A 69,996-nucleotide genomic window follows, 5' to 3' on the forward strand; every position below is an offset into this window, starting at 1 on the left:
TATAGTCTAGTGAGAGAGGCAGACATTAATGACATCCACACTGACACACGAGATGTAAAATTATAACCGAGTCACGTGCTAGGAGGAGAGGTACAAAGTACACTGGCAGCTCCAATAGGGGTTTTCCCTCACTAGGGAGTCTGCCTTTTCCAAAGGTGCCTGCTGAGCTGCAATCTGAAGGATGAATAGGTGTGTTTAATTAAGAATATGCAGGGCTTCCGTGGTGGCACAGTAGTTGAGAATCTGCCTGCTGATGCAGGGGACACGGATTCGTGCCCCGGTCCGGGAAGATCTCACATGCTGCAGAGCGGCTGGGCCCGTGAGCCATGGCTGCTGAGCCTGTGCGTCCGGAGCCTGTGCTCCGCAACGGGAGAGGCCACAACAGTGAGAGGCCTGCGTACCACACACACACACACAAAAGATTATGCAGAGTATGACCTGCTTAATAAGGATGCACAAACCATATACACAGGGTGGGCAGGTAGCTCCCTCACTGTATGAGCTTCCACTTTGGGGAAATGAAAACCCCAGGGGTGTTTTGATTGAAGGCACGGTTTCAATACACTCACACAAAGAATTTGTGACAAGATGTATTACAGATTCCAGAAACAGAGGAGGGAGGTGTGCATTGAGCTGGTGGCGGGGGGTGGTGGGGGTGGGGGTGGGCAGTCCTCTGTCCTGGGTCACAAGCCAGCAGGAGACAGAGTAAGCACCTTTTACTTATAAGGTGGTTGGGGAGCACCACTAACTTTTCGAGGCTCAACTTTAAGTGCTTATTTCAAAAGGTGTCCCGGGAAATGCAAAGCAGGACCTTGTGGCTGGAATCCTAAACTCAGGTCCTTATCTAAATGTCCAGACTCTGGGTATGAGCAGAGTTATACTGTAAAATGCCTAGGCAGCAACTCAAAAGAGCTGCCTCTTCACAGGAAGTGATGCAAATGTGAAGTTCATGCTGCTTGACGTGCCATGAATAAGTCCTTTGTCTCTGACCTAGGGTTCTTGTGTCTTCTGCCAGAATCCATGAGAGTCTGTCTATCTCATTAGCTTGCAAGTAGTATAAAATCTCAGGCCCTTCATAGTTATTAACAGGCTAGTAGATGACATATACAAAGGCACTATGGTGGGAGAGAGTAGAGCAAATATAAGAAAGAAGGCATGAATGGATGAGTTATAGGGAGTGAAGGGGGCATGGCGTGAGATGAAGCTGGGAGGTGATGTGCCGTGGGACCCTTGGCCAATCCTGCTGGGGCAGGCCCAGGGGGTGTCTTGGCTGTTTGCTATGACAATGCCACCTTCATGCAGAACATGTGGAACTAATAAACTGGGTTTGGGGGAGCACAGGACAAGGCTTGGGCTCATCTGTGCCTATGAAGTAATTTTTAACAAAGGACGAGAGTGAACTTAGGTGTTTTCTTAACATCCTGCACCCTGTTATGAAAATTTTTACATGCCTACTACTTTGTAACACTTCGATTAGAGATCAGAGGAAGTCCACTTCTCAGTGCCCTCCCTAAACAAACAAGGGAAAGTTCTCATGGACTATCATTGCTGCCAATCATCTAGGGTACAAAAGAAGGCTAGTCGCCTTAAGAGGGTGAAGCCATGACCCTTTAGTATTCGTGAGTATGACTCTGGACAAACTGCTTTCTGACCATTTCTCTTAATAAAGAGATGTTTCGGGCTTCCCTGGTGGCGCAGTGGTTGAGAGTCCGCCTGCTGATGCAGGGGACGCGGGTTCGTGCCCTGGTCCGGGAAGATCCCACATGCAGCGGAGCAGCTGGGCCCGTGAGCCATGGCCGCTGGGCCTGCGCGTCCGGAGCCTGTGCTCCGCAACGGGAGAGGTAACAACAGTGAGAGGCCTGCTTACCGCAAATAAATAAATAAATAAATAAAGAGATGTTTCAGTTTATAGGGAGAGGACGGAAGAGAAGGGGGACAGAGGCAGAGACCTCACCAAGAGAGGGCTGTGAAATCAGTGTGGCTAACATTGAATTATTACCTGATATGATTGTAAAGATAAAGGTATCTGTTCAGAAGCCCTCTGTCACATTCTGGCAATTGGAGTTCTGAACTTTTCACTCCCTGCCTATTAATTAATTTATAGCCTGCAAAGAATGGAGTTGTCCAGGATCTTTGGTCAAAAAAATGTATCCACAAACAGGGAACAAATCATGCAGAGCCTTGTTAAGAAGTTTCATTCTTATCTGAAGAGTGATATGAAATCACTGAGGGATCTAGAAAGGGGTGGCATCATTACACTTAGGTTTCAAAAGAGAGGAGGTGAGAGTGTGGAGATTATTGATCTTCTGAGATTATCTGCTCCTGGGGGAAATCAAGAGTTCCCTGAATTTTTACTCCTTGGTACTTCGCTGCAGCCCCAGACTTGCCAGATTCATTCATACTCATTTTAATGGGCATTTCAAAAAGGAAGCAAAACAGCACCAGGTCTCAGAGCACTCTCAGCAATTTCCCACTCCTCTCCAGCTTTTCTTTTAAATAATCAGCACAGGCCAGCTGTGGGAAATAGCTTGGAGAGGGGGAGAGTGGGTCAGGCAGGGTGCTGCTGGGCTCAGGGAGAGAATAAATAACAGCCTTTTTTGGGGTACTGCTGGTTACAGACCTCAATTGTGACCAGTTTCAACCTGGCCAAGGGCCTGGACAGAGGGCTGAAGAGGCAAAAGTAGAGGCTGCCAGAAAAGCCCGGAAACTGCTGGCTTTTGGAGAAAAGTGAGTGGGAGGCTGAGTTACTGGCCACAGGAGCCCCCAGATCATCTGCCTGATGGCTTTTCTGCTGGCAGGTGCCTCAGGAAGACCTGGCCCAAGTTTTCAGAACTCTCCAGGGTTTCTCAACCCACCTCAGGTGGCCTGCAGTGCCCCTCCCCCGCCACTCTCCAGCCTGCTAGCTCCTTCACTGACACACAGCTCAGTGACTGTACATGGGATGGTTTGGGGTGCGGGGGAGTGGAGTGGGACAGGAATAAGAGGAAGTTGGAGGCCCAGGGAAGCATCCTGTCTAGGCAGCTGGGCACCAGGAGCCTGAGGGCAAAGGAGGAGGCCACGCCGTGCCCCCCTCTCTGCTGCAGCCAGGATGGGTCTGAGGGTGGCTCAGACAGGTCTCTGGGTTGGCCACAGAGCCGCTCCACAGAGGGGCTGGCCTCCTACCTGCTGTGGGAGGGGTAGCAGAGTCAGGGGGGAGAGAGAGGAGGAGGCTGGTGTGAGGAGGCCCTTGATTTCTTTATGGTGGGGCAGGGGCAGGGAGCAGGAGGTACGTGCAGGGGGTCTCACCCTGGATTTCTCTTCAGGTTTTGTGGTCCTGGTGCTTCTCCAGAGCTGTAAGTAACCCCTTTTAAGTCATGGGAGGTGGGGGTGTGGCGAGGGCTGTGTGGAAGGGACCTTGCCACTAATGTAGCGCTTTTCCAGTTTCTTCTGTGATTCAAATGGTTCAGAAATATTAGCATTTGTTAAACCAAGGTGATGAGTATATAGGTGTTTATTATACTATTCTCTACTTTTCTGTATATTTAAAATTTTTGAAAATTAAAAACTTTCAAAGGCTCAGGTTCAATGAAGTCTTCAACTAATCTCTTACTGGGAAGCACTAACAGGAGACCAGTAGCAGCATGGATGAGTGATGCCCACTGTTATTCCTCCACCGTCAAGAGAGCAGAAAAGGCCTACTTTGCAGCAGGAAAAATTAGAATGAGTGGGGAGGAGGAACTTCCTGGTCCATTGGGATATTGTGCTCCAGCTGGGGGGATGGACTGAAGGGGCCTGGGGACTGCCATTCTGGATGGGTTACAAGTTAGGGGCACTCCCACAGGAAGGCAGAGAAGAGATGGGCCAGAGCCTCTCAGATCAAGGACTCCACTGAAGGTCCTGCAAGACCCTCGCCTGAAGGCCAGGGTCTTCTGATATGGCTGTCTGGGGCTGGGTCCGTCTTCTCCTTCAAAGTGGCTGCCTCCAGGAAGCCTTCTTTACTTGTACCAAGTCCCATTTCATCTTTATTCATCAGCACCCCCTCACCCCATACAGTGTTCTGTTCTTAGTCTGCAGTATATTTATGTACTATATTTGATATTTTCTGAGCATTTTAAAAATAGACCTTATTTTCATCAGACAGAGAACTCCCCTGAGCCAGCCCTTTTCATTTAGAATTCTAACTTTACTCACAATTCTGTCCATCAACCCTGCCCCCCAAAACCCCATTAGTGCTCAGCTCAGGGCTCAGCCAGAGGGTCCCTGGCTCAGTCTTGGCCTTCTCCTCAGGTGCTGCATGCAAGCTGATCTGCTACTTCACCAGCTGGTCCCGGTACCGGGAGGGTGATGGGAGCTGCTTCCCAGATGCCATCGACCCCTTCCTCTGTACCCACATCATCTATAGCTTTGCCAACATAAGCAACAATGAGATTGACACCTGGGAATGGAATGATGTGATGCTCTAGGACACACTGAACACACTCAAGAACAGGTTGGGTCACTGGCTGGCCAGGGAGGGAGGAAGATGGAGGGTTAGCAGGACTGGTCTCAGGGCAGAGTACTCCTGCTCAAGAGGATGGGCGAGGTCCCCAGTACTCACCTCTGGGTGGAGAATTGGAGGGCCTTGGCTTAAGTGGGAAGAACTGATGAGGGCAGGTGTCAGGGTGTAGAAGAAGACTGCAGAAGAAGGCACAGCTGAGCTCCCCTGGGAAAGGGAACCCTCTCCATCCTCGGAGGGTACCTCTCCACAGAGAGAGTGCTTATGACTCTATTTTGCCATATCCTGGCTTCCCCACTGGAGGGAACAAATGTGGGCAACATACCTCAGAGTAACCGCCACAAATGCTTAGAAAGTCTTAGAACACTGAATCTCAGGGTTGGAAGGACCTCAGAGGCCTGATTCAGCCTCTCACCCAAAGCTAGAAGCCTGATACAGCCTCCTAAACATGGGGCCACTCCATGTCACAACATCTTCACTCAACCCCTGCCCTCCTGCCTCTCTGTGCCCCACAGGAATCCCAACCTGAAGACCCTTCTGTCTGTTGGAGGATGGAACTTTGGTTCTCAAAGGTAGGGTGACTCATCCCACAGAGGTTGATGGAGTAGGAGGAGGCATAGGTTTCTCCTCATCCACTGGGTGGGCGTCACAGGGACCCCAGACTGGTCAGGCACAGGGGCCTGAATGGTTGTCAGGAGCCTGCCTCATGTACAACCATGAAATCAGAGCGCAGAGAGGGAAAGGAACTTGCCAAGAGTCACACAGCAAGGTGACAGTCAATATTCTGATTCCTTGCCAATGCTCTTTTTACTACTTCTCAGACATGAAAACAAAGAAATTTGGGGCGGCGAGGGATACTATCCTAAGGGCTGGAAGGAGAGAGATGGAATGAATGGGAAATTTGGGAGTGGAGACCCTGTGAGGACATCCTGGAGTGGGTAGACTTGGAGGAGGCTTTAAAAAGGGGGCAAAGATGGCCAAAACAGCTCTCATTTACTGAGCTGTTACTATGTGTCAGGCATCCTGTCCACCATTATCACATGTAATCCTCATAATAACACTGTGAGATGTTATATTTATGCCCATTTTACAGATGAGGAAACTGAGGCTCAGGTTATAACCTGCTCAAAGTGGCTTGGCTAGTAGGTGATAGAGCCAGGGATATCTGGCTCCAAAGCACATGGTCTTTCTAAGATAACTGGAGGTGGGTCCTGTCCCTCCTAGAGCTGTGTGGGTTCAAACTCCCAGCTCCACATGCCCCAGAGACCCTTCCAGAGGGCCAAGGCACCCGGCATATTGGTACTGAGCCCTCCACTGGGGTGATTTCGGTTCTAGATTTTCCAAAATAGCCTCCAACACCTGGAGTCTCAGAACTTTCATCAAGTCAGTGCCACCATTTCTGTGGACCCATGGCTCTGATGGACTGGACCTAGCCTGGCTCTACCTTGGGCGGAGAGACAAGCAGCATCTCACCACTCTGGTCAAGGTGCTGGTTGGGTCAGGGAAAAGGGCAGGGAGGTAGGGGAGCATCAGGTAGTGGGGAAGGCAGAAGCTGTCTTCAGAGATATTCTCCTGAGGCAGGCAAAGGGGGACCGAGGCCTCTTTGCTGCAGGGTCCCAAGATCTGGACCAGGGATAAGACAAACAAGCCTGTGTCCTGAGATCTTACACAGCAAGGAAGACATCTTTTGACAACAGTGGAAGGTCGGGTGGGGTTCTAAGAGGCAGAGGTCACTAAGCGGAGCACGCATTCCTCATTGCCTCTATTCATTCTCAAACTGACACTACCCACTCCCCAGCATGCACTGCATCAGAGGTACTCAATTATCCCAGGGGCAGAGAGTGATCATTTAAACACATTGTTCACGGTACAATATAAATCACTTTAATTTTGTGTTCTCATTTATAAGCTTGAACAAAGCACAGACCAACAGGCAAAGATCTTCTGGCATCATCTGTGGACCAAGTGGAATCACTCTCTATTTTCATGGTCCCTCCAGGACGGAGAATAATTGAGTGTTGATGAGTATGCATGGGGGATGGGGATGAGATTGGTCCAAACAGTTTTTTAGGAAAAGGATGGGTGAGTCTGAGGATGAGACCACTTTATCGTTCCCACTGAGCTCCAGTCAGGTTGGAGATTACAGCAGACAGCGAAGGCCAATGACATGCTCAGAGATCTTTCGCCTCCAGGTTTGCTGTCACTCACCTGTCTCCTCTCCCAACCAGGAAATGAAGGCTGAGTTTGCAAGAGAAGCCCAGGCAGGAGCAGAGCAACTCCTGCTCAGCGCAGCAGTGTCTGCTGGGAAGATTGCCATTGACAGAGGCTATGACATCTCCCAGATATCCCGGTGAATCTCCTTCCTGATGCACTCTGCCCTAGCACTCCATGTACAGTCAGAAGACTGGGCTTCTAGTGCCAGTTTCTCCAAAGATGTGTGACCTTGAGCAAGTCACTTCCCCTCTGTGGGCCTCAGCCTCCCCATCTGTCAAATGGGCCACAACAACCCCTATCCTTCCTTTTCATTTGGGGTATTTTGCTGCTCAGTGGAGAAAGTCGTTATGAATGTATGTATCTGTGGAAAAGGAAGTAGGGAAAGTTATACAAACCAGCCAGTCACTAGTCTCTGGAGGGGAAAGGCAGCAGTAATGATACCTTTCATTTCTAGGCTGCTGGGGAGTCCTCAAGGTGCTGTCCCATGCAGGTGAGCCCCTCCCTTTCCTGTTCACCCTGCCCCTCCTCCCCGCCCTGCCTCCTCATGCGTGAGGATAAGCAGTCCCCAGCCAAGCAGGCTGATCTCTCTGGGGAACAAAGGCATGGGTCTTAGGAAACCCAAGAGTAAGAGACAAAGGCTCTTCGCTCTGACCTCAGAATCTTCTTTAGGGTCTTAGCGAGTGTAGACTTGGTGCTTTAATTGATCACTTAGAGGGTGGGAATGAGGTGGCTCTCAACCATTCGCCCCAAACACGTGAAGCTCATGTTCATGCAATCCACCTGCAGACCCCCCCCACTTTGCATGTGGAAACCTTACTCCCCACCAGGAGGAATCACAGGTTCAGGCCATCCTTTGGTCCTGCTCTCTCCCGACAAGGCTAGCTGTTGATGCCACTTGTAATCTGCTTTCTCAAAGATGAATATGGCTGGAGTGGAGGGGGTGACATGTGTTGGAGGCCAGCTCCCAATTATGTGCTGGGGGCAGATTGGAAGAACCCCATTCTTGCCTTGAATGCTCCTGTGGGACCCTGAGCCCACTTCCCAGTATGGCACAAGGGAGGGGGTCCAGCAGTCTAGACAGCGGATCACTGGGTTCTACTGGGTTTTGGGTTAATCGCTTTTCTCTTGGCTGCCTGTTTCTCCAGCTCACATCCTGCTAGGGTGGTGCGCTTTTTCAATTTTTCGCCTTGCCCTGCATCCACTCTTCCACAGACGCCTGGACTTCATCAGCCTTTTGACCTACGACTTTCATGGAGCGTGGCACCAGACCATAGCACATCACAGCCCCCTATTCCGAGGCCAGGAAGATACAAGTTGACAGATTCAGCAATGCTGTGAGTGTCCCAAAGGAGGAAGGGCTGAGAGGGGACCACAGACATGCCACTTGCCAGAGCTCAGACACCAACCTCTCCACTCCTCAGTAATCCTGCAAGGGAGGGGTTATAGGGCCCACTTCACAGATGAGGAAACCCAGGCCCAATGTTTATGCATTCTCCACAGCTCTGGTAACTGGAGAGGTGATACTTCCATAAAGAATCAGGACATCTCCTGATAAGCCTATAGGGTGGACCTAGTGAAGGCAGAGGGCAGATTGAAGAGAGCAGAGAGGGCTGGGGGCTGAGAGGGCAAGAGTCTAGTCTAGACCTGCCATTGTTGGCTGTGTAAAGTGGGCCAATCACCAGATTTCTGCAACTATCGAACAGTAATAATCCCTTCCTATACCTAAGAGGATTTTTTTCAGGACTGAAATTACACAATGCTTTTTAGACTGACCTTATAGGTTCCCAGAAGGAAGGGAATTCCAGATGCATCTAGACCTGGAACTCCACCTTTCAAGGCAGCAGTGAGAACTGCACAACCTTTCCCCTCCTAGACCACCAGCATCTAACGGCTCAAACTGTCCTGCCCTACCCACCCACAGGACTACGCTGTGAGCTATGTGTTGAGGCTGGGGGCCCAGGCCAATAAGCTGGTGATGGGTATCCCCACTTTTGGGAGGAGCTTCACCCTGGCCTCTTCCAAGACAGATGTGGGAACCCCCACCTCAGGGCCAGGAATACCAGGCCAGTTCACCAAGGAGAAAGGGACCCTCGCCTACTATGAGGTATGAGCTGGGGAGAAGGTAAGATTTCCCAGGGCAACCGCAGCCCCGGGGAAGGTGAGCCTCCCACCCCACCCCCACTTTACTCCTTTGGAAATTAAAAAAATATGTTCCAGCCGACCTAGCACTCTGGAGAAGAGGGGGGAGGACGGCAGGCACATCCTGTCTGCACCCCACTCTGGCCACCAAGTTGGGGCCTTCTTTCTAGCCAAGGAAAAAGCAATGGCCAAGAGGTAGGTTCTTTTGTTTCGGCCCATCCTCTGCTGCTCTGTGCTGCCTCGGGCGGGTCCTCAGTGTCAAAGCACCATTTCCCACATCCCTGTTTAAGATGCAGGAAGCTAATCAGAGCCCCCATAATGCCCTCAGGTTACAGCAGCTACAGAATCCTGGGATCTTTGCATCTGTTTTAAGTAAAGTAGTGTGAAGCCTGCAGTCCCTAGGGGAAGATGTAGCCTGCAGGAAGAAGCAAGGGGCTGAAAGATTTGGGCAGTGGCGTCCCCCTGGTGACCTGCAAAGTCTCAGCACAGCTCCCCACACCACCCCTGCCCTGTTCTCTGCTCAGATCTGTGGCTTCCTCCGCGAAGCCACAGTCCATAGACTCCGTGGTCAGCAGGTCCCCTATGCCACTAAGGGCAACCAGTGGTTGGGGTATGACGACCAGGAGAGCGTCAAAAACAAGATACGTACCTAAGGCCACACCCCAAATTGAAGAGGGGAAGGGAAGCCCCCTGCACTGAGGGTGGGGCTTGGCTACAGTGGTGTTTGGGGTCTCAGGCGTCTGCTTTTCTCGCCCATGGGGAGGTGTCCAGATAGCATGCCCCCATAGGCACCCTGGCCCAGGGAACCCAGCCCTGCCTGCTCTGGGTCTCCCTGCCAGGTGCGGTACCTGAAGAACAGGCAGCTGGCTGGTGCCATGGTGTGGGCCCTGGACTTGGATGACTTTCCGGGCGCCTTCTGCGGACAGAATCTGCACTTCCACCTCACCAGTGCCATCAAGGATGAGCTTGCTGAGGCGTAGCCTTCGGTTCTTGGGCACACAGTGGGGCAGAGATCTCTTGGCTCTGACTGGCTAGGAGCCTGATCACCAGCCCTGCTGGGTTCCCTGTTGAGCTTCATTCTCCCTTCCTTGGGCTCATGCGGAGGGCCACAGCTCTGCCATCTGAGCTCAGCTCCGGTGGGCAGGCAGGCAGGGGTGGGGCTGTGGGACCAACACAGTGTAAGACACGGGGTCAGCACATAACTGCTGATTAAGGAGAATGCTCAACGACTCCAAGCCCCACACAAGGAGATTTCTTCAACTCCCTTACCCCCAGGCCTCCATGCCTAAGGACACCATTTTGGCAGGCTCTACCACTGCAGAGTGAAATATCTTACAAGAAGCAGCAACCACACTAATTATATCCTCTGCAAAGCCCAACCTGAAACTTTTACTCAGGAACATAATCATGACCCCATTCCACTTCCCTTTCCTGATTCTGCAGCTGCTCAGTAAAGCACTGGGGCTCACCTGTTATTAGCGCTGCTTCAGTCTATCTTTGCGGTCCCACTGGACCCACGGGGCTCACCTCCCCCATCTCTTCTGGATTCCTCTCCCTCAGGCTTGGTAGTCCTGAGCTGCAGAAAATGAGACCACCCTGTCCTCTGCCGGGCCTCAAGAAGTCCCCAAAAGAGGCAAGCATCACCAGAGCCATCAGTCATGGACTTAACCCAAGAGGGCTGATGGGTTTCCAGATCTTAAAGTCATTGTCGTCCAGACTTCTCGATACAGTTCCTTGTTGAAAGAAGCCTTTTCTGTTTCCAGGGGCTAGCAGGCACTAGGAAGGAAACCCTTTAACACCAACCCTTCATCTCCTCTCACCTCGCGGAGGTGTAGGAGCCAACACAGGGTCAGGTTAGAGAGAGCCCTGACCCTGGACTCTCAGGGCTAGAAGGAGACATCTATGTTATCTCACATACCCTCCCTCCGTCCCAGGCCTAGAGCCTCTACAGGGCTTGAGAGCTAGCCTTCCAACCTCCTCCCACACTCTCAGTGACCAGTTGCTCATTACCTTAGAGGAACCCTTTCCATTGCTGGGCTGAAATCAGTCAGATGTCCTAGGGCTGTAACCCAGCCCTCTGTCTCTCCCCTCTCAGGACATAGCCCTCAGCCCATGCAGAGATCAAGACTCCTCAGCTCAGCCTGGGACATGAGGTGGGGGCCAGATGGGACGGGCTGGGTCAGACGGGATGAGCTCACATCAGCCAGCCTTCCAGCCTTTATGAAGTAGAGATGTTCTCAGCAGTTTCTGTGAACTCCTAGAGCCCCGAACATGCCTCGTATCCAAAGAGAGTTCAGCTGCATGCTCCAAAACCAGAGTATTTATTTGCGGATTCCCTGATGTTTGGATTATCTGTGACTTGGCCTAGTGGTTTGTGACACTGGTTTGAGGTGTGGGGAAGAAAATACCTATCGGCTTCCCTGAAATCTGAACCAGCTGGAGCGGGGCAGATGCAGCTGATTCCAAGGTCACCACCAAGCTAAAGGAAAAGAGAGTGAGAACTTGGCCAGAGCTTCAGGGGGCAGCTGGCATTTCACTGCTGGCCAGTGGGCCAAGCATTCCTTAATCCCTGCCCACTACCTACCCTACCACACAGGGGTCTTTGAAAAGCCAGGGGCTGTGAGTCCTCCAGGGCAGTCAACCCCCACCCTACCTCCCCTGGCCACCCTTCCCCCATCCTGAGACAGTCTCTGGAGCGCTGACTCAGGGTCCTGCAGAGTTAGTCACATTCACTTATAGCTGCAGAGTCAGAGGCCAGGGATAGGGATCTGGTCTCCAGTCCTGGAGGACCGCCCAGCAGGACACTGAGTCACCCGGCAGAGGGCACGGGCACCCGAGCAGGGCAGGATCTGGAGGCTCCCCAGGCCCTCTGCCGCCTCCCCACAACAAGGACAGCCACTGGTGAGAGGTGGCCATACTCCTGTGCCTCCAAGCCCCGGGGCAGGGGGAGAGCATGCACACCACTGAGGGCCCTAAATAAATTACAAGTGTATTAGTTTTAAATTATGGGATATATCATACAAGCTAAAGAGTGCATAAAATGTATTTGTTTAATTTAAAGAGTTACTATATAGTGAAAGCCTGTGTAATCACCACCCAGGACAGGAAATGAGACCTCATTAGTGCCCCTGAAACTAATTAGTGCCCCTGAAACTCCAGTCATATACATCCCTGTTCCTGCCCAGAGGCAGGCACTCTCCTGACCTTCCCTGTCTTCATTTGTGGTCTCACCCCCTAGAGATGCCCCTTGAAGAAGAGAGCTGGTATTGCTTGCATTGACTATGAAAGGGGTCTCATCGCTCTCTGTGCCTGGCTCCTTTTGCTCCCCGTTATGTCTGTTAGATCAACCATGTAGCTGAAGTTTGCTCATTTTATTCCATTTTTGGTTTATAGGGGCACATACATGTCACAGTTGTTTATGCATTCCCCTGTTGAGGGAGAGCTGTGTTCTCCAGATGTGGTGTTACAAACAATGCGGCTGTGAATGTTTGCATGCATGTCTCCTGGGGCACAGATGTGAGAGTTTCTGGGGGTGTGACCGCTGGGTAATAGATTTTGCACATTTTCAATCTGACTAGATACTGTCTCACTTTTTCCAAAGAGATTGCACCCATCTACGCTCCCACCAGCAATGAGAGTTCTTGTTACTTCCCCTCCTCCCTGACACATGTTATTTTCAGCCTTATTAAATCATTCCCAATCTTACTGTTTTATTGGATGAATGACTCAATGACTAGAAATTTGGTTGTACCTGCCTCATTTCCCTGTGGCATGCAGATGTCCTGCTTCGAAGAGTACAAGTCTCAGAGTGCTGTCCTCCTCCAAGGTCTCTTCCAGACCTGTCTTATGACTTGCTTTTACCCCCAAGGGCTAGGGGACTGTCAGAGTGCTCTCTGTAACAGATGGGGAAACTGAGGTCCAGAGCAGGGATTGGAGGAGCTGGGTAACCAGGCGCCGTAGACTCCCTTCCTGGGGTCCCATTGCTAGAAGACCTTCCTCCAATCAGGCTCACCTTGGGCAACTCAATTCCCTCCCTCTCTAGGCCCTCAACCTCATACAGCACAAGTGAGAATTCCCAGGGAATGTGAGGACCAGGGGAGTGGGGAACCCCAGGGACAAAGCTGGGAGTGCTCCCAAGAGAAGGCTGTTTCAGGCTGTCTGGACCCCAGCACCCAAGCTGAGAAGCCCTGGGCACAATTGGTCCCCCAGAGGCCAAACACACAGAGCCTGATCTGGGTTCATTCTCCAGATGGAAGCTCTTGTTCCCATTCGCCCTGACCCTTGGCACAGGCTCCTGGCAAGGTCCCATCTCACCGATCTGTACCCTCCCCCCATCTGGGCACCAGAACCCTGTCTGCTGAGATCCAATCGGGGTGATGGACGAGGTCGTACACTCCTGCAGCGACCCTTGCAGTCCTCCGCCAGAGCTATTCCTGGCTTCAGCGCCTCCCCACTCACCCTCCCAGTCCCCCTGCCTGACCTGACCCCACAGCTGGGAATCATTTGCTTGGGGGTGGGGCAGCCCCCTGACTATATAAGCCTGGACCTAGGTGTCCCAGGCACCCTGGAAGCCCAGACCCTCCAGTGCTGCTCCCTGCGTTCTCCAGCCTGACCCTCCAGCAACCTTGGCAATGAGAGGAAAAGCCACCTGGGAAGCCCTTGCGTGTGGTCCGGAGGAGACTGCCTCTGAGTCTGCAAATGTGCCCACCACAGAGCCCTCTGGAGAAGTGGCAGCACCGAAGTCCACCGGGGAAGAGCAGTCTCCCAAGCCACAGGAGCCTGCCCCTCAGGCGCCTGCCCCCGCAGCCTCTAAACCCACACCTCCAAGTGAAGGTGACAAGAGGCGGGGCACGTGGAGGAGGGAGGCAGCCTTGGCGGAGAATGGTGCGGGGAGAGCTTTTGGCTACGAACCTCTTTATCTCCCCCTGCTTCCCCCTCAGATGTCCCCAGTGCCCCGCTGTTGCTGGCTGTGGAGGACGTGAGTGACAGCGCGGTGACCGTGAGCTGGGAACCCCCGGAGAGGCTAGGGAAGCTGGGGCTCCAGGGCTATGTTCTGGAACTCCGCCGAGAGGGAGGTGAGCTATGGGCTAAGCCCTGCATACACCCAGGGGAGGTGGGCTTAGAGGGCAGCAGGGACAAGCCCCCAGACTCTGCAGTTGGGTCAGTCCAAGGGGAGATACAGAAGGAGGGAGAGGAAGCAGTCCGCTCAAGCCACTCACACACAGCTTCTTGCTCCACCAACGCACCTCTGAAAGCAGGAGGATGTCCAAACGGCCTTAGGAGGCCCCCTGTCCTCCAGCTCCAGGAAGCCTCTGAGTAACAGAGCTAAAAGGGTAGGTGACACTGGGGCACTCCTCTGTGAGAATGAAGGCGGTGCTAAGTCTCAGAGGACCCTGCTTGGGGAGGGCAAGCAGGAGATGGAGAGCAAACGAAGCTGAGGGGGAGGGTAAGCTATAAGAGACAGTGAGGAGAAATAGGGGACGGGCGGCTCTGGCCAAATTCTTCATGCCACCATCCTGTTTATCCACCTCCGTGGCAGGCAAGTTCAGCCTGGCCTCTGCCTTTGCCCCTACCTTGCTGTGTGATTTGGCAAATGTGTCCAACCCTCTCTGGGCTCCGGCAAACCCATCTCCGGCCATCACTCAAGGGTTCTAACATCAGGTGTCTTTGATGCCATTTGACAACAAGAAGTCAGGGAGGCAAAGGGAAAATAAGTCCCAGAAAGTGAGGTCAGCTTCCTCAGATCATCAGCGAGAAGAGAAGCCCCACTGAGAAGGGTGCCCACAGCCATGGAGCCAGGGTCTTGCACTCTCTTCATTTCTCTCAGCCTCGGAGTGGGTGCCTGTGAATTCCCGGCCCATGATGGTGACCCAGCAGACCATGCGGAACCTGGCTCTAGGTGACAAGTTCTTCGTACGTGTGACTGCAGTGAGCTCTGCGGGGGCTGGCCCACCAGCTGTGCTGGACCAGCCTGTCCACATCCAAAGGATCATTGGTAAATCCTGCTCCCCAGCCCTTCCCAGGCACCTTATCTAATGGATGGAGAAACTGAGGCCAATGGGTAGAGCAAACCGGGCAGTCATTTCCCCCCATCCCACACTCATGTGCACAAGCCACCTGCTATCGCCATTTTGCCTTAAGAAAGTCCCAGGTTCCTCAGCAGCAAGGGGCCTCTAGAGGTCAAAGAGGCCATTTCCCTGAGTGGCCCAGCCCCCAAGCTTCCTGACCTCCAGAAGTGAGAGCTCAAGCTCCCCAGGTCACCTCCCTCAGAGTCCCAATGCTTAGAGTCATTACATTCTTCCTACCTAATCTTAATTCCTTCAGCGGCCATGGAAGTTCATTTTCTGCTCATTTCATATGGCCTGGGTTCCAGATTCTCCCAAACGTTTTGGAACAGAGAGGAGTCTTTGCTTGCCTCTTGCTGCACCACGTCCCTAGTGGGAAGAAGATTAACGCCCTGCAAAAGGCCGGTGAAGGTTTCTCCATCCCCAGAGGCCAGTGCTGCACTGGGAACTTGGGAGGCCAGCTGCTATACCCTTGCTAAGATTTCTATTTGTAGGGTGCATTAGCCTCAGGGCCTCCCAGGACTGATCAGGTTTCAGTCTGTTAATGGCAGTGAGTCATTTGGTCTGATCCAAGGTCTCTGGGGACAGCCCAGAGCCTCAGGGTGACAAGAGACATAGGCCAGCAGGTGGCCTGAGGCCTTCTCCACCTTTCTTCTTGTTCCCCCCTCCTCATCTTGACCCCATAATTCTGGACAAGGCCTCCAGACAGAGGGGGTTTCACGGCCACAGAAGGGGGTCAAGTTTGGATTCAAGGAAATACTTTTCAACTCTAAGGCCCAAGAGATGTGGGAACCAGGGGATTGGGAGTGTAGAACTGTAGACTGTCATGGCTTGTCCATCCAAGCCAAGCAGGTCCAAAGGCACCCAGGACTCCCTTGAGGTCACCTAGCCTATCAGTGGCAGTCCCAGAACCTGACTCCCACACAGGACAGTTCATGTCTTACCAGGCAGCAGGGAGTCTTTTTCTGGTGGTTTTCAAAACCAGAGGACTTTCCCCTCCTTTGAGTCTGGGTGAGACATGGTCCCACCTGGCAGCTCAATATGGACTCATCGATTCTAGCCTGGGAGTGCCAGGAAGCCCTCCTTGTTGGGGAGTGGGGTTGGTGGGTATCCTGGACCTTTCCTGAGGGCCCAGGGATTTCAGACTCTGAGAGTCTGCAGGGGCTAGGGTCCTCTACTTCAAGGCCTAACACTGAAGGAGTCAGCTAGACTCAGCACCCTCTACTCTATTAAAATTCTTCTGGCAGGAGAGAAGGGGATTTCCTGGAGAGAAGAGGGGAGGAGGCTGTGAATAAACAGGGAGCAGCCAGCCAGGCCCCCCTCGTGGGCAGGGCAGGGTGGGGACCCTGTCCAGAATCCTCAGCTGCTCAGCTGTCCCTCCTCAGCCACCTGGAGCTGCCAAGCATGCCTGGCCCCCTGCAGCTGCCCCTGGAACATTCCACGCCTGATGCTCCCAGGGCCAAGTGCCTGCACAGCTAATCCTCAGAGACACCGTGTTCCTTCTGTCTCCTCTCTCTCTGCCCTACGTGCCGCTGACCAACTGCTGCCACCTGTTTGCCACCGAGGAGCCTCAGCCTCCACCACCCCTACTCCCGCCCAGGGGGACAGTGGCAGGGGCTGTTGCAGCTTCCCTTGGAAGGCCCAACAGCTTCAGTGGTTGCACCTGATTAGGTGATAGTCAGGAAAGTGGTTCTCTACCGTAGCATGGGACTGAAGTAAAGTGTCAGGAAGGACTTCCCCACCGCAGACTGAAAGGTCGTGGCAGGAGTAAGAGAGAAGGAAGGGGTAGGTCTGCTCTGGCTTCATTTAAAAAGGGAAAGATCCCAATCCTCCCATACGGCTTGGAGACAGAGCGGTGGACAAATGGGTCTCACAGGGGCTTCTCTGAAGGCCTGAGCTGTTCAAAGCAGAAGGGCAGAGAGCCTGGGAAGACAGTGCTGCCGCCCTTCGAGGGAATGCAGGCCCACAGGCGCAGCACATGCTGCCCACCAGGGGGAGCCAGTGAGCCAGCTGGGGCCCATCTGGAGCTCAGAAATACCAGAGCTGCAGGGCAAATCCCAGTCTGGCAGGGTCAGGGCACCAAGGGAGTGCCCGGGATGCCTACCAGTTCACACCGTGGAGGCCCTGCCCTCCGGGAACCTCTTGGCTCTCAAGTCCCCAAGGGCCTCAGGGGATTTGGGTCCCTGGATCTGGGGAGTGAGCTTTGCCCTGTCCACAAGAAGGCAGCCTCAGAGCACACCCAGGAGACCTCCTACCCAGCCAGCAGCCTTCTCCAGTTGTGCCCTGCCTGCCCCTGCCCCAGAAGCCTCCAATCAGCAGCCCTCCTGCCGTGCTAAGCCTAGCCTCTCGCTTTCATGCAGAGGCCCCCAGGATCCGCGTTCCCCGCCACCTTCGACAGACCTATGTCCGTCAGGTGGGAGAGATGATTAACCTGCAAATCCCCTTCCAGGTGAGTATGCCTCCTGCCCAGGATAAGAGCTTGGGTGAAATAAGGGCCCCCGTCTGAGGTGTATTAGAGGAGCCCAGGAAATGTCAGGATCCCCGTGGAGGTCTGCCTGAGACCCACCCACCAAGATGGGCTCCTCCTCCCTCTGTTGTACACATGACTCAGTTGTGATTCTCCAGCCGGTGAACAGGACACAGGTGGCCCCGGGGCTGGCTGGACATCCGGAGAATGAGGCTCTAGGCAGCACCTGTGGCTCTAGCCTCTGCTGCCCCTGGCTCAGAAGGGCCAATGGGGCCAGCTCCCCTGGCACAGGGATCCCTGGAGCTGAGTGGGTGTGGGGGTGCTGGTGCCTTCTGCGCTCACCTTGAGGGCTCCTCCCTCCCAGGGGAGTCCCAAGCCTCAGGCCTCATGGACCCACAATGGTCACGCCCTGGACAGCCAGCGGGTGAGTGTGCACACCGGGGACCAGGACTCCATCCTCTTCATCCGCTCAGCCCAGCGCTCCGACTCAGGCTGCTATGAGCTCACTGTACAGCTGGAAGGCCTGGAGGCCAAGGCAGCCATCAACATCCTGGTGATCGGTATGGGGCCAGGGGAGGCAGGGCTGACTTGCTGGGGACCCAGAGACCTCACCTCCTGCCTCAGAACTGATGGCCAATGGGGTCAGGCCAAGAGAGAGTGATAAGAGCCAGATCTTGGGTGGGGGGATGTTGCAGCAAGCCCAGCCCTCTCCCTCACTCTCTCTCACACTCTGGTCCTACAGAGAAACCTGGATCCCCCAGCAGCATCAGACTACTGGATGTCTGGGGCTGCAACGCTGCCCTCGAGTGGACACCACCCAAGGACACAGGCAACACAGAGCTCCTGGGCTACACAGTGCAGAAGGCAGACAAAAAGACAGGGGTGAGGCCTGCTAGAGCAGAGTATGGGGAGGAGGAAGGTCTGACTGGGATTGGGTTTTGGGGGGAAGAAGTGGCCTAGGTGTCTGGGAAGGCCTGTCCACTAAGAGTCCACGGACCAAAGAGCTCTGGTCTGCCCACCACTAACCTGACTCCCTGTGTGGTGTAATGTGCATAGGAATTACCTGGGAATCTTGCTAAAATGCAGATCTTAATTCAGTGGGTCTGGGGTGGGGACTGAGATCCTGAACTTCTATGAAGTTCTCAGGTGATTCTTACTTTGCAGGACCTCGGGCCCCACTTTGACCAGTAAAGTTCTAGAATTCTCTGAGGACCCCAGCAAGGTCACATTCTCCCAGGGGTTCCTTCTCCCAATTTAAAGTCCCTCAGACCCAAAGCTGGATGTTTCAGCCTCCCAGGGACAGGACAGGAACAAGCCCCTCTGAGGAAGAGGCCACAGGGGGAGCAGGAAGGGGGAGGGCAGAGGGGAGGGGAGGATGACAGGTCCAGGGTCTCTGCAGCAATGGTTCACAGTGCTGGAGCACTACCACCCGACCACCTGCGCAATCTCCGACCTCATCGTGGGTAACTCTTACTCCTTCCGAGTCTTCTCGGAAAACCTGTGCGGACTCAGTGCCTCGGCGGCCGTCACCAAGGAGCTCGCCCATATCCAGAAGGCAGGTGGGTCTGGGTCCAAGACCGGAAACCAAGCTGGGCCTTGCCATGCTGACCCTTCTCCCTGTCTCTGACTTTTCCTTGGTGTGTCAGCACCCCTCCCTGTGTGCTTCTCATAGGTGCCCACTTGCCAGAGCTTTTGCTGCCCTCTCCACACACACTCCACAGCTACCCCCCCCCACACACACACACATTCACACGGCATGACTGTAAAGAAATGGATATGGTTGATTCATTGTAACAAACACATCAGAGCAAACCATGCAAATGAGAAGCACCCCTTGGGAGGCTGTGCACTTATTCTAAAGAGGTTGTATGGCTGCCAATATCATAGCAGTCATTGATTCTCCTGTGTAGTGTCCCAAGGGAGCTACTCTGAAGGGCAATGTGTGTGGATAGGTAGACTGGTGAGTAAAAGCAAACTCCCGACCCTAATATAACACCACATAGATGGACAAGAGAGATATGGGTATTTACTGTCTCTATAGAGGCACGTGGCCCTCTTGCATCAAATGTGAAATTCCAAGCCCTTTCTCCCTGTCACCCTGTGTGCTCCAAGGCCCTCCCCCGTACAGTCTGTGTGGGCTGCAGAAAGCACACTCTTTTAAACACTAGCCTGAACTGCACAGAATTAGGAAGAAATTTCGTTTAAAAGAAGAAAGCCAGTCAAGTCTCCAAAGACAAACAGAAATGAAATGTAGAATCCCTGGGTTTTTAGTCTCTACCCTGAGCCAAGATCATCTGTGTGTTTGGTTTTGCTGCCCACTCCCCTCTCTCTTCCCCTCTGTGACTCACCCAGCTGTGGTTTCGGCTTTCCTCTGCCTCTTTGAGACATACTGACTCTAAGCTCCTGCATGTTGGCTGTGCCTGGCTTCCCAAAGACCCGAGGAGCCTGGGGTCCTGCCATGGGGTTCCAGAGGAGGCGGCACGGATGAAATGGATTGTCTCCCGCCCTTAATTTTTCTCCAGACCGCCAGCTCTCTGCTCAGAGAGCCACAGTCACCACCTGACCTTCCACTGCTTAAGCCGCAAACTCACTACATGATATTGGGCAAGTCCCTCATCTACGAAGGGTCTTAGTTTTCCATCTGTCAACTGGGGATGACAAATTTATCGTTGCAAAGGAATGCTGTGTAGATTAAATGGGATACCTAAGTGTAGGCTGTAGTGATTTTAAGAAAATGGATGAGGTCAGTCTTAAGAGGTCTCCTTCTGTAACCTCAAATTCACCCTATTTTCTCCCCCAAAACCAGATATTGTTGCCAAACCTAAAAGCTTTGTTGAGCGAGACTTCTCAGAAGCCCCTTCGTTCACCCAGCCCCTGGCTGACCACACCTCCACCCCTGGCTACAGCACGCAGCTCTTCTGCAGTGTCCGAGCATCACCCAAGGTGAGGGGCAGGGCCCTGCTGTGCCCTGGGCAGGGGCACTGGGGTTGAAGAATCTTCCCAGGCATCTTTCCCTAAGCTGAGGATGGCCTTTGAGAGCCTCGTCCTGGCCCACAAACTTCCCAGCTCTCTTCTGACCTTGCTTCCCCAGCCCAGGATCATCTGGATGAAAAACAATATGGACATCCAGGGTGATCCCAAATACCGCGCCCTCTCTGAGCAAGGTGTCTGCACCCTGGAGATCCGGAAACCCAGCCCCTTCGATTCCGGGGTCTACACCTGCAAGGCCATCAATGTGCTGGGGGAGGCGTCTGTGGACTGCCGGCTGGAGGTCAAAGGTGAGGGCTTGAGAGGGGTCACTCCTTAGGAACCCTCCAGTGGATGGGAGACCAGAAGAAGCCACCTCTTCTCCTGCTGGACTAGATGAGGCTGAGCACTGAAAATCAAGGCAAGACAGGGGTAGTGAAAATCGAGGTCAGGCTGTCAGAAGGACTTTCCGAGAGGGAGGATGGCTTAATGTGGGTAAAGGAGGCGGTAGAGTCTGCCTCGTAGACAGATGGATCACTGGGGTGAGGGCATGAGACTCATGCACCCCCCCCTCACCCCCCCACTCGGGTCCCCGGCAGACACCCACCCCCTCCCTGAGCTCTAACCTTCAGATCTCTCCCAGCCTCAGCCACACACTGAAGAGCCACTGGTGGAGGCTGTGATGAGGAGGAAGGTAAATGGCTGCATGCATTCCATCTGCCGCCTCTGGGGGCGGACGCCAGGAGCAGGGGTGGGAGTGAGAAGGGAAGAGGGCAGCCAGCTCTGAGTACAAATCTGCAGTCACAGGCAACGAGCACGCACAGTCCTGGGGGTGTTCCACAGACGCTGCAGGGCAGGGTGATGCTGGTGAGGCCTGGAAGGGATGGGCCTTCAGTGGAAGGGATTCAGTGGATGGTCAGAGGACAGGGTCTAGGCCTGGCTCTGAATGACCTTAGGCCAGGGCATTCCCTTGGACCTGTTTCCTCAGTCAGAAAAGTAGGGGCAACATCCGTGCCCTGACTGCCCTCCCCAGGTGGTTCTGAGGCCCTGGACTAGTGAGGATGTATCCTGGAGCTGCAGTGGGCAGAGCTGAGACCTGGGGTTTGGGCCAAAGGGCCTAAGGGGAAGGAGGCCTGGGAAAGGAAGAGGGGTACTGCTTCATCCTCCCCATATCACCCCTTCAGCAGGGCACGTATAGCCCAGCTCTGCCTAACAGCAGGGGCTCATGAAACATGTTCTCTGCTAGGTGCTGCAGGCCTGAGGGTTCAGGGCAGCCAGGCCCAGAATCAAGCTCCACGGAGGCCAGAGGTCCCATCTCCATAGTGATGACTGATGGCTTTGCTCCTTGGTATCTGCCTAGCAGGCCCCAGGCCAGGCTTCCTGGATACAAGGGGCCCTGGAAAGTGCAAAGATTGGAGCGCTCCTGCAGAGAGTTGTACACTGGGCGAGAAGCATTTGAATAAAGGTGTGTGGTGATACAGTGCAGGGGCCTCTGTGACAAGCACCGTCATGATGAGGGCGGCACTGCGTCACCACGAGGGGGTGTTGAATGCGTCACCACGAGGGGGTGTTGAATGTATCGCCACGAGGGGGTCTCCACCTCTGACACCATGAGGAAGGTGCCAGTGGGAGGGGGCTCGCAGTGTCATGGGGGTTTTCCAGATATGAGAGTTTTTAGGATCTCATTTCATGTGCAGAGTTTGCTACCTGAAGAGGATAACTATAGGAACAGACACACCCTTCTTTGGAACCCTCGTTGCTCCAAATGCCTCCAAGTGCCCCCTCTCTTCACTTCTCCCCATCCCCCACCATGGCTTTTTCTCTGTTGAGGTTGTTTGTTGCCCTCAGATAGTGGTGGGGTACGTTCTCCATGAGAGTTCACAGTCTTTTATTAGTCAAGTGGCCCACCCTGGGAGCCAGGGGATATCCCACCTCTGAGAGAGGGAAGGGCCTGGAATCATGTCTGGAGTTGCTATTCACACTTAGAACCTGGGCCCTCATTCCTCTGTATAAGGAGCTTTGGGCTTGGCCAGGAGTGGACCCTTCCCCAAGGGTTTAGTCTAAAGGCCTAGACTCTGCAACAGAGCCTCAAAGCCCATGAACACTGTGCTCAGTGTCAGGGGTACTGAGGGTACCTAAATTCTGGTAAGACCTTCCTGCGCATACACCTAGGAGGGTAGCCTCCTCTGGCCTGACCACCCTGTCCCACTTCATCCCAGCGTGACCACAGCAGCCCACTTTCCCTTCTTCATTCACTTCCCAGGCAGGCAGAATACTCCCAAGAGTTGGCATGTCTGGGGTTCTCCTCTCCATCTGGCTCAGAAGCAACAGAGATGGGTGTCACCTAGGAGGGCACATGCCCATCACCGAGAGCTGGTGGCCCAGAGGACAGGCAGTTACACTCCAAGTCTCCTACTTGGGAGGCTCAGGGCAAGGATGAGGGCTCAACACTGTCTCCCAGTGGCTGTTTGAGGCCCACACCTACCATTCCACATGAGCTCCAGAGAGCTCGGAGCCTCCACTCAGGTGCAAGGGCTAGTGGAGAATAAAGCAAACACTGGAAATTATTTCTGGACTCGCTCTTTCGGCCTCTCCCAAGTATAACCCTGGAATCCCCAGGGCAAAGAGAGCAGGCACCCTGGCATGCAGCATGGCCAGGAACACAGGGTTCTGGGAGGTGGGGACTGAGGCTCCTTGATTCCTGCCTGTCAGTGGCTCTGGCCACCTTCTGCTACAGAACAGGAGAGAAAACAAGGCCAGGACATCTAGTTTCTCTCCTTCCCTCCATCTTGGCGGGGATATTCTCCTCTCCTTAAACTTGGTCCCAGGCCTGTACCACTACCACCTAAGACAAGCAGACTCCCCTCCTTTCCCTCCATGGGAGCTGAGCTTGCCCTTCTGGCCCACATGGCCCCATGGCAGTCTCAGTGTCCCCAAGCCCCACTCAGCCTGATGCGCTGGGCTGCCTGTGGGTTGGTCAGGCAGGTGGGGAGACTCAAGCCACTTTCCTCCTCCCCTCAGATTACCTCGTTCTTTCCCCATGGACTGCCCTCCCAAAACTCCTCTAGGACCTCGAGGTGCAGGGCGCTCACAGCCCAAAGCCCAGTAAGGGTCAGGGAGACAAGGGAGACAGGCGGGACAGCAGGGAGGTGAGGACTGGGCTGCGATGCCCCAGATGTGTGCAGGAGGTGGAGTCTAGTCATCGGGCCTCTCTTCTGGAGGATCCTCATCAATGGGGGGTGCAGGCTGGCAGCGGAAGTGGTCGTTCCAAATCTTAAGGAAGGTAACCCGAAACTTCTGGATGCGGAAGGCATAGACGATGGGATTCATGGCCGAGTTACCATGTGTGAGGAAGATGGCGATGTACATGAGGAGCCTCGGCTTATGGCAGGAAGGGCAGAAGAGGGTGATGCAGTTAAGGATGTGTAGGGGCAGCCAGCTGAGAGCGAAGAGGAAGAGGATGAGGGCCAGCGACTTGGCGATCTTCAGCTCCTTCCCATAGTACTTCTGCGGGTCGCCAGAGGATGCCGACGCCTTCTTGTTGAGATGCTTGCGGATCAGGTAGAAGACCTCCAGGTAGATGAGGACCATGAGAAGCAGTGGAGGCAGCACCCAGACAAAGAAGTTGAAGTAGACCATATACTCCATGCTGATGACCTTCTCAAACTGGCACTTGATCACGGGCTCACCTACACTGCCATTGGCCACCCAGGCCCGCTCCACAGCACTCAGGTTGTTCCAGCCGAACATAGGTGTCAAGCCCACCACAAAGGAGAGAATCCAGCAGCCAACGATGGCCACCACAGCCCTTCGGGGAGTCACCACTGTCTTGTACCTGGGGGAGAGGAGGGCAGAGTGTGAGGCCCCCTCCTCAGTTCACCCAGCCCCCGGGGGTCTCTAAGAGGAGGCCCCTGCTCAGCCAGGGCCCAGTGAGTCGGGAGGTGCATGTCTTTGGCTAGAGGGTCAAGTCTTTGGGATCTAAAATTTAGGCCAGAACTTGCAATGCACTGGTTCATGTCTACTGCTGAGGGTGGGAAAAAAACAGAGAAGAAAATAACAAATGGATTCCCTTAGGAGTTTTGCTAAAATTACCAAAGTAAAAATTGCTCACATGTGCTTGGCACACCCCCACTGGTGACCTTATCATTGCTTCGTGACAGTTCCCGTGGGGTAGAAAAGCACCAGCGGAATGAGTGCCCATTTGACAGCTGAGAAAACTGAAGTTCACAGTAGTCACGTGTTCTGCCCAAGACCACATGGAGGGTGGCAGCGCTGTCCTGTGCTTCCTAACTGACCACAACAACAAGGTGATTAACAAACCACCCCTCCCCTTGGGCCAGCTGACACACTATCATAAAAAGCCTTCCCACACCCCGTCCTTTTGGCTGTGTCCCATCTCTACCAGTGCCCCCACCTCCCACCTCCATCCTTACCTAGCCTCCCCTTTCAGTCATGTACAGTGCTTATCTCCTGAGGAGTTGATCTCAAGAACCAGCTCTCCACCCCCAAGCTAACTGGGAATTATTCTCAGGAAAGAAAACTGATGTTCATTGAGGATTACATGCAAGGGACTCCCATTTATGCATGCATGCATGGGTGTATTCATTCATTTTTGCGTGCTTTCTCTGCCAGGCATTGGTCTCTGTGCTAGGAGTAAGATTAAGAATCCCTACCTCTATGCAGCTCACATTTTGGGTGAAGAAATAGATAACATAAAAGTAAGGAAATAAATAAACAAGACAACTAGAGGTTGTGATATGTCCTTGGAAGGAAATAAGCAGGACGATGTCAAGGGGCAGAGCTACCAACCTTTTTCATGCCATGACATACACAGATGATGAAAACGTTTGGATGACACAGAAAATGGATGAGGCTGCCCATGGGCCGTGACTCTTCCCCCACCCCTGCCCCCAGGGTTGAGGGGATGCCCCTCCGGGCGGGGGGGCTCCCCACTTCCCTTTAAACCAATCCAGCCAGGAGCCAGCATGTCCTCTGCCCACGCACTGGCCAGGGAGCTGGTGCCAAGGGCTGGGGCCCGCCCAGTTCTGTGCTGAGGAGCAGGCTCAGCCCAGCAGCCTGCCCAGTTGTTATTTTCCAATGTAGCTTCTGAGATGGATGGAGTGCCTTCCTGAGCATGTGAACGGCTACTGAGACCCACGGGTGTGAAAGCAGAGGCCTCCCTCGGACTCCGTTTTCTTCTGTCCCGTGCCTGTGGAATCTGCGGCATTCTCCTTCACAGCAATGATTCTTAAGGTCCCTCTCACCCTGAACCAAAGCCCACTGCTCCTTGAAGGCTTTACAGGAGTGGGAAGGGGAATGATTTGAGGGATGGGAGAAACTGGACCCCAACCCCATCCCCACCCCATCTAGAAAGCAAGCACTAGATAAGCAACCTCATTTCCAATCTCACCATTCCAGTGGGGAAACTGACACCCCTAGATGACTCCAACACCTTCAGTGTGGTGCCCCATCCCCTACTCTGTAATCATAGGGTCCTTGTGTCCCCAAAGCTCCAAGGGGCCTTGAAATCTGTCTAGTTTGCTTCTGCCTTCCTGAAGTTTTCTTAGATCGAATCCCTGCTCTCTTGCTGTAACTAACGCCTATTTCCACCTCCTGAATCCCCAGCAGGATAGCCAGCCTGGTGCATACTTTGGAGTCAGAGATCCATATCTGGGCCCCACGTCTGCAACTTACTAGGTCAGTTCTTCCCCTGTAAAGTGAGACTGTGGGACCCACTTCAGATGAGCTAACATATGTGAAGTGCTCTGTAAGCACACCACCAACATTCCTGTGCCTGAGCTCCTAACCCTCCAAGCCCCTGAAAACACACGCACCTGAGAAACCCTGCTATCTCTAGATGCTCAGCAAACACAGCCTAATGGCTCTGTAAACATCTGGCTCAAGGTTTGTTTCTGATGAGCTTAAAGTGCTTCCCACATGTCCTATAGTGAAAGAAGCTCTGGGCAAGTCTATGGGGTGAGACTAAAGGAGCGCAGGTCATTCTATCAAAAGAGAAAAAAGGCTAAGGTACTCTGCCACGGCTGTCACAGGCAGGGGGCATGTCCCTGTGGTGAGCCTCAGCGGGGTCCAGTGGAGCTGCAGCTGCAGAAGGAAGGATGTAGGTCAGGCACCCCCGATCACAGCCCATCACAGCTATGCTTTACGTCGTATTTGTCATTTACAAAGCCCTTTTACATTTATGTCCCAGGTAATCCCCGTAACCACCCTGTGAGGTGACTACAGCTCATAATGGACTCCCCATTTTACAGATTAGGAACTCGAGGTCCAGAAATGGGCAAAGGACTTGCCCACATCTCCTGACTCCAAGACCAGCTCTCCTCAGGGCACCAGGCTGACTGTGGGTTGTTTAGATGTGGATGACTGGGAAATTGGGAACATCCCTTTCCTACAAAGCTTTAAAATGGGAATGTCTAGACCCTGTTCAAAGGTGGTACCACCCAGAGAAAGGGGGGTAGACAAAGTGACCTCTGGTATTGCCATCCAGCCTGAGGACTAGGGGAGGGGGTATCTCGCCCAGGACCCACATCTGGGCAGTGATGACCCACCAAGAGAGGAGGTGAATTCTGACAGTGTCCCAGGTGACAGAGGAGGAGGTAACTTCTAGCTCGAGAGGCGCCCGCCTTTTCTCTTCCCCTCACCCTTCCCAACTGCCTGGAGCCCCGGGGTTAAAGCTTTCCTGGGGCTCCTCCGGGCCAGGTCCCAGCAGACCCTGCGGTTTAGGGTATCAGTTCTCATCTGTTTTTCTTGCTATTTTCTCCATGGTGGGAAAGGGCTGGACCCAGGACCTTGGCTGAGGTAGGGCAGGCTCTCACAGGAAGGGCTGCCTCTCAGAGCTGGGAGAAAAACTTACCTCTCCCTACACGTGGGAAAGAGAAGCAGAGGCTGCAAGTCCTAGGGTGCACATGGGGTGGGGCGTGCGGAATATGCCACAAACACTTGTCCCACCAAGTCATGGTCCAAGGCCCCATAACCCCCAGCTTTATAGACAGCCCTGTGAGAGCTAGCCAGAGAGATGGCTGCCCTCAGGAGTGTGCAGTCTCAGACAGACAAAGGGGAAGCAACAGAATGGAGGCACTGGAACACCCAGTGGAGCCCTGTCCACAGGCAAGCAGGGCAGGCAGCTCCTTAAAGATGTCGTTGAAGAAACCAGGGAGAGCCCTGCCCCCTCCTGTAGCTCCCACACAGTGCATAAAATCCCCCCATTGGTGAGATGTTCTTTTGGGTTAAGAATCGCCCTCTCTGTGTGTTATTTTTAAAGCCAAGATAACACTGACCCCATAGTATGAATTACTTTATTTGTCAGTATCTTCTTATTGATGATGAGAAAAATGAAAAAACTGGGTACCTAGAGTAGCTGGGGTGGCAGAGACTCCAAGAGGAAAAGGGGGAGCTTAAGGAAAGAGGTAGAAGAGTCTCCTGTTGCCAAGAGCTGGCCTAGCTGAACAGACAAGTATTTCATAATATAGCTGCTGCAAGAATAAGTAAGCGTGGGGCTTCCCTGGTGGCGAAGTGGTTGAGAATCTGCCTGCTAATGCAGGGGACACGGGTTCGAGCCCTGGTCTGGGAGGATCCTGCATGCCGTGGAGCGGCTGGGCCCGTGAGTCACAATTACTGAGCCTGCGCGTCTGGAGCCTGTGCTCTGCAACAAGAGAGGCCGCGATAGTGAGAGGCCCGTGCATCGCGATGAAGAGTGGCCCCCGCTTGCCACAATTAGAGAAAGCCCTCGCACAGAAACGAAGACTCAACACAGCAAAAATAAATAAATTAATTAATAAACTCCTACCCCCAACATCTTCTTAAAAAAAAAAAATGCATATGCCCTTTCAAAAAAAAAAAAAAAATAAGTAAGTGTGGTTTAGAGGTCAGAGTTAGGGAAGGAGGGCTACGAATCCTGTACCCAAATAGGACAAGGCAGAGGAAGTCTTTGCTACTTCCCTGGACACCCTGGCGGGGCTGCCATAGGAGAGGAGGAGGTTCTGGAGGCTAAGGGAGGGGGGATGTTCAAAAATAATAGTTAACTGATTGACAGTAATAATAACAATGCTAATAAAAGCTAACATTTATTGATGTTTTTCATGCGCTGGCACCAACTTTATAGACAGCCCTGTGACATAGGCATTATTATGATTATTATCCTCATTTTCTAATCGCAGTAACTGAGATTCAGATTATGAAACATGCCCAAGGTCACTCAGTGAGTGAGAGGTAGACATGGAATTTCTAAGACTGAGATTTGTCCTAGTCCAAAGCCCATGAAGGACCCCAGCTCTGCCACTCTGGGAAGATAGAGGACAAGGGGGGCTCAGAGGGTGGAGGTCCAGTACAGAAGAAGGGAGTCATGGTGGACCTCCCCTGCTTCAGGTAACCCCCTGGACTGGGCAGCTCTGAAGATGGCAGCAGGCCTGCCTGGGAGCCTCCCTCCTCCCTCCAAGTCCAACCTCTTTGTAGCCCTCAGACTGGTCTGTTCATGATCTGCTCAGCTGTTTAGTCGTCAGTGCTGGGGCAAGTAGGCAGCTGAGGCACTGTCCCTTTCATTCATTAAACAGATATTCACGGAGGGCTTTTAGGTGCCAGGTTACAAGTGCCGGGTTCAGGGATATCGAAGAGAACAGGCTTTCAGGAAAGTAACATTCTAGAGGCAGGGGATAAACCAATAAACAGAGCGCTTGAGACCTACCAAGTGAAATAAATAGGACACCCTGAGAGCGAGTGACTGGGCATGGAGTGCTGCTGACTTAGGCTGTGTAATTGCTCCGGACAGCCTCTCTGGGGAGGAGATGCTGAGCCGAGAGGGACATGATCACCAAGGGCAGCCAGGCATGAGGTACCAGCAGGCAAAGTCCTGAGGCCCGAGTGGCTCAGAGAGCAGAGCAGCTAGTGGGGGCTTCCCGAGAGTGAAGGCAAGGGCCAGGGCGGGGCAGTCACAGATGTGGTCTGGGACGGCCACCTGGGCGGGGGGCGGTCAAACGAAAGGTTCCAAGGTTTCATTCTTGTGCAAGGAAAGCCACTGTAAGCAAAGGAGTAATATCCAATTTCTGTTTTTAAAAGACACTTCGGGCTGCGGTGTGGAGAGTGTGTTGTGTGCAGCAGGGAAAGCAAGAACACCATGGGGAGTGTATTTCAATCATCCAGGTTAGAGGCGAGGTGGTGAGCTCTCGCGGGTGGCAGTCGGGAGTGGGGAGGGGTGCCTGGCTGTCAGATGTGTTCGGGAACAGAGCCAACAGGACCTGTTGCTGAGTTTGGATGTCCAGGTGAGAGAAAGCACCATCAGAATGACTCTCATGTTTTGATCGCGACCACTGAAGGGAGAGTGGGGCCATTCCCTGACCCTGACCCCTCTCTGGCCAGGGGCCCTTCCCCTACTCCCAATCCTGTTGCCCTCACTCAGGAAGTCCAGACCACACTGCTGGACACTTCTTTGTGTGCACCTCCCACCTGGGGCCTTTGCACTTCCTGCTCACCTCCCCGAGAGGGCTGGGAAGGCTCCTTCCCCCACATCCAGATCTCAACTTAGATGTCACCTCCTCAGAGGAGACTCCCTGACCACCCTGCAAAACAAGCCTGTCACTCTGTAGCCTTCTGCCGTTTTTTTTTTTTTTTTTTGTGGTATGCGGGCCTCACTGTTGTGGCCTCTCCCGTTGCGGAGCACAGGCTCCGGACGCGCAGGCTCAGCGGCCATGGCTCACGGGCCCAGCCGCTCCGCGGCATGTGGGATCCTCCCAGACCGGGGCACGAACCCATGTTCCCTGCATCGGCAGGCGGATTCTCAACCACTGCGCCACCAGGGAAGCCCCCTTCTGCCGTTTTTAATTCTCTTCATAGAGCTTATCACTTCTTGACTCTGAATCCATTCATCTACCCCCCCCAACTGCTTCCTCTCTCGATTAGATACAGATATAAATATGTAGGTGTTTAGGAATTTATTATCTGTTTCTCTCCTGTGGAATGTAACTCCATTAGGACAGAGATTCATTTTGCAAGTTCACCAACTGCGTTCCCTGTACCTAGAAAAGTGCTCAATAATTATTCGTTGAATGAATGAGTAAATAGACGTGAAAATGGATACATGAATCCATATATCCATTTATTCAATCATTTATGATTTATTCAATGACAAATACATTTTATTCAGTGATAAATAAATAAATGATAAATAAATAAAAATGATAAATTAAAAAAATTTATTTGATCATTCATGATTAATTGAGGACCTACCATGTGAGTACGTCAGGGAACCACAGATAAGGATTAAATGGTAGGTGCTCAATTAGAGACAGTCAGATTAGAAAGGCATAGCTGAAGTCTTAGAAGCGATTACAGTGCCCTGGATGAAAAAAATCTTTCCCTTGTTCATTCCCCACTGGGCTAGAAGCTGTGGGGATCTGCTGCTAAGTCAGATAACCACTGGTCCCCTGCTTAAGTCCTGTGACATAAGGTTGCTCTGATGAGGGCCTCTTATGAGAGGTATGAGCGAGTGCCAATAGGCCACCAGCCAGCCTCCAGCACATCTATGGCAGCCCTGAGCCCCAGCTCTGTCTCTGCATACTGTGAGACCAGCAGAGGCTACCCTGGCCAGAACTAGCCTCCCCAGACTTTTCCAGAGGAACAGCATTTCCGTCTCAAGCTAAACCCCAGCAGGAGCCACGAGCCTGCCTGAGCTCTCCATTTGTCCTTTGCTTCATGAAGAGGCCCCTTTCATAGGTGGGATCAAATCCAGTTGGAGGCCTGACTGCACAGAGGGGTGTCCTCTGTCTGCCTACAGCCTCACAGGAGGGCTCTTCCTGGACACCACTGGGGACTGACTTTTAGGCTGACTCTGAGAACATGAACAATAAGCCTCCTTAGAACAAGAAAAGCTCAGAATGCCATCAGGTGGTGAACAGACCAGGGGACCTAGGCAGGAAAGATGCATCTGACAGAGAAAAGAGAAGGGGGGGGCGGGCGACATAGAGATCCACAAAGACTCTCTTTGGTGGACTAAGAACTGACCAACGAAGGAAGGTGCTCAGAGAAGCTGCTCCATTACTGTACAGACAAGACTGGAGTGTGCTGGTCCTGAAGCTGTATGTCCTCAGCTTCCCCTCCTTGCCCTGCCCTGCTCTGAGTCACGGGGGAGGGCGGCTGACCCCTGCAGGCTGCCTTTCCCAAGCTCCTGGGTCGCTGGGTTCATGGAAGGCATTGGAGTGCTGGAGGCAGGAAGTGGAAGGATATTTCCACCTGCCTCTCTCTGTCACAGATGGGTCTCAGGGAGCGTTTACATCTCTTCCTTGGCTCTACCTCCCACCAGCCAAGCTTTCTATGGTTTCAGCTTCTACTAGCCCCCTGTAGCCCCTGGGCTCCAGGACCACCTCCTTCCTTTGCCCTTCAGCCTAGGGGTAGCTTCCTGGTGTTGCTAATGTCTGAGTTACCTTACTATCCCCTATTTGACTTCTTAGATGCTTCATCACCTGTGTGACCAATTCCTGGCATTAAAAGCCCTCAGCTGTAAATGCCTAAGCGATTTCCATGTTCCTGGTTAGATCCCAATGGTTCAGGAGTGAAGCTGGAGCAGGAAAAATTGAATGTAGTTATCACCAAGAACTCCCTCCTCGAGGGATGAGAGAACAGACCAGACTCTTAATAAATATGTGTTGACTCAGAAGAAGAGAGAGAGAATCCACAGGATGGGTTTGGAAAAGGCTAAACATGGCTCTGTTTGAAGGCAGGGGTGATGAAGTGTCCTGTGAACTGCTGAGACCATGGCAGGGTCCTCAGGCCTGGCTGTCCCTGTTTCTTGTCACCAAGGCACTGGGCATGCGGCTGGGTAGGGGACTGGAGCATGTCTGCATCTTTCTGCAACGTGCAATTTGGGTAGTCTGGGACCGAATCCTCCACCTTCCCTTCCCACTTTCTTGCCTTGTGAGAAGGAGCGATATTCCACAGCTCTGGTGACCTCCTTCCTTGCCTCCCTCCTTATCATTGATCTCAGCTAGTCGTAACTGGAAACTTGGATCTCAAGACCAGGGAAGTAAGGCTTTAGGACGATATAAACCACTTCCTTCAGAGAAATTCTCCCTCTCAAAGGAAACAGGAAACCGGATACAATCAAAGGCATTGGGCACACTCCAGGGGCCAAATATTTAACAGTAACATTCCCTGGGGAGGTCTGGATCAGGGACCCTGGGGAGGGACCTGGATGTCTGGGTCCTAATAATCCTGCCTTGAATCTTGCTTGCTTCAGGACCTGTGGCATCACCCACTAACTCTAAATATCAGTGTCACCAATCCCCAAAAGGGGGATCCATTGGAAACCCTCAAGGCTAGTTTGCAGAACTACGGAGAGCGGGCCCAGACACTGAACTCCTTGAAAGAACAGAGCTGGATAACTTAGTTAGGCTAGTAGTGTAATGGGCCTTGGAAATAACTCCTGGTCACGTTCTGAGGACAAACAACTCAATAGCCTGGTGGGAAAAACAATTATGTCTATGTATGTGACCCAGGAGCGTCCTCTATTCTGAAGGTCCTCTATTCTCCCTGCTGCAGATTCAGAGTCCCTTCCTTGAATCTGGGAGTGAGCAGAAAAAACAGAGCCCCTGACCTAAAGGAGTTCTCCATCTGATGGGGAAGGTATAGCCCCTGAACAGAGGGAGTGCCCAGTCGGATGGGAGAGCAGCCCAGGCTAAATAAAACATACAAGGCCAAAGTTCCTGGCATCAACCCCAGACTCAAAGGTGGCACAGGTAACTGACATCGCAAGTTCTACCTCAGGCCTGTGTGCCTGTGACGAAGCCCCTCTCCTCTCTGCTTGCATCCTCTCAACCTTACAAAGAGGGGCTGGGATTTGTTCAGTGCACCTGATCCGGAGGAGGCTGCAGGGGGTATTGTAGGGAGGGAGGTTCTCAGGTTTGGGGAAGGCATATTTTCAAAGTATACTTGCCAAAAATCCCCAACCCTTTCCCACAGTCCGGGGCATATCAGAATGTCCCCACACAGGCAATGGGAGGCCCAGGGACTGCACTTTGACACAATCCCCTATAGGTAATTTGGAGATGCAGCCACCTCCTCCCCAGCCCCAGTCCTCTAACTCCTGAGACCAGTGCAGCCCCACATCCCAGTGACAGGGTGTTCTTCAGGGAGGAGGGTGTTGCCCTGAACTGTAAACTCAGGACAACTGGACCCAGACCTCAGCATCCCTGGCCATTTCCTGCTCTGAGATTTGATTCTCTCCAGCTCTCGGGGTAAGGCCAGGATGGTGAAAATACCAAGGCCAAATTACCCCACCTGCTGGGGGAGACTTTCTGACTCATTCGGCGGTATGGAAAAAAATTATCCTGTCTGCATATGGATTTAATGACCTATGAGGGGCTGGCGCAGCGAGGCCTTACTGGGATGCCCATTGTGGTAAAAGGGTGTCAAATTTCTTTTCCAACTAAGTGGAAAGACCTGACATTATAGGAACAGGGAGCTGATTGAATCATTCCCCACCAGCCTCTCTGGTCTTTGCAGACAGTGGTCACTTTTAAGAGGTGGCAGGGAATCCTGCAGCCTGGCTGGCATATCAAGGGCAGGAGGGAGCTGGAAATGTGCAGAGCTCCCCAGGCTTGAGAGAGCAGGGGCCCCACACTGCCCGTCGAGGTGCCTGCAAGGGCAGCAATGACATGAGGACCCCCAGAGTAGGGCAGTCCTCCCTTGGAGCACCTCACTGTGGTGGCAACCAGGAGACCTCGGTTCTGGTCGAGGCTTTGCTGGGAGGGAATGAGCTGGCCTTGGGTCAAACTCCTCTCCTTTGGGGGCATCTCTATCCTCATCTGGATGATGTAGGACTGAATGAGATGTTTCCCAAGCTCTGGCAGGTCAAGCTCCCCTCTTCTGAAAGGTGTCAGATCATCTTATACGAAGAGGGGAGCTTGGCACTCGTGGAGGGAGGGAACACAGAAAACCAGTCTGGGGATGGGGAGCCCGGGGGTCAGTAGTTGAGAGGCACATACAACTCCCCAGAAGGGAGTCCCCCCTCTAAGGATTTCATGCTCCAGCTATGTGCCCCATGGAGAGGAAGATGGGGAGCAACATGGAATGGAAAGAGAAATAAATATTTGTTGTGAGTGAAGGAATGAAGGAATGAGTGAAGAGTGCTGCGGAGCCAGATCTGAATTCAAGCTGTAGCTCTACCGGTTAACAGCTTGTGGCCTTGACCAAGTAAAAATTCTTTGAGCCTTGCTTTTGTCCTCAGCATAATGGCACAAGAAGACTTGCTGGGCAGGCTCACTGTGACCATGAGGCCCCTCTGTGAATAGTGGCCACTGGTGCCTATTGTTATCACCACCCCTCTCCCAAGGATGTCCCCAACTCCCCCAGAAAATACAGTCAGCTCCTGAAGAGATACAAAACAGGTTGCAGTGACACAGACAAACAAAAAGTTATTTGTTTCACTTTGGAAAGACTGGTCACGTGGCTTTAGTATCTATTTTGCACTCAGCTCTCCTACCTAACTCAACCTTGGAACAGAATTAGTCTGTGTTCCCTGATCTGTCTGCCCAGCATCCGAGTCTTGGGTGGGGAGCAGATAGGGACGTGGGAGCTTGCTGAGCCCAGCACAAACCCCACACAGGGCCCTGGAGAAGCCACACTTCCTGGCTAAGCGAAGTAAAGCTTGCTTGAGTAAGTGGCCAGTGTAGAGACTGGAGACAGGGGGGGCAGACTCAGGGGGAGCTCATGATGGCCCTTCTCCCACCTCCCTTCTGCATACCTCCTGGCCTATCTGGAACCACAGAGTACTCAACATCTGCCTGAAGGCCTGTTTCCCTCAAGGGACCATGATCCAACTCTGGCCAGAGAGACAATATACAGATTCCAGAGCAGCCCAAAGGCAGTGGTCCACTGAGAGCCAGACAGCAGACCCACTGCCCTAGTGCCCAGAGCCTGGAGTCACAGGGGCTGGCCTGGGGGACAGGGATGCTTGCCCCGAGGAGGCAACTGCTCTCACAGGGCTTGGGTTCTTTCTCTGCTTTAGCTGCCTGGGCCTTCAGGGCTCCCTAAAGTTCATAGCATCTAGCCCTCTATTCTAGAAAAGATGCAACAGATGGCAGGATGTGGGAGGAGGACAGAGAGGACAGGGAGACTTTTGTCCTCATTCCAAAGAAAGGTCCCACCTTCACCCTCAGGCCTCCCTCCATTCCATCGCTTGTACTTTTACATCAGAAAGTCCTACCCAGGATCTAACTTCAGTCCCTCTTGCTGTACCACAACCCAAGGCAGTCCTGCTCTTGGGACCTGGAAGAAGTTGCAGTCATATTCTCCCAGGTCCTGGACTTTCTCCCTACTTCACATCCAGGTTGGTGGCGTTTGGAGCCCAGATAACAGTGGTAAGAACCCCAGCACCCAGCAGTTTCCCATCATCCCTCCTTGGTGCCTCTTGTTGCTTTCTTTGTCTTAAGTCCCAACACATGCCTATTCACTGAGCCCCACAGTGTGCAGGAACATTTACATGAAGCTGCAGGCCAGGCCCAATCCAGGAACCAGTGCAACCACTCAGGCAGCAGCATGCAAGAAGAGTTTAGCAACAGCTATCAGCCCTGAGCCCTGCCCCACCCTGCTCCTCCAACGCCCTGCATTTGTTCCAGGTTTTCCTCCTCTTTTCTGCGCCAGCCCCAGAGATGGGCTGGGGATGAGGAGGATCCTGATGCAGTGGAAGGTGGGGAAGCACCCAGTCTTGCTCAGGTAGATACAGGCTGGGCATAGAGTCCCCTGCCCAGGACAGCATGCAGCAGGATCCCCTGGATCAAGGTGGGAGCTGATGCCCTCCTCTTCCCCATGTGGGACAATCAGTAAAATTATTTGTTTCCTCCCTGAGCATATAACTGCAAGTCCCCCAAGAACAGGAGTCAGGTCTGGTCCAATGTTGTATTCCTAGCACCCACTATGGTATCTGGTACACAGTAGGCACACAATAATATTTTTAGAAGGGAAAATTAAAACCAGAGAAGGCAGAAAAGAGAAGGTAGGGGAGAAACAAACAACAAACCCAATGAATAGAAAAGTTACCAACATGGTAAACATTAATCCAATGATATCAATAACCACTTTAAATGTGAATAAAGTAGGAAGGAGGGTAAGAGGAAGACACTTTGAAGCTTTTTGCTTCTCTCCACAACGTCCCTCCTGGCAGGTAGAAGATACTGCACCCAGCCCACCCAGATGAGGGACCTTCCATAGAATCCTTGAGATTTCCATCCCAACTTTCTGTCCTAGTCACGCAGTCACTTTCCATTATAAGTCTCCCAGCTTAATACATTAATTAGGTGGTTCTAACTACAAGACCAGCCTTTCTCCTCACAGCCGTCCCTGGGTGGAAGTAGGGAACAGTCTGTTCTCAGGGAGCTGCCCTACACCCCTGTGGTTTGCACCAGGATAATGGAGCAGCACGGAGGTGCTGGCAGCATCCCAGAGCAGGGGCCTGGCGAGGCAGCTTCTCTGAGCATTGATCAATGATCATATTTTCAGTCACTTCTGCTACTCTGCAAAGCCCAATAAATTACTCACATCTGCCACGACCCTCGATGCGGGAATCTCACATTATGATGTATGTGGGAGAGGAGGAAGCTTATTATATCAAAGCCTTTTTTTTCCATTCACCATTCACAAAAACTTCAAAGTGCTGTGCTCAGAGCCACAACAAAGAAAAGGCGGATTGCTGACAAAAATGGGCCTTGGGGACTCAACCAGGCAAGAATCAGGTAGGACGGGCACTGCAGGCACAGGGTGGGGACACCAAAGTGGCCTCCCTCACCCAGCTGATATTAATACCAGCAATATGGGCCATTCGGAAGGTCCAACTCTAGGGTCCCCAACTTTCAAATCCCACAAAGGCCTGACCACCCAAAACTCTCCCTCCCTGACCTCCATAGCTGGTACCCACTATCGCCAACAGAGCTACACCAGTTGGCCAAGGAAGCAAAAGGCTCAAGATAACAAAACACTGGCAGGCATGTGACAGGCATTAGAGGGCCTGGGTTCTAATCAGACCCAAACTTGCTGTGTTAGCAGATTACATCACATTTCAGAATCTTAGCTTCCTCATCTAAAATGGAGCTGATATCTGCCTAGCCCACCTCCCAGTGTTCCTATAGTAACCACTTGGCATTGAGCTTTACATACAGTCTCTCCTTTCCTCTTTCCACAATCATCTTAGGAGGAAGACAGCATCTCCACAGATGAGAAGACTGGGTAACTCACATAGCTGGTGGTCAGAATTGGAACTGCAACTCAGGTCAGCTTCCTCCCAAACCAGGGTTTTGTGTTTCACACAATAATATCCCCATGAGGCTGTGAGGACTTTGAGAATAGGGACTATAGTCTTATGTTCCCCAGTACCCCTTATCACCCAAGCTTCTCAGACTGCAATGTGTGTGAGGAGCATTCAGCCTAACGCTGGCCCAGAAGTAACCTTCCCCACCCTTGTTTGGGGAGAAGCCTGTCTGAGGAGCCCAGGAAACGGAAAGGCATTGTCTTGGATCCTGCAGGAAACAGGAACTCAAATCCCTGCCAGGTCCCTTGCAAACCACCTGTGTGACTTGTTTCTGTTAATGGACAGCCACCTCCACCACAGGCAGAGAGGAAAGGCAGGGAGCCAGGGTGGGAGAAGGGAAGGCAAGAGGCTCCCCACCTCAGCGAAACGATAGTGGGGCACGCAGCTCTCCTCACAAAGCATTTCAGCTTGCCTGATAGTGCAGATTTTGTTGTTGCCGTTTTACAGAGGCCCAAGAAGGTTCAGTGAGTGCCCAAGGCCATACATAACTTGGCTGATTAGTGTTTGAGATGAGACTGCACCCAGGTTCCTCTGAACCTGGCCCAGTGCTCTTTGCGGGATGCATGCTACCTGTGGGTGGCAGAGAAGGTCTCCTGGAATCCCTCACAACACTCAGCCCTAGGACCCAGCCCAGGGTTGGCTGGGCTGCCTCTCTAGCCCACCTCCTCCATTCTCACTTCCACAGACCTCATGGGATTGTTTCTGCTGCCACGATGTTAGCCACTCCTCCTGATTTAGCTTCCCTGCACTTGTGATTGAGGTAGCTGCGTGAATAAGCACATGCAGGCCCTAGAACCTGAGAGAAAGCAGGCAGGGCCTAAAGGAAACCAGACGGCAGGTCAGGCCAGGCCTGTGCCCACTGCAGCCTCTGTCCCAGAAGTCTCAGCCCTCTTAGCTCGGCCTGTGCCAGTTTCTCTTAACTGCAAAGTCTTGTGTTCGAGACACACGTGTGCATGCTGCTATCCAGCCATCGTCTTCCCTCCCATGAAACAGCAGGAAAGGGGAAGAACAAGCCCCTGTGATACTGGAGAGAGATGGTGGGTTTACATTATTTTCACGTGTAATCCCCTCAATGATCCAATGAGGAAGATGTCATTATTTCCATTTCACACATGTAAAACTGAGGCTCAGAGAGTTTGGGCAAGATCATGGAACAAGTAAGTAGCAGAGTCAGGACTGGTAGACCACCAAACACTGCCAGCCTGACTCCTAAGGCACTCAGAGTTCTGTGCCTCTCAGCATCCCTTCTTTCCTCAGACTGAGCACACACACTGCATGCTGGATCCTTGCAGCAACCCTGAGAAGTCAGCCAGGGACTGTGACTCCCCTTTTGCTGAGGAAGATGTGGTGCCGGAGAAGTGAGGTGGCTTGTCCAGATGGATACAGAGACAGACTGAGTTCCAGCCTCTGAGTTCCCGGCTCCGGGTCTCTCTCTCTGTACTGGGTGAATTGGGGGCTCAAGTCTCCCTGGTTTGGGAGGGGGTTCCCCTCTCCTTGATTCTCCATCCAAGTGTTTCCCTTGAACATTTTTTTCTTCAAACCTTGACAGGAGACCGAGCTCAGACTCAGGCCATGTTCTGACAGGAAGACTGCGGCCTAGAGAATGGCCCCTCCTTGCCTGTGTGGACTTCAGCAGTGGGAGGTGACAACCGCTCCTGTGCAGACCCCTTGAGGCCCTGGAGCTGCCCGTCATGGAGGAGTTAAAGCCCAGCAGTAGCCTGCACATCCAGTCACTGTGAGTTCCCTCCCCACCAGGCCCAAGGCGCCCGCCCATCTCGTGTGGTCAGGGAGCTGTTGGTGTGGAGCCTCCGCTCCCCTGAGTGCCGGAGATGCACTACCGTCTCCCAGCAGCCGGGAGAGCTGTCTGCAGCTCGAGCAAGTGGTAGACAGCACGGCGAGACATCGGCTCCAAAGACAAACTCAGCCCCTCTGCCAGGCGTGCGGCAGCACCCGCTTCCTGATCCTCCTCACTTCCCGGTGGTGGCTGTGTCTGTCTCTCGGGTCTCTGCTCCACTCATGTCCCCACAGCCCGGCAGCCAACATTAGCTCCTTCTGCCACCTCAGTGCCAGGCAGTCAGGCCAGAGGACAGCTTGGGGTGGGGGTTTGGGAGCCTCACCACACACACACCCAGAACCAGCTCATCCCTCAACAATGCAGCCATTTTCCTCTTCTGAGAGCACTCCTTTATAGACAACTCTCTGCAGTAGGGATAAGGAATTGCGCCCATTCTATAGGTGTGGAAACTGAGACCCAAAGAGGTAAGTGATTTACCCAAAATCACCCAGCAGTGAGGTTGGAGTCAAGGCTCAAATGCAGGTCTTTTCATTGATCCATTCAGTTGTTCATTCAACAATTCCAGTTACACTTAGATGTTGTGTGACTAATAATAAGTTGTCTAACCTCTCTGAGCTTCAGCTTCCTCAGAAAATGTGGAAAATAGGAATATATTATTACTATTATAAAATACTATTAGTGCCTCTTCATAAAATTGTGCAAGGATTTAAATAAGAGGATCCATATAAAGTATTCAGCAAAGGCCTAGCAAATATTAGGTGTTCAAGAGTCACTTGCTACTATTACCATTCATTTATTGGTCAGGCATTGGATACCAAAAATGGGCAGAAACTATGCTGGACACTGTGAAGGAGAGTTGAACAGGCTTGGACCCCACCCTCAAGTTGGTCACAGGCCAGTGAAGGAGGTTACCTCGGTGCAATCTGACAAGGGCTGTGTTACAGGGGAGCATGGGGAGCTGTAAACACACCAAAACAAGGAAGGCTTCTGGGAGGAGGTGTCATCTGAGTTGACTATTAAAGAATGAGTAGGAATTAGAAAAGGGAACAGATTTCTGAGGGGTGTGTGTGTGTGTGTGTGTGTGTGTGTGTGTGTGTGTGTTTAAGACATGGTCTTAGATGTTAAACATCCTTCTTTCATCCTTCTCCTCAACTCCAAGGCCTGGACAGGTTAAGATGGCTAGGAGGCAGGGAAGGTGAGTTTTGAGCACAGGTAAAAGGTGGGGTGGGGTTGAGCATCCTACGCTGCTCAGGGAGTAAACTTGGCCCTGTGTGCTTGAATGTGGGCCAGGCCTGCTCAGGCCTCCTGCTGCGTGGCAGCTGGTAAATTGTCAGTCTTGCCCAAGAGACTGTGGGTCTGTGCCATTGAGGGCAGGACTTGTGTTGTCAGAAAACATTTCTTAACTTGAACATATAAACTGTGTTCCTCGTCAAGGAAGATTAATGGTGGGGGTAGGGCAGGAGGACTGGGTGGGGACAAACAGGAAAGAGATTAGCCTTGTTGGGACTCTTCCCTAGGCCTTAAATGAGGGACTGGGATGGGCGGGGGCAGGGGTGAGCAAGCAGAATTGAATGAAAGGTCTGAAAACCCAGGATATAATTTTTTTACCTTTAAAAATAAAAAGCTATAGCTCCCTACACACACACACACACACACACACACACACACACACACACACACACCCCCCACTAAGAGCCTGAAGCCACTGTGGCCTCCTGTCAACGATTACAGGACAGGATGACATAGCAGAGGGAAGGTGTCATGCCTTCACACCCCTCTCTGGCTTGCTGGCTGCTCCCAGACTGTCAGCCCCTGGGCCTGACAAAGTCGCTCTGAGTGGTTTCTGTGTCTCTCCCCAGCCCTTGCTGGGCCATCTGAGAATGGCAGCCCCAGGAGCCCATAATGTGGGGTAGGGGGTGTTGTATTTACTCTGCAGAGGATGGGCCACCATGGCAGGTGTGTCTGCTGACTGAGCACAGCAAGTCCCCAAACACACTGAATGTCTTCCTCCCCAGAGAGGATTTACGGAGCTGCCAGCCCCCAGCGGATCCCTTGCTTCCGCTCGCTCAGAGGCCAACCGTCCACGAAGGGCTGGACAAGGCCTTGGGAAGACAAGCAGAGCTCAGGAGGGACTATTCACACCCTTTCCTCATAGAAACAGGAGCACGGGGACCAACAGGAGCTGAGCTGGGGGTCAGGAGGCCAGAGTCCTCCCCCCTAACTTGCCAGGTAAGCTTGAGCGAGACCCTTTACCCCTCTCATCTCCTGGGGATGTTTTAATGAAATAACCCTTCACTCTCCAGTACCTGCGTTTGCCCTCTGGGGGTGAATGTAAAATATCCAACTAACTTCTTCTCTACCTGGCTACTCAATCTGCCCCACCAAGTCTTCCTTCCCCCCACAGACACTGATTCAGCCACCTACTAAGTGCCAGCCAGGCATGTGTTTTTAGGTACTAAAATACAGTGAGCGAGGCAGATGGAGAGAACTACACGCTGCTCTCAAAGAGTATGCAACTCATCTCCATGAGGACTTGTCCCAGTGGAACTACAGTGGCCACACAACAAGTGGTATATGAGAACCAAGTTTGGATTATTTGACGATAGTAACAGCCCCCATTTACCGAGTGCCTACTGTGTGCCAGCTCCTTAATGTATCTCATCCCTAAGCCTCATTACAACCTTTAGAGGAAGTATTAAGAAGCCTGTTTTGGGCTTCCCTGGTGGCGCAGTGGTTGAGAGCCCACCTGCCGATGCAGGGGACACGGGTTCGTGCCCCGGTCCAGGAAGATCCCACATGTCGCGGAGTGGCTGGGCCCGTGAGCCATGGCCGCTGAGCCTGCGCGTCCAGAGCCTGTGCTCTGCAACGGGAGAGGCCATGACAGTGAGAGGCCCGCGTACCGCAAAAAAAAAAAAAAAAAAAAAAAAAAAAAAAAAAAAAAAAAAGCCTGTTTTGCAGAAGAGGAAATGGAAGCTCAGAAAGGTTAGGTAACTACTCCAAGATGACACAGTTCCAAGTACCTGAACTTTCTGTCTGGGGAGACTGCTCTTACCCTTCATTTCACTTGCGTACCTCCATAAAGCAGGGGGAGAGTGATGTGTCTCTGAAAAGGTGATCATTAAAAATATCTGGGGTAAAATAAATCATGGGAATGTAATATACAGCATAGGGAATATAGTCAATAATAGTGTAATAACTTTGTATGGTGACAGACAATAACTAGAGTTATCCTGGTGATTTTTTGTAATGTATAAAAATATGAAATCACTATGTTGTACAACTGAAACTAATATTGTAAGTCAATTATACTTCAATTAAAAAATGAAAAAAAAATCTGGGGTAAAGGGGCTTTTTTTCAACAGACCTTTCGCTCTGGTGCCCCCAAGAGAATCCCTGCCTGGTACATTCCATTCCAGCTGGGTGGGTGTGCACCAGAGCTCTTGGTTCCGTTGGGCTAGAAAAAAAAGGGCTAAGAAGTAGCTCTTGCTCTGCTGTAGTCTTGGCCCCTGCTCTCCCAGGGGTGGGAAGCAGAGAATTGGAAGCCTGTGAACTCTGAGAGCAGGCTGCATGGTGAGCACTGCAAGGTCTGGCCCTCAGGCTCTGCACCAGCCTCACCAACTGCACTGCAAAGCTTTCTCTGCTACACAAGGCAAAAGATACTTTCTGCACAGAAGAGCTGATAGTGCTCCACCAAGCAGTCCAGAGCGACAGAGACCCTGTCCCTGTGTGCCCTATGCTAGCCTTGGGGCTCCCCCAGCCCTCCTGTCCTGCCCATCAGGGCTAGGCTGGAGCTGATACTTGGTAACTGCCTGCTTACTGATTGACCATCTTCTCTGCTGCATTAGCTGAAACTGGGCCACCCAGTGCCCAATACAGCAGCTGTGAGAGGACCCTGCTGAGGAATTGGGGAGGAACGGCCACTGTGCAGGGGATTAACACAATCCTCAGTGCCAGGCCACTAGTGGGTTCCAGCGATGAGGGTGGGAAATGAGGCTGTGGAGGCACAGAGTATCTAGGGAGAGTGACCAGCTGACTGAGGATGGGTAGAGACTTGGGGGACCTTAGCTGTCACAGAAGCTACTGTGTCTCATTCTGAATAAAGCCTGGCAAGAAGGACGAACCCCCAACTCTGCTGTCTCCTTCTGGAAGCTTTAGGGAGCCCCAAACCACATGTCCTTACTGCTGTGGTTTCAGCCTAAGAAAGCCAAAAGCCTCCTGAGAAGTGAGGTGGGAACAGTAGATGGAGCAGGTGGAGGCACCCAGGAAACTTGCTGGGTATTCGAAGGACTCCTTCTTTGGTGCTGTGTGAGGCAAAAGGGCGCCCATCTGTTGGACCACAAGAAGGGACAGGAGCTGGGGATTGAGCAAGAGAGAGACCACTAGTGGACCCGCCATTATATCCCTACCACTTGAGTACCTACTAGGATCTGAATCTTCTTCCCATTCCTCCCTCCCCCACCCTGCCCTTTCTCCAGAAATGGCTTCAGCCTTAATCCTGGGGAGTCATACTTGATCCTTCTCCCACTCTATACATCCAGTCCATCACCAGTTGGTTCTAACTCTAACATGGAATAAAGCATATTTGGTTGTGATGTATTATCTTTTTTATGTGTCACTGGATTTGATTTGCTAATATTTGGTTAAGGACTTGACATTTTTAAAATGTAACCTGGGGCTTCCCTGGTGGCGCAGTGGTTGAGAATCCGCCTGCCGATGCAGGGGACACGGGTTCGTGCCCTGGTCCGGGAGGATCCCACATGCCGCGGAGCGGCTGGGCCTGTGAGCCATGGCCGCTGAGCCTGCGCATCCGGAGCCTGTGCTCCGCAACGGGAGAGGCCACGACAGTGAGAGGCCCGCGTACCGCAAAAAAAACAAACAACAAAAAAAAAGTAATCTGGATTATGTCATTCCCTGCTTAAAGCACTCAAAGGCTTCACTGTGTACCTAGAATCCTATCCAAACTCTTGACCATGAACCACATGGCCTATAAGGCCCTACCTTAGTCCTTGGGCCCCGTGAGGGCTGGACTGACACAGGGTTTAGAGAAGCCAACAAGGGCCAGGCACAGTCAATTCCAGGATGGCTTCCTTCCTCAAATACTTCTCAAGCTGTAATTGTAGCTACCTCCTTGTTTACCTGTGTCTTGGCTCTCTCCCAGCTAGTCTCTAAATTTCATGAGGGCAGGAACCAGGACCGACTTCTTGACCATGATAAGATACCTAATGCCTGGCATGGAATCTGGAGCTTCTGAATTAGTGAAGGAGTGAACTCGCTGCCTCCTCCATGCCTGGACCTGTGCATCTGAACACTCAAATTTATCACCACGAACTTCAGGTGGGCCCTTAATGCTGCCTCCAACTATACTAGACTTTCTGAGTTTAGCCTTTCTCCTATTTCCTAAAGAATTATTTCACACTTGCTACTCTCTCCATCACCTCCTCCCTCTCAGCTGATGACCTCGCTTCCGACTTCGCTAAGAAAACTGAAACACTCCGAAGAGAACATCACCTACCAGCACCCACATACTCTGCCTTTCTGCCTCTTAGATGATCTCCAGGCTCCTCTAAAGCCAATCCCTCTGTGTTTGCCCTAAGTCCCAGCCCTGCTTGCCTAAACAAGGACGTCAATCCAGAAATTCTATCCTTTGCCCTATCATTAGTTTTGCACTCTCTACTAGATGGTCTCAGTCAGTACACAGACATACTAATGTCCTTTCTTAGCAAACAACAAAGCAAAGTGCCTTGTTTCCACTTCTCCTGACAGCTCTTGCCCCATGCCTTTACGTTCTGCAACAAAATACCTCAAAAGAGTAATCTATGCCAGCTGTTTTCAATTCCATTCCTCTTCTCTCCTGAGCTCTCTCCAACTAGACTTTCTGCTCCTACCACTCTATTAACATTGCTCTTGCTAAATCCAATGGTAATTCTCAGTCCTCATCTCACTTGACCCATTGGCAGCACTTGACAGCCAATCTCTTGCTCCTCCTTCATATACTCTCTACTTGGCTTCTAGGACACCACACCTGGGGCTCTGGGTTTCTTCCTATATCTGTAGCTCTCCTTAAGTCCCTTTTGCTGGTGCTTCATCATCTCCCCAAACTCTCAATGCTCAGTCCTTGGTCCTCTCCTCTGCTTGCTTAAACTTAAAAAAAAATTTTTTATACAATTTTGAAAGGTTACTTTCCATTTACAGTTATTACAAAATATTGGCTATATTCCCCATGTTGTACAATACACCTTTAAGCCTATTTTACAGCCACTCCCCCACCCCTATATCGCCCCCACCCCTTCCACCCCCCACACTGGTAACCACTGGTTTGTTCTCTATATCTGTGAGTGTGCTTCTTTTTTATTACATTCACTAGTTCGTTGTGTTTTTTAGATTGTACATATAAGTGGTATCATATTGTATTTCTCTGACTTATTTCACTCAGCATAACGCCCTCCAAATCCATCTATGTTGCTGCAAATGCCAAAATTTTGTTTTTTTATGGCTGAGTAGTATTCCGTTGTATATATATACCAAATCTTCTTTATTCATTCATCTGTTGATGGACACTTAGGTTGTTTCCATATCTTGGCAATTGTAAATAATGCTGCTATGAACATTGGGGCGCATGTATCTTTTTGAATTAGTGTGTTCATTTTCTTCAGATATATACCCAACAGTGGAATTGCAGGATCACATGGAAGTTCTATTTTTAGTTTTTTGAGAAAACTCCACAGTTTTCCACAGTGGCTACACCAGTTTACCTTCCCACCAACAGTGTAGGAGGGTTCCCTTTTCTCACATCCTTTCTAACATTTGTTATGTGTGTTCTTTCTGCTGACAGCCATTCTGACAGGGTGAGTTGATATCTCATTGTGGTTTTGATTTGTATTTCCCTGATGATTATCTTTTGATGTGCCTTTTGGCCATCTGCATTTCCTCTTCGGAAAAATGTCTATTCAGTTCTTCTGCCCACTTTTTAGTCAGGGTTCTTTTTTTTTTTTTATGTTGACTTGTGTGAGCTGTTTACATACGTTGGCTCTTAATCCCTTACTGGTTATATCATTTGCAAATATTTTCTCCCATTCAGTACGTTGTCTTTTTGTTTTGTTGATGGTTTCTTTTGCTGTGCAAAAGATTTTAAGTTTAATTAGGTCTCACTGGTTTATTTTTGTTTTCATTTCCATTACTCTAGGAGATGAATCCAAAAAAATATTGCTGCGATTTATGTCAAAGAGTGTTCTGCCTATGTTTTTCCTCTAGGAGTTTTATAATATCTGGTCTTACATTGACATTTTTAATCCATTTTGACTTTATTTTTGTATATGGTGTTAGAGAATGTTGTAATTTCATTCTTTTACATGTAGCTGTCCAGTTTTCCCAGCAACACTTATTGAACAGACTGTCTTTTCTCCATTGTATATTCTTGCCTACTTTGTCGTAGATTAATTGACCATAAGTGCATGGGTTTATTTCTGGGATCTCTATCCTGTTCCATTGATCTTTGTGACTGTTTTTGTGCCAGTACCATACTCTTTTGATTACTGTAGCTTTGCAGTACAGACTGAAGTCAAGGAGTGTGATTCCTCCAGCTCTGTTCTTTCTCAAGATTGTTTTGGCCATTCTGGGTCTTTTGTGTTTCCATACAAATTTTCAAATTATTTGACCTAGTTCTGTGAAAAGTGCCATCAGTCTTTTGACAGGGATTGCACTGAATCTGTAGATTGCCTTGGGTAGTATGGTCATTTAAACAATATTGATTCTTCCAATCCAAGAACATGGTATATCCTTCCATCTGTGTGTGTCATCTTCAATTTCTTTCATCAGTGTCTTACAGTTTTCAGAGTACAGATCTTTTGCCTTTTAGGTAGGTTTATCCCCAGGTATTGTATTCTTTTGGATGCGATGGTAAATGGGATTGTTTCCTTAATTTCTCTTTCTGATACTTCACTGTTAGTGTATAGCAATGCAACAGATTTCTGTATATTAATTTTATATCTTGCAACTTTACCAAATTAATTGATGAGCTCTGGTAGTTTTCTGATGGTGTCTTTAGGATTTTCTATGTATAGTATCATATCATCTTGATCCTCTTCTTTATTTCTACTTTCTCTCTAGGGGAATCTCATCAAGCCTCATGTATTTAAACACCATCTACATGCCAATGGCTGTCACATTTACATCCCCAGCCCAGACCTTTCTCCTGAACTCCATCCTTGTATATCCATCCAACTGCCTGCTCAACATTCCACTGAGGTATTTAATAGATACACCAAACTCAACGTGTCTAAATCTGAACTCCTTTTATTGCTCCTAAAACTTGTATCACCTGCAGCCTTTCCCACCTCAGATAATGCACACTCTATATTTCCAGTTGCTTAGAACTAAGAGTTTGGTCATACTTGACTCTTCTTCCTCTCACACCCCACATCCAATCCATAAGAAAAAATTGTTTTTCTTCTAAGTACATCCAGAATTTTAAAATTGTGGCACATTCATTCAATGGAATTCTAAAAGCAATGAGAAAAAACAAAACAAAAACAAGCAAAACCTACTATTTCGCTCAATAGTATGGATGAATCTCAGACATAATTTTAAGGTTCAGAAGCCAGACAGAAAAGAGTATATACTACTCGATTCCCTTTATAAAAGTTCAAGAACAGGCAAAATCAATCTATAGGGATAAAGGTCAAAATAGTGGTTACCTTTTGGAAAGTACCTTTGGAAAGCACCTTCTGGGGTGCTGAAAATGTTCCAAATATTGATCTGGGTGGTAGTTACATAGATACATCCTATGCCAAAAATTTATTGAGCTATACACTTAAGACTTATGTACTGTATGAATATTTTTCCTCAATAAAAAGGATATAAAAAGCTAAAATTTGAAAATGCGCATCCAGAATTAATCACTTCTTACCACCTCCTCTGCTTCCTATCATTCTGATTCAAGCTACTTCCCTCTTCTCTTGCCTGAATTACTGCTGTAGCTCCTAACTAGTCCCCTGCTTGCCCCTACAGCATATTCTCAACACAGCAGTCAGAGCTATTCTCAACACAGCAGTCAGGGTGAGCCTTTAAAACCTAACTCATATCATGTCAATTCCTTGCTCTAAACCTGCAATGGCTCCCCATCTTCCTCAGAGTAAAAGCCAATGTTCTTCCAGTAGCCTCCAAGCCAGCAGCTTATTATCTTTCCAGCCTTATCTCCAACCACTCTCCCCCTTTATCCCAGCCACACAGACCTCCTTGCTACCACTTTGGGTACGTTCCTTCCCTAGGACATTTGCTCTAGTTATTTCCTCTGTGTGGAATGTTCTCCCAGTATCTGCATGGCAGAGTTCCTCACCCCCAAGATTGTGCTCAAATGGCACCTTCTCAAGGAAGCCACACTTACCACCCCATTTGAAATTGCAAACCTTTCTCCCCACCTCCATCTTAGCATTCCTGATCCCATTTGCCCTGCTTTTTTTTTTTTTTACCTTCTAACACTCTACATATTAGGTATTATGTTTATTATTTAGCATCTGTCCACCAAGCCATTAGCATGCAGCCTCCATGAAGATCTTTGTTTAGTTAATGAATGTATCCCAAGTATCCATAACAATGCCTGGCACATAGGAGGCACGCAATAAGTATTGCTGAATGAATGAATGAACAGATTTCTCTATATTAGGGCCCCGTGTGGAGACAAATCAGGGTGACCACTTGCCTTCCTCTCCCAAAGAACAGAGAAGTTCTGAAAGCAGGTGGCAGGAAGACAGTCCCAAAGGCCCTCTCCACCATGATTAGGGCTGTAGAGAGTGGGTGTGGAGTTGGGTCCAGATGCCCAGCCCAAGCACTGCAAGATGTCAGGGGCTGATTTCCAGCTCTCCAGCCACCCCCACTCCCACCAAACACAGGTTTGGAGTTTCTACTTGGCCACCTTGGTCTGTGGGAATCCACAATCTCAACAGTGTCTAAGCACCCCCAGACAGAGATAGAGACCAGGCCAGCCTGCCCATCTCTGTATCCCCAGGCCCCACAAAGTACCCCATAAATGGTCAGTACTCAAAGTATGTTTATGAAATAGATAAATGGATATCACCAGCTCCCTAACTCTCTGTAATCCTGCTAAGGAAAAAACTTCCAGGGTGAGGAGCACTGCAGGATAAGATGCCTGATCTCCTTTATCTTTTGGGTCAGGGAAGCCCTTTGCCAGCCGCCCCTGTCTCCCTGCCCACACCCAAGCCAGTATTTCCAAGGGGACATGAATGCCAAGGCCCACCTACCCGCCTCCCCTTTGTATCCCAGCCCACCATCAACTGCCAGCCTTTTCTTTGTTCTACAGCAGCTGGTAGCCTCCTTTGGGCTTGAGTTAAGAAGGAGGCTGAGGCTGAAGGGGTGATTCATGCAGCTCAAAGAGCCAGGTATCCTCCTTCCTCTCTGTTCTGTGACCATCCTGCCAAATGAGGCCAACCAGGAAGTACCATACTCCAAGCCCTCTACTCTAGGGACTGCTCTCCTCACTAAGATGCAAAGAAACATGATGCCCAGGCCTCAGGGAATAGAGACTAGGCAATGTGGACTAGACTTGGGGCCCAGACAGTCCTGCCCTTCCTAGCCCAGAAGGGCAAATGGGCAGAGAAATGCCAGGTGCACCTCTTGGGGTTTGCAGTTTTGGTGAAACTGGGCAGGAGAAGCAGGGAGAGGTGGAGGAAAGGGATTTGGGAAATATTTAACCTTATAAGAAAATCCTTACAGACAGAAGCGGTGCTACCTACTAGGAGGCAAAACCCAAAGTTCTAGGCTTGGCTCTGATCCTACAAACAATGTGAATTGTGGGTATCACTGTAGTGTTATTTGTAAAAATTAAAAATCGTAACAATCTAGTCAGAATTATAAAAATGAGTCAATAAAATATGATAATCATTTATTCAAAAAATGTTTATAGCATGCCTACTCCGTGCCAGGCATGGAGGTTACATAGGTATGTGAGCAGATGGCTCACATTTTGGTGAGCTCACATTTTGGCCCCTTTTGGTGCTTACCAAGCCCAGAAAAACTACCTGGGCCGGGAGACATGGGGAAGGAAAAATAGATCCACCCGGAGTAAATAACAGAGGAAATGAAACTGGTCTAGCTGGGGAGGGGGTCAGAGAAGGCCTCCCTAAGAAGGGGCTGTTTTAGCTAAGACCTAAAAGATGAATAAAAAGACAATCCAGGGCTTCCCTGGTGGCACAGTGGTTGAGAATCCGCCTGCCGATGCAGGAGACACGGGTTCGTGCCCTGGTCCGGGAAGATCCCACATGCCGCGGAGCAACTAAGCCCGTGAGCCATGGCCGCTAGGCCTGCGCGTCCGGAGCCTGTGCTCCGCAACGGGAGAGGCCACAACAGTGAGAGGCCCGCATACCGCAAAAAAAAAAAAAAAAAAAAAAAAAAGACAATCCAATATTATACCATTATAAAAATCCTGAGAAAATATTTTTTATTGACGTGGGGGAAATGCTTATAAGGTAACATTAAGTGTATAAAATAGGATATAAAAACCATAGATGCACTCAACTATGTAAAAATAATTATCTATCTAACATCTATCTATCTATCTATCATCTATCTATGTGGGAAAATTTTCTGGAATGCCAGAAATTTCACAGTAGTTATCTGCAGATGGCAGAATTACTGGTTATTTTGTCATCTTTATTCTTTTCTATATTTCTCAAATTTTAAACAATAAACATGGATTGCTTCTATGCTTGGAAATAAATTTCAAATATCAAACACAACACAGCCTCCAAGGCTCTGCCCCATGACCTCTGGGTAGAGGGCTTCTTCAGAAAGTATCCTGGCCATTCCCTTGCTTCCAGGCAGCACTCCTAAAGCACTTGGAGGCTTCCTAGATGCCATTCCAATGTCAGCTGGGAGAAGCTTTCACCACTGATACTAATCTGGATTGCCCAGAGTGTTCTTTAGCATAACCTACCTGAAGGCTATCCCTAGTTCAAACAAAGAAATTACCTTTTTAATCACAAAGTTGACATCCTTCCATCACTTTCCCCCTCTAAGCCCACCACTAATTTGCTGACTTAACCTGTGGAGGCTGACATTTCTCTGTTCTATTCCTTGCAGGTAAGCCTTTTACATCAAAGGCTGGGGAGCAAGAGTCAGAATTAGGAGGAGAAAAGAGCCTGTGGCTGAGTGACCTTGAACATGCTAGAACTCTGGGCCTCTGTTTCCTCTTCTCCAAATGTGAGCGAGTTGGGCATCAGGGCTTGCTATCACTCCTCTTCTGTCTCAGCCACTCTAGGCCAATGACTAATCCATCCATACAGGAGCAGAGATGTCCTACCTCTGCTGAAAGCAGATGGCACCACTAGAGAGCAACTGTTCTGGGACCCTGAGACCACAGATGGTCACCTGCTGCAGTGCAAGCACAGGAGGCACTTTAGTTGTCCAGAAAAGCCCAGGCTAGCTGGGGGGTGGGGGGAGAGGGCTAAATTGATGCCTAAAAGCAAACATACCTTAATCTACCAGGTTTCTTTCCCAGAGCTCTGGTCCAGCAGTCTGGCCTCCCCCACACTCTGCTGTACTTCCCTGGTCAGCAGCCCAGTTGGGCAGGCCTCCAGCTGTGGACAGAGGCAGGGCTGCCAGGGGCTCAACTGCTCACTGGAGTGAAGGTGAGGAGGGAGGGAGAGGCACCAAGCATGGGCTGGAGCAGAGTGCAGAGGCCATGGCAAAAATCAGAGGGGAAAAATCACCCCCGCTGACAGCTGTGAGGAAACTGCTCCATAAATCCTATAGCTTCTCGAGGCTGATTCAAAACACATATGGGCTCACTGGTTAAAGGCATCTCTGGTAGACAGACCTGGATTCAAATCCTGTCTTGGCTCCTGATAAGATGTCTGGGAAAATTACTGAACCTTCCTGAGCTTTAGACCTCAGTGTATCTACAGACGTGTCTAGAATGGCGATAACAATAACCTCTACCAGCAAGATACTATGAGCATTAAATGAGATAAAGCATATAAAAAGATAGCACTGTGCCTAGCTCATAAGCACTAGGAGCTAAAAAACACAACACAATCTTCCCAGGATTTCAACACAGTATTGGCAGGAGTCATGGTAAGGAAGAACTATAGAAAGTTAGAGCTGAAAGGAACCTCAGAGACCTCGAATCCAGAATCCAGTCCCTTCATTTAACAGATGGTGGCAAGGGGTGTGGTGGCGAAGAGGAGGCTCAGGGATTGAATAACTTATCCAAGAAGGTTGCACAGCTAGTTCGTAACAGCAAGGTTCAAACTCAGGTATTTCTGACTCCCAAATACCCATCACCCCTTCACCCTACGCCAACCCATCTGGTCACAGACAGACCTTGCTCAGGTCTCCTTCCCACAGAGAGGGCTGTGGTTGTCAGGGAGTGGGACTCCTCCCCATAACAAGCCCCATGGAGTAGGTATCAAGTTGGCACAGAGTGCCCCCAAGAAAACCCAGGGATTCCCTGGAAGTAGGAGCTGAGGGGAATGTGGTATCCATTGTCAAGCATGTGGAGGTGCCAGGCAAATAACCTGTAAACTACATGTAAATAACCACAGGTTATTGATGCATCAACAATTTAAGCTTTTTTTTTTTCTGTAACTGGATCACACTACACAATGTGAACCTTTTTTTCTCTTGGCTTTCTGCCAAGTGGAAGGAAATAAAATTTGTGGTTGACTGACCAAACCATGCCTTGCTTGGTGCAGGGCCCAGCTGACTCCTGTCACTGAATGCCCCATACATGCCTCACCAGTGCTTGGGCAGTATTGCTCCCTGGTTCCCAGGCCACATCTACCTCTGACTGGCTTGTCAGGGCAGGGAGCCAGGCACCTGGGGGCCTCTCGCAGAAAGGTGTTCTCCCAGACCCAGCAGCCTGCTGACTCCAGCTGTTCCTCCAGTGGGGGGACCTGGAGTGACCCGTCACCTCAGCCCAGCCTCCAGGATCCCAGCTTTGGAAGCTAGGCCCAGCAGCCTTTCTCTAACTCAGGAGAAAGACTCCTCCCTCAGGCACTACTGGGCTGTGGCTCTGAAGGAGCCACCTGAGCTGATAAGGGCAGCTGTGGTCAGACCTGAGGTAGAATGCTGGGAAGGTACAGGCCTCAGCACGATGGTTAGAGGTTAGACCCCTGGAAGGCATGCCTGAGGCTCAACCGTGTGAGCTCTGAAAACTCATCCAATTCAATCAACATTTACTGAGTGTCTGCTATGTGGCAGACACTATGCTAGGTATCCTGGAGAATTTGTAGAAACGAACAAAATGTGGCCACTATCCAGGTCACTGCACTTGAGGCATGACAATCTAGCAAGGGAGAAAAACATGTATAAATATAACTTAACAGCACTTTGACACCTCCCTGGAAATGTGGTGTGTCTTGTGTGCCCATGTGTGCGTGCATGTGTATAAGGGCATATGTGTTGTTATGTAAGAGCATCAGTGTGGGGAGGTGCGGGCGCAGGGCTTGCCTATTCAGACCCACTTTGAGCCATATGTTAACAATGATAATAAAACTACAAAATAAACCTACCACTTATGGCTTGCATATAACGCCAGGTGCATTATACAGTACCACGTGCTTTATATGTAGGAGTTTATTATATTCTTCCAATCATCCTAGGAAGAAGGTACTATTACTAATGTCTCCTTTTATTGACGTGGAAGTTAAAACTGAAGGAGGTTAATAAGTGACTTTCTCAAGGTCATACAGCTAGGAATTCATAGCAAGGATCTGAACCCAGACCTGTATTCTTAGCCTCTGTGCATACCTCTGCCTTGGCCCTCCAATGATAGCTCCTAAAGACCCCCAGCCCTTCAAGGCTGGAGCAAGGAGCAACAGAAGCTGTCTTCTGGAAGAATGAGCCTGCAGTTCTGCCAGCACAGCCATCCCCATCCCCACAGGACAAGGAGGGCACATTCTGTGGGCCCCTAACCTCTGTTACATCACGACCAGGCCTTTGGTTTGCCTTGGCACCCACCCAGTAGACCAGATTTCTTAAGCAGCCTTCCTATATTCACATGTCTGCATGACTTTCCTAATGTGGCTACACTTTGTTATAATCACTAGGCTAAGTGACCCAGCCCACTCTAATGGGTTGAAATTGGGTTCATTGGTATAGCTCAGCCACAATCTGGGGCTAATGGCAGCATGAAGGCCCCTCAGCGGCTGAGCTTACAGGGTTTCCGGGCTGCCTTCCCTGTCTTCGCTTCTCTCCTGAGCAGCAGTCTTCACCTCACCTTCCCTGGGAAACTTGGAGGTTGTGAAGAAGGTAAACAGGGCAGAAACACTGCCATCAGGGGGCTGGGACACTGGGGGAATCAGGAAGGAAGGGGAGCAGTGGAATCAAGGCTCTGCTCCCAATCAGCTTCAGGAGGTTCTCTGGATCTGTTTCCCCTTTACCAGCTCCTACTTCACCTCCCTTATAGGATCACGAAGAAAAGAGGAAAAACATGGTGCATTATAAAATCTCTAAAAAATTAAATGTGTACAAATGTAATGCAAACAGGAGAAACATGGGTGCCTAGGCCTGCCTGGGCAAGTTGTCAGGTGAGGCCAGAGGCTCCATGTCCCAGGTGTGGAAGCTACTCCAGGGACAGCAGGTGCCGAAGACGTCTAGAAGTCTGCAGTAGAAAGGGAATCTACTGGTGAGAAGATTTAAAGAGGGGGCAAGCACGCCTCACAAGAATGTCCCAGTGAGGCCAGCACTGGCAGTGTGCCCAGGCATTTGCTGGCACTTGGTGGCCCAGGCACTGCCTGGTGACAAGATTATGGCCTGGCAGACCCAGGGAAAGAGCCCCAATGTGGACTGGACACCTGCATGACAGGACTGCCACTGTTAGGTCACCCACCCTGGTGCTGCCTGGACATAGCATAAGCACCTCTGCTGTGACCGGAAACACAACATGGTTTTGCAACACAACAGGAACCTTAAGAGCCTGCCTCCTCCTGCCTGCAGCAGAGATCCCATAAGTGGGAGTTGGGCAGAGGTAATCAGACTGTCTGGGTTCAACAGGACAGCCCTGGGTCATGGAGCTGGCTAGCACAAGGGTATCTGCAGAACAAGAAAGAGTATCCTCAGGAAGATTTCCCAGGTCTGGTTAGAGAAGCAGCACTCCTGTCCGTGGTGTGACACCCTAGCAATCTGCTCTACTCCTTCCACTTCCCTCGAACTGGTGGAGATCAGCTCATTCCCAACCAGGGCTCACTGTCCACCCTGCCCCTGCCCCCCCGCCCTCCCTCCCCTCACCTCCGCCCAGGCCGGGCTGAACAGGCAGCCTCACGTTCCCTGGCCAGGTCAGGAGAACAGCAGAGCTTCAGCTCTGGGGTCCTGAGCACTGCCAGGTTCACATTCCTCCAGCCACCCAGCCCTCTCCTGCTTCAACTTCAGTTCAGCCTGATTGATACTGCAGGGCGGAGGAGAGGAAGGCAGAGTGAGGGCTGGGGCACAATGGCCCAGAGAATATCCAGCCTACTTGGGGTCTTATGCTCTACCTTTTATCCTCTCTAGATGGCCCTCAAGCCACCCAGCATGGGGCACAGCAGGTACCTTCAACTGCTCTGGACTCACCTGAGCGGGATCTTGACACGGAGGTAGCGGTCGACAGCAATTGCCAGCAGGGCCAAGATGGAGCTCTGAGTGAGGATGAGGACAGGGCAGGCGACCACGAGGCAGGTGTGGAAGTAGGTCTGTGGCCCAACGTTGATGAGGATGGCAAGGGGAATGACCAGAGCACCCACTGCCACATCAGCCACTGCCAGTGACGCGATGAAGCAGAAGGTGGCATCCCGCAGTGACTGGTTCACCTTCACTGCCCAGATCACCAGCACGTTCCCAGGTATGGAGACCAGGGCGATGAGCACCTCGATGCCAATATACGCGGCCTGGAAGGCCGAGATGGAGGGCGGCATGGCGGGCACAGGCTGGGCACATCAGCAGACGGGCACCAAGGGGCAGGAGGCAAGCACCTGTGGTCACGGAAGCCTGGGGTGGGAAGGCCTGCAGGCAGGGGAGGGGACCCCAGGTAGCTCTGGAAGTCCAGCTGCCCTTTGGAGATGTGCCCCACTTGGCACATCTAGTGCCTGCCCAAACTGGTGGGGTACCCTAACCCTTTCTCTGCCGAATCTTTGTCCCCTCCCCTTATCAATCCCAGAGGATCCATTCGACAACATAAAATAGCAGCACTCACTCCTCCACTGGCTTTTTTATCAGGTGTGAGGCAGTTCCCAGCACACACTCACCCCACAGGGGTCCGCTGTGCCTGGCTCTGCCTACCCATGCCCACAGAACAGGATGCAGGGAGCTCACCATCCCGTCTGCTGGTGGCCAGGGAGTCCCAGAGGCTGTGCCCAAAGTTCCGGGCACCTGGTGCCGCTCAGGGCTTGAGGCCGCGCCAGGCAGGGCTGGGCTCTCAGCCCCGCGCGCAGCAGCTCACAGTCCTCCTGGCTCCCGCCGCAGAGCTCCTAGCCGGGCCTTTCAGGCAATCACATGGTGCGGCAAAGGCTCAGCCCGGACGCTTTTAAAGAGGTAGCGCCCCTGTTTCGCACCTGGGACTGGTCTGGCAGACGTGGGTCTGGAGGACTGAGCCCAGCACCAAGCCAGGGTGCGAGGTCCCCTTTCCCCAGCTTGCAGCGCACACATGCCCTGCGCCCACCCACCAGAGGCACTGCTGGCTCCTGCTTCCTAGCAGTTCCCGGTCCCGGTCTGGCTCTGCCAGGGACCCTCGCACACACCCTGCCCCAAGGGGGCATTCTAGTCGCCTCTTTCAACCCTTTCCTGCATCCCCACTGGGGATGACCCGGAGGCGAACTGAGGTACAGACTTACCCAAGGTGCCCAAAGCTGGCAGAGCTCCTAGCCACCTGAACGGTTCTGTCCAAGCGCCCTCCCAGCTCCACGCCTTGGGCAGCCTCTTGCTCCAGGGATGCCTGAAGAATCCAGGGCCAGCCTGTCAGGTCCAGAGGGATGGCAGCTGTCTGGGACTCGACTCGGGCCCCCGGCGCCTCCGTCGCCCACGGCGCCGGAGCTGAGTGGCAGTCAGGCTCCGCACAACCGGAGGGGGTGGGGGCGGTGGCGGCACCGCGGGGCCCCTCCCTCCGGCCCTCTGTCTCCTCCCCCATCCCCTCCTCTAAACAAAGGCAGTGATTCTGGGTGAGAAAAGCTGGGAAATGTGAGCTTGTTGTAGGGTTTGATGTGTGAATCCTGTCTCAAGAGTGGACAGAGGTGCAGCCTCCCTGTATTCACTCTCCCTCCCTCCTCACATGTGGGGTGTCAGCGATCCCTCCACTGGTCACAGCAAGGCAACTCACCTGCAAGACTCCAGGATGCCCCCCTTCTTCATTTCCCCCAACTGTCAGTTGGAAGTTCTGGCACACTCCTGGACCCCTCAATCCTGAAACCCTGCTTTCCCATGAAATCAGCCCCTGCACATTCCAGCACACATTGCTTTGCAGGCTCTATCCTGAGTAGTTACGTTCCTTTCTCCTCTATCTAGTAATTTCCTTTTTACAGAAGAGGGCACTGAGGCTCAGAGGAGTGACCTAGCTTCACAAGGTCATCTACATCAGTGTCACCTCCTCGTGTGCCCCTTTTCTTTCCTCCTTCTCCCTCTTCATAGCACAGTACCTAAGCCATAGGTATCCAGTCCAATTTCCACATGTTATTGATGAAAAAGCAGACCCAGGGAGGGAAGGGACTTTCATAAGTTCTCACAGCAAATCCTAACAGAACCAGAGTAAGAAACCATGCTCCTGATTCCCAGCACAGGGCTCTCCACCACTGTGCTCCATCCTGATCCCACTCTGGGCTGTCTCCTGCCACAGTTTCAGTTTAGGTGGGCCACTGGTATTGCCTAAGGACCACCCCACAGCAGATGCTCACTCAGATCAGGTGCCTTACAAAGATCCCGACTTGAGAAATCCTTGTTCATGGATATTGGGAAAGAGCTCTATGAGGGCGAACAGGGTCAGGCTGGGAGACCCTAGTGCCATCTGGCCACACCCCAGTCACTGAGGTCACTGCATTCTTGTTGGGTTTCAGGATGTCAAGAGAGGAGTTCTGCTGAGAGGAGGGTGCCAACTAAAACTGCCACTTGTCATCTGCCTCTACAAGGGTTAGGTCACTAGCCATGGCAGTCACTGATCTTCAGCACAGGAGCTCAGGGCAGAGATCAGGAACGAGGCACTCTAATGAGTTTTAGATTGTAATACTTGAATCATGACTAAGTGTTAAAATGAAACTATGAGATCTCTGGTTGTATCTGTCTATATGTCTATGTTGGCATATATGTCTTTACCTTTGGATGGTATTAGCTCTACTTAGTTGGCTTAAAGGAAATTAAGTGCTTATATACATTTCTCAGAAAGGAAACTTGCCAGAATGAATTTTGTGTTCATGTGAACTGGGAAATATTCAGTATTAAAATAATACCTGGTAGTAAATTTAAAGTTTGTAGATTTAATTAATATAGATATGTCTTTAGAGTCATCAACATTAAGTGTAATACTTCTATTGTATCAATACCTAGATTTCACAGAAGTCAAATAAGATCTTATTACATCCGTTGCAAACTTGTCAGCAAGAAAAATAACTTGGTATGATGAAATTTTTATAAGTAAATTAAATGTAAGTGAGATAAGAGCTTTTGGGTGAACTCTTTAGGAGTAATTATATTTTAAGCATGTCTACTTAAAAATAATCTCTCCTTTGGGCTTCCCTGGTGGCGCAGTGGTTGAGAGTCCGCCTGCCGATGCAGGGGATACGGGTTCGTGCCCCGGTCTGGGAAGATCCCACATGCCGTGGAGCGGCTGGGCCCGTGAGCCATGGCCGCTGAGCCTGCGCGTCTGGACCCTGTGCTCCACAACGGGAGAGACCACAACAGTGGGAGCCCCATGTACCACAAAAAAAAAAAAAAAAAAAAAAAAATCTCTCCAGATATTTGGTAACTTAAAAGTTTAGAGTTGTGCTAAGTTAAGTTAAATGATAGAAGTTTATTGAATAGCTAAGTCATTCCAAAATAAAATAAGGTACTGAAACATTAATTACTGAACATTGGCTTCAGAAACTAAAGGTATTGAAGATTATTAATAAATGTATTTGGTGCCACACTGAGACATTTTCTATAAAAAGAGCACATTTATTTAGAAGTTATTATTGGTATTTATGTTTTCCAATCTACAGTATGCTAATGTAGAAGACAGCTCCCAATTGCTTACTTTTTCATCCTCACTAGAAATTAAGGTGTTTAAGAGTTGAGGATTCTAATTTAAATATGTCATTAAAGCTACTTGAAATAATAAAGGAAACATTTCAATATGCAGCAAGAAAGTAGGATGTGTATTTTCAATAAAGGAAGGTATGAGGAATGGAATTGCATTTCACTAAGGGAAAAGTAATTTTGTCCTAGAGCTGATTGTTGCCAGATGGAGAAAATAAGGGACAAACTATTCTGGGTAGCAGAAAGTGATGGAAGGTTTGTGGGAAAGGAACCTTGAGAAGAGTTTTGTGCATGGTCAGGATTGGCTAAATTTAGAATAACTTTAATGGAGTAAATAAATTTTAAAAGTAAGCTGGTGCAAAACTTGCATTTGGTTTTTCTCTCTGTAAAGAGGACAAAGTTTTCTTAAAATGTCGATCTGCTTTTGATAACAGATTTTAAGTTTCTTTACCTTTTCATTGATTTGTTCTGTATTTGTCTGTGAAATCTTTTATTGTCACTTTGGTTAAGTGAATAAGAATTATTTCACAATGACCTATGATCCTATTTGACCAAGTGTTTTAAAACCTTTTTGTTATTTTTTGACAAACTTCCCAAACCAAATTCTAATGAAGTTTCTTTGACCTCTAGTAACTTTGGGATGCTTTAAGGGGCCCTAAAACATCCCAGAGAAAGATATTAAACTAATTAGTTTCATTTGGTATGTTAATTACATGGGAAGAATTGTCAAATGGATAATAAATCTTCTTAGGTTATATTGTATGGGTAAATGTTTTTAATCTAGATATTCTAGAAATTATATGGAATTTCTAAAACTATGGTATGTCCTGGTAAAATGTTATCAGTCATACTTCTAGTTATCATCTTAAAATGTTGTATATCACAGCAGTAACCAAGTTTCTTTGTCAATGACATTGTAATCAGGTCTTTAACTGTGCCTTCTTAAGTCTTTGTCATTCATAGACAGTTACTGTTTTACACTTATGCCTGCAAAAATGCTTCCTCTTCAAGAAGACTCATAGCAAGAACTTTCTGACAAGTTACAACAAAGCCAAATGTTAAAAAAGCCTGTATGACCAATTATATGAGTCATTAGACCAAGTTTATTGAAACCAGACTAATTTTGCAAACAAATTAGTCAACTTGGCTGTATTTGGTAGAAATGAAGGTAATTTTAGAGAGAAAAAGATTATATTTCAGTGGATTTTAAATTCTAAATTTGTTAATTGAGGTCTGTATTCACTGCCTAAGACTCACTTCATACATAGCTCTTTGCTGTTATGTTATATTATTGTAAAGTTTAATTGAATTATTAAAAAACACTCTAAGTTTGTTTCTGAAGCTTATCTCAGTAATCCATCTTTGGATGAAGATCAGATGTCCCATGACCTGAAACCAGGGGAGTATACATATCAGAAAAGACATAATTTAAAAGACAGTCTCCAACCTAGATGGAAAGACCCTTATCAGGTACTCTTAAGTAGCTCATGTACAGCAAAACTGAAGAGAATGACTCTTGGATTAGTACATCCTCTTAGAAAGGGCTCCTGCACTGAACCAGCCTATAGAGAGGACTTCAGACCTTAAAATCACCTTAAAACAATGCTCAAGCAGAGAAGAAACTACCAGACTAGGATAAGAGGAAGACAACATCTGAAGTAGAGAGCTGATCCAAGATGCTGGACCAGGCCTCTATACCAATTACTTTGATAATTGCTCACAACTTTGCTTATGAACCAACTATATATCACAATCTTATGCAGAGTTAAAGTTCATCCAATTGTTAGGGTTATGGTCAATTACCTATATCCAGTATTTCTGGGTTACATTGGTGGATTTCTCCACTCCAAGACTCTAACTGGAAGGCCCTTAGAGAATTATTCTAGAAGAAAGAAACTATAGCTCTGTTCAGGTCATTACTGATCTGGTATTACTAGGTGAGATCCCCTCACCTGGCCATTTAATAATACCTGCTCTGACTCTGACCATAAATATGAATTTTCTTCTAAAGATACTCAAGTTCAGTCAGAGCAACAATTAAAATTTCAGCCAAGGAATATAACCTCCCTCAGTTGTGGGATGGATTTATATGGCTATCACCAGGCTATAATCGTTTAAGTGTAAGGTCTCCCTTAAGTTGGGAACCATATTAAAGATAACCAGCATAATAACACTAGGAAATTGGTTTGGGTGCTTTATGAATAAAACCAATATATAATTTCCCTTAAAGATAAGGATAGGTACAGAATTGACTGAGATGACTGGGGATATACTGGGGTGCACCTAATGGAAGTTCTTGGAATTTGTATTTTGCCTGATTTACAAAATTGTTGTTTCTTGTATTACCAAATGATGACTAAGCCTCTGATAAAATGATGACTAGGTGACTTGAAGCAGTTGACCAATTACATAGTTCTATATGAACAATTGTAATAGTGTAACTCTAAATATGGAAAAAAGCAACAATAAGGAATCATTTCCTGGACCTTAACAAAGACTAGTAAGACAGGTGGTCCAGAGACGTTTGGCTACCATTAATAAGGTCTAGTCCAGTAATAGCACATTGAAAGTAGCAGGATACAAAATTAATGCACAGAAATCTCTTGCATTCCTATACACTAATGATGAAAAATCTGAAAGAGAAATTAAGGAAACACTGCCATTTACCACTGCAACAAAAAGAATAAAATACCTAGGAATAAACCTACCTAAGGAGACAAAAGACCTGTATGCAGAAAACTATAAAACACTGATGAAAGAAATTAAAGATGATATAAACAGATGGAGACATATACCATGTTCTTGGATTGGAAGAATCAACATTGTGAAAATGACTCTACTACCCAAAGCAATCTACAGATTCAATGCAATCCCTATCAAACTACCACTGGCATTTTTCACAGAACTAGAACAAAAAATTTCACAATTTGCATGGAAACACAAAAGATCCCAAACAGCCAAAGCAATCTTGAGAAAGAAAAACAGAGCTGGAGGAATCAGGCTTCCTGATGGACTTCAGACTATACTACAAAGCTACAGTAATCAAAACAGTATGGTACTGGCAAAAAACAGAAACATAGATCAATGGAACAGGACAGAAAGCTCAGAGATAAACCCACACACATATGGTCACCTTATTTTTGATAAAGGAGGCAAGAATATACAAAGGAGAAAAGATAGTCTCTTCAATAAGTGGCACTGGGAAACTGGACAGCTACATGTAAAAGAATGAAATTAGAATACTCCCTAACACCATACACAAAATTAAATTCAAAATGGATTAGAGACCTAAATGTAAGGTAGACACTATAAAACTCTTAGAGGAAAACATAGGCAGAACAGTCTATGACATAAATCACAGAAAGATCCTTTTTGACCCACCACCTAGAGAAATGGAAATAAAAACAAAAATAAACAAATAGGACCTAATGAAACTTAAAAGCTTTTGCACAACAAAGGAAACCATAAACAAGATGAAAAGACAACCCTCAGAATGGGAGAAAATATTTGCAAATGTAGCAAATGACAAAGTATTAACCTCCAAACTTTATAAGCAGCTCAATATCAAAAAAACAAACAACGCAATCCAAAAATAGGCAGAAGATCTAAATAGACAGTTCTCCACAGAAGACATACAGATTGCCAACAAACACATGAAAGAATGGTCAACATCATTAATCATTAGAGAAATGCAAATCCAAACTACAATGAGGACTTCTCTGGTGGTGCAGTGGTTGAGAATCTGCCTCCTAATGCAGGGGACATGTGTTCGAGCCCTGGTCTGTGAGGATCCCACATGCCACAGAGCAACTAGGCCCGTGAGCCACAACTACTGAGCCTGCGCATCTGGAGCCTGTGCTCCACAACAAGAGAGGCCACGATAATGAGAGGCCCATGCACCACGATGAAGAGTGGCCCCCGCTTGCCACAACTAGAGAAAGCCCTTGCACAGAAATGAAGACCCAACACAGCAAAAAAATAAATTTAATAAATTAATAAACTCCTACCTCCAACATCTTAAAAAAAAAACTACAATGAGATATCACCTCACACCAGTCAGAATGGCCATCATCAAAAAATCTACAAACAATAAATGCTGGAGAGGGTGTGGAGAAAAGAGAACCCTCCTGCACTGTTGGTGGGAATGTAAATTGAAACAGCCACTATGGAGAACAGTATGGAGGTTCTTAAAAAACTAAAAATAGAACTACCATATGACCCAGCAATCCCACTACTGGGCATATACCCTGAGAAAACCATAATCCAAAAAGAGTCATGTACCACAAAGTTCATTGCAGCTCTATTTACAATAGCCAGCAAATGGAAGCAACCTAAGTGTCCATTGACAGATGAATGGATAAAGAGGATGTGGCACATATATACAATGGAATATTAGCCATAAAAAGAAACGAAATTGAGTTATATGTAGTGAGGTGGATGGACCTAGAGTCTGTCATACAGAGAGAAGTAAGTCAGAAAGAGAAAAACAAATACCATAAGCTAACACATGTATACGGGATCTAAAAAAAAAATGGTCATGAAGAACCTAGGGGCAGGATGGGAATAAAGATGCAGGCCTACTAGAGAATGGACTTGAGGACATGGGGAGAGGGTAGGGTAAGCTGTGACAAAGTGAGAGAGTGGCATGTACATATATACACTACCAAATGTAAAACTGATAGCTAGTGGGAAGCAGCTGCATGGCACAGGAAGAGCAGCTCAGTGCTTTGTGACCACCTAAAGGGGTGGGATAGGGAGCGTGGGAGGGAGGGAGACTCAAGAGGGAAGAGATATGGGGATATATGTTTATGTATAGCTGATTCATTTAGTTATAAAGCAGAAACTAATACACCATTGTAAAGCAATTATACTCCAATAAAGATGTAAGGAAAAAAAAATAGCACATTGAGTGGCCTATCAACGAAATCCCCACCTGACCTAGGAATGAGCATTCCTAGCACCATGGAACAAAATGGTCAAAAAATGCCTCCCAAACTATGGTTGAATTTAAGACCATGAGGGGTCCCTGCCAGCTAAAAATTGTCATTTGCCATCTGCGTCTACAAAAATTAGGTCACTAGTCACTGCAGTCACTGACCTTCACCCAGGAGTTCAGGGCAGAGATCAAGAATGAGGAACTCTGTGTTCTGGGAAAAACTGGAAGAATAGGTCTTTAGATAGTTATTTTCAGGAGAATATTGTATGAGCCCAATGTCTTGTATTTTCTCATATCTAGAAAAGCACTAAAATCATTCATGGAGACATTTGCTCCTCATGACTAGCAGCAACCCTCTGCCAAAATGTGTGCTTGATTGCACATGTCTCCCTTCACCAAAATCACATATATACTGATCTCTCCTGCACTTCTTTGGGGCAGTTCCTCAGAGCTATCTGAGAAGCTGTCTCCAGGCTATGGTCCTCCTTTTGCCCCAAATCAAACTTAATGCACAGCTCTCATGTTGTGCATTTTTTTCATTCAACAAGGGTGAACACACAGCTTCTGCTGGGAGTCTGTGCTGAGTCACAGTGAGGACAGGGGTGGGGCTTGAACCTGAGGAGCTAGGAGGAAAAGGGTAAGGGTGGGTTGAATCTTCCTGGGGGAGGAGGAAGCCCAGCATGGGGAAAGCTAACTTCCATTTCTACGTTCAGGGGGAGAAAAGAATCTATGCCTCAAATAGCAAAATTGCAATCTTTCCCTAGAACCTACCTGGAGAAACTGGGACATGTCAACTCTCCTTCCCCTTTCCCCTCTACTTCCCCTACAAATTTCCTCCACACGCCCAATGGCATCCTGAAGGTCTGCTTATTCTCCATGTCATGTGAACATACAAGGCTTGTGTCCATGCCCCTGCCTCTCAGCCCTTTACTTGGCCCAAATTCTTTTTGGTTCAAGGCTTTCTCTTAATTTTCACTTAGCTTCCTAATTTTCACTCATCTAGCTGTCATAAAAACCAACAAAGACCCAGGCAGGCCTGGCTTGGGGCAAGGGGTGTATGATTGGGTCACCCTATCTAAACTTCAGCAGCAACTTCAGCTCTGGAGACAACAGAGATCCCCTGCCACACACACACACACACACACACACACACACACACACACAAACACACACACACACTCTCACCCCCAATTCTCACCTCACCATGGATTGTTGACATGTAGTAGATACATTTGCATAATACCTGTAGGTAATATGTTTGTTCCTCAGTTCTGGGTAAAATAAACCCAAACAGTTTTCCCTTCTCTCCTCCCTCCTTCCCTCCCTCCCTCCACCCCCTGCCTGTTTCCAGGGTCAGGTCTTCTGGGGGATTGGACTGGCATCTTTGAGAACAGAGCTGATTCAGTCAGAGTTCGTCCTGGAGAGCTGCTCTGGGAAAAGCACACCATATTCTCAGAGTCTTCTGGGCGGGGGAGAGGGTGGGCGTGTTAGTGGTAAACACAGTGCTCCTGGGCAGCAGGTCCCTTTGGTGCCGTGAAAAGACCACTTGATTGAGAGTCAGAAGAGCTAGAAGCTGGCTTCTAGACCATACTCTGCCACTCACTGGCTACATGGCCCCAGACAAGTTATTTTTCCTCTCCTGGCTTCAATTTATCCATCAGTCATCTCAGACAATTGACATCTATCATCCTGTCCTGCTCTGACAGCCGGTAAGTCTGTTCCAAGGTGGGAAAATGCCAAGATGGAGCCCTTGGGCACTTGACTTTTCCATCTAGAAACTTCTAAGTCCAGGCTACCGCATCTAGGACAGATTCCAGGGCTGAGGTGGGGGGAGGTTTGTGGTGGGGGAGGTAGAGAAGTGGGTCAGAGATCTATAGTGGGCAGAGGATGATGTGGAGAGGTGTAGGCAGAACAGGTGGAACAAAGGTGTCTGGAATTTACACTGAGCCAAAAACTCCAGCTTTCACAGTATGTCCAGGACACCCTGACTAGATGACCCTCCCCATGGCCAGGGTCCACTTGTGCTCTGGAGGCATGTGACCTCCATGCTTTCACCTGCCTTGAACAGCACAGCCTTGGTTTCCTCATCCATAAAATTGACCTAGGAAAACCACCCCATAGCATGGTTATGAGGGCTTAATGAGCTGACTTATGGAGAGTCTAGCACAGATATTTTATCAACAAGGCAAGGAGGCAGCACCAAGCAGGTGGAGTACGGGGGTGGAAAGAGTAAAAGAGTGAAAAATTCTGGAATCTGCTCTGTGCAGCCAGTCATGCTAAAGTCCCACAGGTACCAGGTTTGGGTGTCTTTACAGGTACCCAGTGAAAAGCTTCTATTTGGCATGTGGCTCTGGGAGCAAGATAACATCACAGAGGGTCTAAAGACCCCCAGGGCCTGGCCCTCATCCCCTCTACCCCTTTACCTCTTTGTCCTGCTTCTGTCCTCCCAAGGCCCCTGTCTCGGGTTTCTCCACTGACCCTTCACACCTACAGTCTCTGCACTGGGGGAAAGGGTGGATGGGGGAGAGGGAGGGCTGATGTGGAAGCAACTCCTGAGGGGCAGCCCTGCATGTCTTCCTTCCTTGAGTTCTCCAAACTGGGCTAGATACCCCAAGTCAGGAAGGGGCCTGCCCATGGAGGCTGAAGCTATCCCAGTCTCCCCTCAGGACACCAGCAGGGAAGGGGGGTGTCAAGGTTCAGCTCAGCTCCGGGTGGGTACATGAGGTTTTACAATTCTCCCCTTCCCAACAGCAGGAGGTTATTTTGGTCCTTGCCTTATTTTTCAGCATTGTTCTGGGCAGCATGTGTACGAGGAGAAGTAGGAAGAGGAGCAATGCTGGGAAATGACAGGCAGTTTGGAAGGAAAAGATTTCTGGATGGCAGGGAAGTCCCTGGCCTTTCCCCAGTGGGGCGAGGTATGTTTTGAGCAAGGCCAGGGGTTTGGCGAGAGCATTGGCCTCCAGCTGGGCTGATGGGTGATAGTGAGGGGTTACGCTTCTGAAAGCTTCCCAGAGGAGGCTGAGAAGACTGCAGGGGGCTGTGCACCCAAGTAAAGCTGGAAGGCCTCGGTGCCTGTCCCGGCTCCACACTTCAGCCTTCAGTGAACCCCCGCAATTCACCACATCTCTCTGAGCCTCAGTTCTCTTACCCATAAAGGAGGGACAATCACATTACCTATTTTATTTATTTGAAAGTGTTTTTCAGGTTGTAAATCACTAGGCAGATATCATGGTCTATTCTATTGGTGATGGAAAGACTTTGTAGATTTTTGAGCAGGAGATTGAAGGATCTGAAAGAGGCTTTGGAAGGATCATTCTGTGACTCTGCAGAGTGAGACGGAGGAGGGAGAGAAAAAAAGCAGGGAGACCTGTCAGAGGTAACAGCAGTCTTGGTCAAAGAAGATTAAAAGCCAAACATAAGAGGAAGCAGTGGGGACAGAGGAGATGAGCAAGAGAGATGTCACATAGGATTCCCGGGCTCCTTGGCCAGTCAAGCAGAACAGCCAGGCAAAGTTGACTCTTGGATTTCAAGCTTGAACTCCTGGGGCAATACGGATGCCTATAAGGGAGGTAGGAAGCAGCAGAGAAGGATGGGAAGTCCACTCCTGGACAGGTTGGTGGCATATGCCTATGGCGACATCCAGGCGCAGGGTCCAGTAGGCTTGTGGAAATGGCCAGGGGGACAACTGGAACTCCCTTGGATATCTGTGTCATCTCAACTGTGTTCTGGGAGAGATGAGATCACTCAGGGAGAGGATGTAGAAGAGAAGTTGGAAAGAAGCAGGGCTGTGCCCATAGCACCAGGGAGGGAGAGCAGCCAAAGTGGGGAGCAGGCTAGCAGGTATTTCAGGAAGAAGGGCCCTGGGGGGGTTCAGGGCTGGAGAGCAACTGTGAATCATACGAGGGGGAAGTGGTAAGATTTTGTGAGAAGAAGGGGGAAGAGTGGGGTAGAAGTACCGTCTCACAGGTTAACACTGGAGCAGGCAGGAAAAGGTGGGGTGTGGGTGCGGATGAGGCTTTGAAAGGGTTTGGCAGGGAAGAGAATAAAAGATGGACTGTTAGCTGCAAGAGAATGGGGTCAAAAAGAGGTTGGTTTCAGATGGGGAGAACTGAGCATGCTTACAGCCTGAGGGAGGGACGCAGTGGCATCTCTTCCTCAAGGAAGAGATGAATCAGAGGGGAGAGAGACTGAGAAGAGACCCTACTTGTCAAGATCCTAAGTTATTAATGACGGCTGCTGGGCACAGAGTTTTGGATGCTCAGAAACTTGGAAGTACTAGTGCTCCGAGCCCCTCTCCCCTGCTCCCACTGAATCTTGAGGGGAGGCTCCCAGGTCTCCAGCCCCAACCCTGTCTCTCCGAAAAGCCCCAACTCTCCCCTGCCCCCACCTACACTCGACACGAAGCCAGCAGTTTGCCCTGCCATGTTGCACATCAGTTAAAGAACCAGCCTTCTCTCGGCATCAGCTCCTCTTCATCTGGGCCCATGGCCCAGCCCCCACTCCTGACCCCAGCCCACAGGGTACTTGCTAGGAATTTCTTGGCTTCTTTGGCCCTTGATGGCAGCCAAAAGGGCACCTCTGGGCAATCCATCTGCCACCCCACCACAGGCTGGAAGACCTGGAGTTGACTACCATTAGAGCTCACACCTCCCGGCACAGCCCACCCCATCCTGGCCAGAATATTTGTGCCCAATTGTCTGGACTCCTCAAACATCACCTCTAAGGGTGCAAGGCAAGGATTCTCTGCTTCCCCTTCCCTCAGTGTGCAGAAAGAAAAATCAAGGCTAGGGAATTATGTGACTTCTGTTGGAGATTAGGCAGACTGGTATCCAGACTCCCTAATGCCTCCCTTATTCCCTCTCACTCATCAAACAGTGCTCTTGCCCCTCAAGAAAGGAATATGCCTACTACTTTCTGTATGTTCTGAGAAGAAGAAGACCATGAAGACTGGGGGAAAAAGGGAAGGAAGGACAAAAGTAGTGTTGCCAGATTAAATTCAGAACCAGTTAAAAATTTTTAACAGATTTATTGAGATACAATTTACATAACATAAAGTTCTCCCATATAAAGTATACAATTCAATGGTTTTTAGTATATTTACAGAATTGTGCAACCATTACTATAATTTAATTTTAGAACATTTTTCACTCCCCAAAAAACCTTACAGCCATTAGCAGTCATTTCCCATCCCTTCCCCACCCCTACCCAGCTCCAGGCAAATACTTTTTTTTTTTTTTTTTGGCGGTATGCAGGCCTCTCCCATTGCGGAGCACAGGCTCCGAATGCGCAGGCTCAGCGGCCATGGCTCACGGGCCCAGCCGCTCCGCGGCTTGTGGGATCTTCCCGGACCGGGGCACGAACCCGTGTCCCCTGCATCGGCAGGCGGACTCTCAACCACTGCGCCACCAGGGAAGCCCAAGGGCAAA

General features: G+C 50.1%; 3 protein-coding genes across 6 annotated transcripts; 2 read left to right on the top strand and 1 right to left on the bottom strand.

The window, feature by feature from the left end:
• The first annotated feature begins 2,779 nt into the window (after positions 1 to 2,779).
• Positions 2,780 to 9,852, top strand: CHI3L1 (chitinase 3 like 1). Its single transcript, XM_059063787.2, is given in 11 exon segments — positions 2,780 to 2,798; positions 3,303 to 3,332; positions 4,267 to 4,468; positions 4,990 to 5,046; positions 5,810 to 5,960; positions 6,703 to 6,824; positions 7,901 to 8,002; positions 8,004 to 8,022; positions 8,610 to 8,792; positions 9,352 to 9,466; positions 9,665 to 9,852. Coding segments are annotated over 11 exon segments (1,143 nt in total). The 3' UTR covers positions 9,808 to 9,852.
• Positions 9,853 to 13,189: 3,337 nt separating this feature from the next.
• On the top strand, positions 13,190 to 21,809 carry MYBPH (myosin binding protein H). Of its 2 annotated transcripts, XM_059038362.2 has the most exons (11): positions 13,190 to 13,660; positions 13,768 to 13,902; positions 14,655 to 14,822; positions 17,253 to 17,341; positions 17,724 to 17,919; positions 18,102 to 18,241; positions 18,759 to 18,918; positions 20,166 to 20,302; positions 20,451 to 20,637; positions 20,970 to 21,020; positions 21,573 to 21,809. In XM_059038362.2, exons 1-10 carry the CDS (start codon positions 13,459 to 13,461, stop codon positions 20,984 to 20,986), a joined length of 1,431 nt encoding a protein of 476 aa, XP_058894345.1. In that variant the 5' UTR covers positions 13,190 to 13,458; the 3' UTR covers positions 20,987 to 21,020; positions 21,573 to 21,809. The 2 variants fall into 2 exon arrangements, with proteins under 2 accessions (XP_058894345.1, XP_066889693.1); XM_067033592.1 differs by lacking the exon at positions 20,970 to 21,020 and having other exon boundaries at positions 13,373 to 13,660.
• A 388-nt stretch (positions 21,810 to 22,197) lies between these two features.
• Positions 22,198 to 57,524, bottom strand: ADORA1 (adenosine A1 receptor). 3 transcript variants are annotated; one of them, XM_059038415.2, is made up of 3 exons: positions 57,246 to 57,524; positions 55,990 to 56,387; positions 22,198 to 24,161 (listed from the first exon to the last, which is right to left on the bottom strand). In XM_059038415.2, exons 2-3 carry the CDS (start codon positions 56,328 to 56,330, stop codon positions 23,522 to 23,524), a joined length of 981 nt encoding a protein of 326 aa, XP_058894398.1. In that variant the 5' UTR covers positions 56,331 to 56,387; positions 57,246 to 57,524; the 3' UTR covers positions 22,198 to 23,521. The 3 variants fall into 3 exon arrangements, with proteins under 3 accessions (XP_058894398.1, XP_066889706.1, XP_058894396.1); XM_067033605.1 differs by having other exon boundaries at positions 55,990 to 56,418; positions 57,246 to 57,487; XM_059038413.2 differs by lacking the exon at positions 57,246 to 57,524 and having other exon boundaries at positions 55,990 to 56,897.
• Positions 57,525 to 69,996: the final 12,472 nt, after the last annotated feature.

The sequence above is a fragment of the Kogia breviceps genome, chromosome 1 (assembly GCF_026419965.1).
Source record: "Kogia breviceps isolate mKogBre1 chromosome 1, mKogBre1 haplotype 1, whole genome shotgun sequence".
Lineage (NCBI taxonomy): Eukaryota > Metazoa > Chordata > Mammalia > Artiodactyla > Physeteridae > Kogia > Kogia breviceps.

Excerpts from the sequence above, each read along its gene's own strand:
- MYBPH (XM_067033592.1), top strand. The coding sequence starts at position 13,459 with ATGAGAGGAAAAGCCACCTGGGAAGCCCTTGCGTGTGGTCCGGAGGAG. Across the intron at positions 13,661-13,767 it reads ACCCACACCTCCAAGTGAAG|ATGTCCCCAGTGCCCCGCTG; the intron begins GTGACAAGAGGC and ends CTTCCCCCTCAG. Across the intron at positions 18,919-20,165 it reads CGCCCATATCCAGAAGGCAG|ATATTGTTGCCAAACCTAAA; the intron begins GTGGGTCTGGGT and ends CCCCAAAACCAG.
- ADORA1 (XM_059038415.2), bottom strand. The coding sequence starts at position 56,330 with ATGCCGCCCTCCATCTCGGCCTTCCAGGCCGCGTATATTGGCATCGAG. Across the intron at positions 24,162-55,989 it reads CGTGTCAAGATCCCGCTCAG|GTACAAGACAGTGGTGACTC; the intron begins GTGAGTCCAGAG and ends CCTCTCCCCCAG.